This window comes from Gorilla gorilla, chromosome 3 (genome assembly GCF_029281585.2).
Source record: "Gorilla gorilla gorilla isolate KB3781 chromosome 3, NHGRI_mGorGor1-v2.1_pri, whole genome shotgun sequence".
NCBI lineage: Eukaryota > Metazoa > Chordata > Mammalia > Primates > Hominidae > Gorilla > Gorilla gorilla.
The window spans coordinates 154914569-154986657 of record NC_073227.2 but is presented as its reverse complement, the minus strand read 5'-3'; the positions used below and the strand labels follow the sequence as shown (position 1 = coordinate 154986657).

Here is a 72089-nt window from a genome sequence, read left to right as displayed (position 1 = left end):
TGTATGATTATAATTTCATAAATTAATCAGACATTGCTGAGGGTTGCAGAATATGTCACTTATATGGCATAAGGATTATACCGAGCTGAAAGTAACTGAGAAGAAGCAGATACGAGAAAAACTCCTTCTATTTGACTAAATGAACAACACAAATTTGTAAAGGTGTCCTTCATTCCTTCTCTACAAGAAAAAACAGCTTTAATCACAGAGAAAACCCTAGACTCTTAACAGCCCAAAGAGAGGACCAGAAGAATTTACATAGTAAACTTCACTAGCTAGCCTTATCTTCCATAAGTTTCTCCCATATATTCAACTTCCTGCAATTTGTAACCTTAGAAACTCCAAAGTCCTTTTCTCTAAGAATTTATTTTTCTTTCATTAAGATGCTGTATATGCCCAAGTTGTCATCAGCCCTTTGAGTTAGTCCTGAGTGCTTCCATATGAATGAGTAATGCAATGTTAATAAACTTGTTTGCTCCTCTCTTGTTACTCTGTCTTTCCGCACTGTAATTTGCATGGCCCCAGCAGAAGAACCCAGGAGGGATAGAGGAAAATAACTTTTTTCTCTCCTATATAGCGTAATAATTTTTTTATCTATATATACATTTTCTTGTTTAAAAATATTAATTAGTTCAATTTATCATTTTATTTATTATCTTTCCATTTACTTAATAAGTTAATTGAGTGTTTTTCAAAGTAAAAAATATCAACAGTAATTATTATAAAGTATTATATACGGCCATTTTCCAGTTTAGCAAATAAAGTTATAGGAGTCCTAAAAATTTGAATTTCAGGTAAAAAAAAGAACATTATTTTATTTAGTGTAAGTGTGCCTCATGCAATATTTGGGTATACTTAATACTAAAAAAAAATCTGAAACTCAGATTCAATTGGGCTTTTCTTGCTTATAAAACTTATATTTTCTATCTAGCCATTTTATTTTTGAGTGCATAGAAATATTCCTATACCTGAATAACGTGCTTTACAAATTCTCATATAAGACATTCTTACCTCATGACCTCCGTGTATTATACATAGGTTTAAAGTATTAATCAAGACAAAGCTTTTTTTTAAGTACTCAAAGTAAGCTAGTACTACTGACTGCAGTAATTATCCTATTCTTCAAATAGCCAAATTATTTCCTGACACAATCTTTTCACTCAGCTCTCTTTTTTGATATCCAGGGGCCTAAGAACATCTACAATAATTTAAACAGCATGTCTGTGAGGTGTGCATAACTTCAAGAGATTTAATTTATACTTCTTTTACTATTGAAGAAAGGGTTAACATTCCCTCGTTAAGCAAGCTGATGTTTTCAAACACTAAGTATCTAATCTAAGTCATAGAGCTATGCAGCTGATAGATTCTACAAGGATTGAGTGAAATACAAATAAATATATGAATAAACTATAAAAAGTAAATAGAAACATTATTTGATTATAAATAAACATAAATAAAATCTGTTTACTGATTATCTTTACATTGAAAATAGCATTTTATACCTTATAAATGTTATTTGACAATGATGAAACAAAGATATCATGCTACAAAGAAACATAGCCTTAATTTTCAGTATTGAAAATGAAGTTATCCAAAAATAGTTTGAATGTCTTAATTTCAGGTAACTATTTTCACATTTTAAGACGTTATGTTTAAAGTTAACATATATTTAACATGTAAATTATGTATTTTCCATTCAAACACATTTTTTATTATGTATAATATAAAAATAATCCTAGAATCTTCTGGAGCAAGTACCTTGTAATTTATTATTGATTAAGTATTTATTATAGATCTATGCTATTCTAAGTTAAGATACTATTGCTTCTGGGTTCTTGTATTAACATTGATTTCATAGGCATTCTTCTTTTGAACTTCAGACATTCAAATACAAATTCTCAGCACAAACAGAGTGATGTAACCATTAACAAATTTTAAACAAGATCGATTTTTTCAAATTTAGAAAACCCATAAACATACGGCTTGTTCTGTTGTTATCACAAAGCACAAATTTTAGAGACATTTCACATTCTTGGGACAACTGTACAAGAGCAACTGCAAAAGCTTTTATTTTTTATATAGCTAATGGAGAAAAATATGAAATATTCTTAAAAAGTTTACCTGTTCTAATACAAAATACATATATTTTATATTTTTGATAAGATCTTTACCTTAAGGAGTTAAAATTATAAAAGCTCCAGTCCGGGCGCAGTGGCTCACGCTTGTAATCCCAACACTTTGGGAGGCCGAGGCGGGCGGATCATGAGGTCAGGAGATGGAGAGCATCCTGGCTCACATGGTGAAACCCCGTCTCTACCAAAAATACAAAAAAATTAGCCGGGCGTGGCGTCACGAGCCCGTGGTCCCAGCAACTCGGGAGAATCGCTTGAACCCGGGAGGCAGAGGTTGCAGTGAGCCAAGATCACACCACTGCACTCCAGCCTGGGCGACAGAACAAGACTCCATCTCAAAAAAAAAAAAAAGAAATTATGCAATCTCCATAAAAATATCTTTAGGTTTTTTTTTCATGGATTGAAATTATACTATTTTAAAAATTATAATATAATATTAATTTAAGAAGAAATATAGCTACAGAACCAATTTCGTGCAAAAATTCTATGCAAGATGTCATTACTATATCACAATGTCTGCTCCACTATCTTAAAAATGTCAATAAATGAGCCACTTTTTGAAACTTATAACTCACTAGGAATACATCCATAATATATAAGAAGTGAATAATCTATTCTCCCACTAAGGTTCCATATAAACAAATTATGCCAGTCTAAACTGTGGAATATAGCGTAATAGATACTGAAATAGATTAAGCTAAACATCATTAAAAGAGACACACAACTTTCTTTTAAACTCACAGTAAATAAAAAACTAGAAAATGCCAGGAACACTTATATCAGGAAAATTGTCAACATTAAAATGGGCAATTAGGATATCAACATTCTATTGCATAAAATTACATGTATTTGAAACTATTTTTATAAATATCAAACAAGGTAGCATTTCTATTAAGAAATATGCTTTTATCTGCAGGCATATTTGAAACAGAAAATGTATGTTATCATCTGCTATATAAAGTGTTGATAACAGCCACAACTTATTACATGGTCACTTGATGCCAGGCAGTATGAAATGCTTACAAAATATGTAATTAGTCAGGGTATGCTAACTGCCATAACAACTATTTTAAAATATCGCTGGCTTAACATCACAAATTTTATGGTTCACTCATATTATAGTGTAATGGGGTTGACAGGGGAGACAGCAAGGACTAAGCTTCTACCTCATATATTCATTCAGAGACCCATTTGCCTTCCACCTTATGATATGTAACCATTTTTTAACATGTTACCTCTAAGGTTTACATTTGTGGGAAGAGAAGAAAATGGAGAAAGCCTATCCTCTCCTAAATACCTGAGCCCAAAACTGCTGTACCTCATTTTTGCATTTTCCATGACAAGAACTAACCACATGACTCTACCTACATGTAAAGAATCAAATAATCATATTGTAAAAGTTTGTCCAAGAAGAGACTGTGTGTTCCGTGAGGACCTAGACAATCTCTGCCACATGCCTATTATCTCAAGTAATACCTTATAATATTCTTACGAACAATATTATAAACAAGAAGTAGATATTTTCCCCAAAAGCTGAAAAACATAACCAAAGATTGCCATGTTTGTAGATCTATGACAGAATTACATTTTGCAAGAATAACTTGGCCATAGGAAAAAATACCTAATAACAGAATAGCTGACTAGTCAGTTCAAAATGATTGAAAACATGAATGTTAACAAATGTTTGACTTGGTCTGAGGGTTTGTTTTAAAGAAAAATGTTTATGAGGTTTCATAAGAAGTTATCACTTTGGGGTGCTTGACCTAGCAAATTGAAAAAGACTATCTGGATGAATATTAAAGTTTTTTCAGTCCATTATAACAATATCTCAATGGTTCCTCATTCTCACAGACTCAATCAATGCCCTTTTTGTATAATAGATATTTTGTACTGTGCCAACAGTTAATTAACAAATAATCTATACTATATATATACATGTATATGTATTTTTTTAAAAGCCAATACAGTAACATAGTGAAAAAGAAAAATTAATGTATAATAAAATAACATGTAATTCAGTGTGTAAAATCTTGAACACAACTATAATAAAACAGCAAGCTGCTTGCACACACATATGGGAAAATGTTTGTATTTTTAAAATACACAAATCAACCTGCCAATACTTTCCCTTTCTATTTGGCATTTTCTGATAAATAAGAACTTTTTATAGTAACAAGAGTAGTGCTGCCATTTGTGATGGCTAATTTTATGTGTCACATGAATTGGTCACAGAGTGTTCAGATATTTCATCAAATATTATCTCTGTGTTTCTGTGAGGATGTTTTTGGATGAGATTAATATCTAAATTGATAGACATTTTTTAGTAAAGCAAATTGCCCTCCTTAATGTGGGTGGGCCTCATCCAATCAGCTGAAGCTCTGAATAGAACAGAAAGCCAGCCACCTCTGAGCAGAAAGGAACTCTTCAGCAGATTGGCTTCCGGCTTCACGTGTAACATTGGTTCTTCCTGGGTCTACAGCAGACAACCTTCAGATTCAAACGTGAAAATTGGCTCTTCTGGATCTCCAGTCTGCTGGACTACTCTTGCCAGCTTCCATGGTCATTAGAGTCAATTCCATGTAATAGATCTCTCTCTCTCGCTCTCTCGCTCTCTATACACACACACAAACACACACACACACACACACACATAATTAGTCTGTTCTTTGGAGGACCCTAATAAACTATTGGAGATCTAATTTTTCATAATGGTGAACTATTCTTTATGACACCTAAATCAAAAAAATTCAATTATTTGCTCAATTTTTATAAGAGTATTTCTGGCAAATTTGGAGTACTTTGAAAGTATGAAACAATACTGTGTCTGTAAAATGGAAATATATGATTGTTTCAGATAATTATAACACATTTTTAACTATAGAAATTTTGGATGACATAGAAATTAGCATAGACCATGTGTTAATCATTTATTTTTGTTACACTGTCCTACACATTGAAATACCTCTAGCTTCCATGGCCCCATTCTTTTGAATGCCAGTGGTGCTAACCAATCAACCAAAACCAGCTCCCTAAATTTTAAAAATTCCTCTTACAAGACAGTAACTCATTGTTTGGGAATCACTGAAGAAGAAAAAAGGTGATCAACTTCTTTCAAGCAAATGAGAGGAGGCTATTTTCTGGTTGTTATGTTTAATAGATAAGAAAATATATGAGAAGTAACTGAATTAATGCTTTAAATTATAGCAAAACTGGTTTGTAAATGGAAAATTGAGAGACCTTCTCTATTCCCACTGTCTTCAGCCTGAATTTTTTCCTATTTTACTGAGCAGGGAGGCCTCTTATACCTGTAGGAATTCATGTAATTATTAGAACACTATCATTGCTTCCTTAGGTTTTGCCCATGTCATTCTAGGTGCCTAGCTTAGCCTCTTCACAGGTTAACATACATACACATAACACACACACACACACACATATCCTGCAATGGGAAGGTACCGTAAGATGGCTGAAATCTTTACACAACTGTCTTCAGCCTCCCCAAACTTTCCTTAATTCATGCCCTATTTTCCTACTGTCATCACTCTTTGATGAAACAGAACAATTCTTTTCTTATACAGACTATTATCCACATTCAGTCCCCCTCGCGAGATATACCTGCTTCTCAAATACTTTCCCTAACCAAATTTTGCTTTTGCAAGAGCTACTTTTAAAATCCTAGCTCTGTGACTCAAAAACAATAATAATATTCAAATGTTTATGCTACTAATAAAAACTGACCTTGCTACTGAGTTGATAACTGTAGGTAAGTAATCCAATCTCTCTGAACTTTAGATAAGAAACATCACCTCTGTGAATCTTTCTCTTACATTTCATATGGGAGTGTTATAATCAGTGAAAACTGGACCACAAAAGGGAATAGATAACCTGATGATAAAGTGAAATTTACAGTCAGATTTTTCTGTTTATATATCCTTTTCATAAACATTGTTACCCTTGTGAGGTTGTTTTGAGTAAAATCTCTATCTCAGCAGCTGAGAGGCTTAGACCTCGGGCAAAAGAGCACCAGCCAGGATGCCCTTGAATGAGTCTTCTCCGGGGTATCTCACTGCCAGGGGTGAGATTCCAGGAGGCCACACTGTGAGTGAGAGGTGGCCACTTTTAAGTTCATAGGCAAATGTCTGAATGGTCACTTTAAATACAGCTGCTGTGAGAAAGTGGGGAGTACAGCTTGCTAGGTGGGAGAGAAACCATTATGTTTTCTCTCTGGCCACAGTTAAAGCCATTCTGGCGGGTATAGCATTGGAAACTGTGCCAAGGGTGGCTGAGTCCTGAGTCTGGTATGAGGAAGTGAAACATATTTAAAAATGGATGCCGAGGCAACATAAAATTATAAGCATTCACTACAGGTTGATATAGTATTACATCTCATATTTGAATAAATCCTATACTAACCATTTTGGAAACTATGAATCTACCAATATATGATTTTCTATTGGGTACATCAGAAGCTCAGAAATGCCCTATATATAAAGCTACTGAGCTAATGGAGGTAATATCCTCTAACACCTTTTTGATTACAGTTTATTATAAAAGCTTGGAAATATTTATACTCCATATACAGAAAACACTACTGAAGAAATGTAAAAAAGAAAACATATTTATTAAAACTGTTGCCCAAAATCTGCGTGCAATTTTTAGTTAAATTTGACTTGTTACTTAAGAATATAATATTTATGGACTGTAATTTTCTAACCTCAATATTACACAATGACAGTTTTTAATGCATTTGGTTTTTGAAATTCTAACAGAATTTCTTAGTTATCACTTCAACTTTTGTTTTAGAAAGTATTAACAACTTTTGGAATGTTTAGGACAAGTAAAAATCAATTTTTTCATCATACCTAAGAGTAAAAGGTATTCACACTATGATATTCAGTACTTCCCATCATTCTTAAATGCGTACGGAAGAAAAGCACTTTCCAAAATTGATCAACTGATGAAAAGAGCTAAAAATGGGAGAAATGTTGCTGATTTCATATAAAATAAAACTCAAGAATAGGTTTTACTCCATTTTCCTTTCAGTTACATTTAACACATAGCAAAGTAATACATGTTTGTTAATATATATAGAAAACATTTTAAGGATATTTATAATACAATATTTTAGAGAGTGGTATGAATAAAGCAAATATTTCAAATGGCTTCAAATAATAAATATTAAATATTTTAAAGATAAACTCCGGATAAGAACCTGTTTCTCAGCAGCATGATGATTATACAAACTTTGTTTCTTGGCATCACTTTTTTTTTTACGATCCATACAGTAGAGTGGTCTAAGATGAAAATTTAAAAACGCAACACACATAATGGTGATTTTCTTTTGCAATCTTAAAATGCTACTTACCACTCTCATACAATAAAGTAATAGCAAAACTACTATTTGACATGGTCAAATAATTTTGTCAGACAACTTTATCAATTCATTGGTTGATATAAAGGCCAACACGTAATAATATACTTTGATTCCTGTTTTAAGCTAGTTAAGAAATGGTGATTTTGGTGTCAAAAAAAATCATCCTCTAGGATTTTCCATTATTCCAAACATAATGTTACTATTTGTAAAACATATGCTAGCTTCACAATGAAAATTTGTTATATGTTCTTGCTGATAGTTTGATCATAAAAGAGAGAAAGGAAGGAGAGGCCTTTTTTTCTGTATTTCCACATATCCATGTTGTTAATATTTATGGCAGTGGCAGCCCATTTGGAGCAGTCACTGCTATGATACCAGCTGCAGTTTGGGAGGCATGGCCAGGGCTGCATGCTCCAAGCAGCGTACAGGAGCCAGAAACAGTCACATTCACTTCCAAGTTGGAAAGATGGGAGCCCCGCCCTCTTGGGCGCAGCTGCGGCTGCCCAGTTGCAGTGGCAGATTGGGCATCTCTGCACTCTTGGGGCCCTGGAAAACCCCCTGTACCAGCAGGCTCAGAAGTGCCTGTTCCCACTGCCTGGCCTCTCCTGGCTCCCAGTGCCTGCTCCAATTTCAGAGCAAAGTTGTGGTAGAGCCCAGGCACTGTCACAACCTAGCTGGGTGTGCACATGTTCGGGGCAGCACTGACACACCAGCCCCCTGCTGCCTTGGCCCCCTGCAGACCTTGGGAGCCAATGAGCATGGGTTGGAGGCTGAAGGGGGGGCAAGTGCAGCTCGGTGCAGGGCTGCAGGCGCTCCTCAGCATGAACAGCCTGGGTGCCCAAGGCACCGTGAATGCAGGTGGATGGCAGGTTGTTTGTGGCAGAAGGCAGACAGGCTCCTGAGCAGAAAGGAGTGTGTCCCCCGTGAAGCTCCACCTTCAGGCCAGAGAGGGCCTGAGTTCTGAAGGCTGAGCTGCTATTTCTTCTGACTGGAGTGAGAACTTAATGATGCCTTTTTTTGGCACCCCCATGGCCACCCATGGACCAATCAGCACACGCTTCCTCCCCTCTGAAGCCCATAAAAATCCCACACTCAGATAGATGATGGGACAACCTGCCTGCAGAGAGGAGACACGTACTGTGGATCTCCTCTCAGCTGAGAGCTGAGCAGACAGTGGAATGATCTGCCTGCAGAGAGGAGCTACTCACTGTGGGTCTCCTCTCTGCTGAGAGCTGAACACTCATGGGGACAACCTGCCTTTGGAGAGGAGCTACACACTGTGGGTCTCCTCTGAGCTTTTCTGTCACTTAATAAAGCACCTCTTCACCGTGCTGACCCTCCACTTGTCTGCATACCTCATTCTTCCTGGATAGGGGACAAGAAATTGGAACCTACCGAATGGCAGGGCTGAAAGAACAATAACACAAACTAAGCTGAAACATACCCCTTGCTTGCCATGTTGCAGGCAACAAGGAGAAAGGAGAGAAGAAGAGAAAAGCTGTGGCTCTCCTAGCCAGACCTAGAAGCACCCCAAGCCAGGGCTGTTACATCCTTTTGGGGGCTCTGCAGTTCCTGGCATCTGAAAGCTTCTAGCTGCCACCATGTTCCCTGGTGCCTGCCATGGAAGCTGCTTGTGGTACACCTGGTCCAGCTACAGTCTCACAGGGAGCTGGCACCTGTGCTGGCACCTGGAGCTGCTCACCCTGCCATAATTGGCATGCCTGGCTGTGCACAGTGGCCAGATCCCACACTTGAGATCCAAGCCAGTAGTGTGAGCCAAGTGCAGCCTGCCAGGCTAAGTGGGTGAAACGAGCTTAGCAGACCCAAGCAAAATGCAGGCAAAGGTGCCACTGGCCACAGATGTTTCCATCTGGAATAGCAACACCCCAAGGATCTTGTGACAACATTATTTATGAAAATACACAATTTAATTACATTTTTAGATTTCATGTAATCTTGATGTCATGTAGAAACGTCAAATGAGTGGAAACCAGTGCCATTTATATAATAATATTGGATACAAAGTAATATTATGGTACCACCATTACCATAGTTCTGAGCTATTCTTTGAAAGGAAACTTATTCTTGTTAAATCATTAGATTGAAAAAAGATTAATAATGGTAAATCCATTTCTAGTTTGTATTTAAGGCAGAAAGTATCCTTTTTTTAACCAAACAGGCTTATAATATTACTAGTGAAGCCCATGAGAGTAAATATTCCAGAGAGTTTTTGAAATCAAGGCAAAATCAAATGTTAAGTCTACAATATCATGGAGAGGAAGATTGTAGCATGAACCAAAATTCGTGAAACTCAGCCATAATGTTATCAGCCAACATTGTGCAGACAGGAGGAAGAAAGTTAAATAGATACAAGTCCCTCAAGTAAAAAGGTAGCAATCTAATACAAGCAGTGCTGGACAAGATAGATTTGACATTTATAGAAGAGAATCTAGATCTGATTCAGTAAAGAGAAGCCCCTGAAGCATCTCCTAATAAAGTTTATCAACATTCCTTAATGCAGAGGTACTACTCACTCATGACAGAACAGTCTGAGCTTTCTTTTAATTTTAACATTTAACATTTTAATATTCACTTAGACATTTCAGTATTTATGTATGCTTTATGGCGTGAGGTACAGTAATTTCCAAACTTTTCTTAAAAAATCCATTCCAAGAAAATGGCTTTTCGACTTTTGTTAGATACAGATTGTTGAAGTCTAAGGACCATCCTGACAAGTATAATCAAGATGCCATACCCTTCTGGTGAAACTACAAATGCCTTGGAGAGTTTAATAACAGATTTATTTAAATATTTATCAAAGATGTAGAATTATTATATTACTCAATGTTTATTCCTTTCAGTCAAAAATCATGTAGACTAATCTGCATATACTCCAATACATCAATGACTTTTTTCAAAATGCAGGCAGTTGTGCACACTAAAATTTCTCTACATTATCTTTTAAAGGATTCAAGTACATTTTTAAAATAATCTTTGGAACAACAGTTTTCTTGAGGAAACTTGATAACTATGTCCTCCAAGAGACAAAAGGTAAAGTAATTTTCATTTTGCCATATATCTTAATTTTTGGTGGCATGAACCTGCAGTCTCAGTTACAGATGAGGCTGAGGTGGGAGGTTTGCTTGAGCCCAGACGATTGAGGCTGCTGTGAGCCATGGTCATGCCATCATGCCACTGCACTCTAACCTGGGTGACAAAGTGAGACCTTGACCCCAACAACAACAACAGCAACAATAACAAAAACAAAATCTTAATTTTTTCCAAAAATTGTTTTTCATTCTTCGTGATATTTCTTTTACTTACCAAAGTTAGTTAGCATCTGTTGTATGTTAAGCACTTTGTTAAATTCTAAAAAAAATAGTAAAGCCATCACTTTCTTTTTGTCACACAATATTAGACACCAAAAATATGCCATATTGTCAGGGAAAAGTAGCCTGGCAAGATGGTTGAAAGGAAGCACTCTGGTCTTTTTTGATAAAAAGCACACAGAAGTAGTGATTCCTAAATGAAATTCAACAGCTAGAGAACAAGTCTAAATGAGAACAAACTAACTTAATCCCATATCTAGTGTACGCAGAGGTTCCAGAGCTCCTCTTTGGTGCCATGTCCCAGGGATAGAAATACTATGAGCAAAAACTTAGGCAGAAGGTGGAATGGATATGTGATCTAGGTTTCTTATGAGGATATTCAAGGGGATTCCCCTAAGGATACCCCAGAAGTTTGTAAAGCTCTGTCTCAGCATTCTACTGCCTACAATAAAAAATATGTAATCTGTTCTTTCTGAAGAACTGCTCGGAATTCCATTCTCTATAAGAACTAGTTAATTAATTTTCTACCTCTACAATTATATAACACCTTCGCTTGAATACAGGATCAAGAATATTGGAATAAACGCATCTAGAGTATAAATTAACAGTGCATGCACATAAGGAAGATGATTACTCCCAAATCTGATCGCACTCCCTAACATCCAGACTCCTAGCCCAACCTTTCAATTTACAGTTTTTCTGAGATACAAAAAAAAAAAAAAAAAAAAAGGAAAAGGTAAGCAGATGGAAGAAACATAAAGTACTGAAAGAATATGGAGGTAAATAGTACAAGCTAAACCTCTTGCCTTATTGAAATTGAAGGGAAAAATTAGAGAAAAAAGTCGTAAAGCAATAAAAAATACTATTATGTCTAGCTACATATCTTAATATTTAAACCTTTGACACAAAGTACAATATTTACATTTAAAACATGTATATGAATAGTGTAAAAATGTAGTTTATAACTTGTAGCACTATGCAGCATCAGCAGCAGGGCAGTGGTTGAGATTAGGGTCTTTGAACAAGGCTGTTTGGAGTTAAATTCTGGTTCTGAAGCAAGGTTTTAAATCTCTCTCTCTGTTGGTTTTCTTAATTCTAACTTGAGAATAGTAAGAGAACCTACATCATACAGTGGTTATGAAAATTTATACATGCAGATTTGTATAAATTGGTGAGTGGAAAGCATGATAAATAATAAGCATTGGGCCGGGCGTGGTGAATCACTCCTATAGTCCCAGCACTTTGAGAGGCCAAGATAGGCAGATCACGAGGTCAAGGGGTCGAGACCAAGCCGGGCCCGGTGGCTCAAGCCTGTAATCCCAGCACTTTGGGAGGCCGACGCGAGTGGATCATGAGGTCAGGAGATCGAGACCATCCTGGCTAACACGGTGAAACCCCATCTCCACTAAAAATACAAAAAATCAGCCGGGCGTGGTGGCGGGTGCTTGTAGTCCCAGCTGCTCGGGAGGCTGAGGCAGGAGAATGGCGTGAACCCGGGAGGTGGAGCTTGCAGTGATCAGAGATTGCGCCACGGCACTCCAGCCTGGGTGAAGAGCGAGACTTCGTCTCAAAAAAAAAAAAAAAAAAAAAAAAGAGGTCGAGACCACCCTGGCCAACATGGTGAAGCCCAGTCTCTACTAAAAATACAAAAATTAGCTGGGCGTGGTGGTGCATGCCTGTAGTCCCAGCTACTCAGGAAGCTGAGTCAGGACAATCACTTGAACCTGGGAGGGGGATGTTGCAGTGAGCCGAGATCGCGTCAGTGCACTCCAGTCTGGCAATGGAGCGAGACTCTGTCTTAATAATAATAATAATAATAATAATAATAATAATAATAATAAGCATCGAAGAAACACTACGTGTATTATATAGAAAACCTCATTAGGCATTATACTAGATAATACCTTTAATAAGTGGTGCGAAAATCTTAAAGATCATTCATGACATACGTTGGCTTACCATAAGAATAAAAAAAGAAAATAATTCATTGGAAAGTGATAGAATACTTCTCATATTTTAAAGAGCAAAATTCTAATTTTATTTAAAATATTTTAAAATTGATATATGTAGTAGTTTAAAAATGGCAGTTGTTTATATGCAAATCTCTTACACAGAATTTATGATTAATGTTCATTAATTCACTTACTTCTGAAGAAATAAATAAAAAATAAGAGAGAAATTTTGAACCTCTTACTCTTGAGTAAGAAACTGTGCTCCTGAATGTTTCAATAAAATAGAAAAGTGAAAACAAAGTTTCAAGGAGAGATTTTTTAAAATTTCAACTTTGTAGCTAATGTAAGGTCAAAAAGTTTCCTATTATTGGGTTCTGAGAGTGCATATAAACAAGATTATTACTGAATTTTAAGAATCAAAAAAGGCATATGTATAAGAAGTCATTTGTTTTTTCCTTCTGAGTTTCCTTCTACCAGATTTTTTTTTTTAATCCATTTCCAAACATTCTCCCCAGCATTTCTAAAATTTCCCAGGGGAAATAATATGAACTTAAATTAAAGGCATACAACAGTTATCATATCTAGTAAGTTTTTGGAGATCTCAGCAGAGAGGGTGATATGATATCACTGTAAAACGCCTTGGGAAAAGAAAATAGAAAAAATAAACCCGGGTTTCCTTTTTAACCATTAACATTCTAAGTAAAATCACACAATCTGTTGAAAGTTGCAATTGCGCACCAAGAATTTATCTACATTTATCCTTTCTTAACACCATTACCCCTTAGGCCCCAACAAAACACATCAGCACGTTTGCTGTTGCTTTAGAAGAAAGAAATATGCCTTCACATATTTCCATTTGAACAGAGTCTATGCTCTGTTTCAATAAAGAATTGCCCACCCATGTTAACAAACATTTGGGACCTTATGCAATTACTTACGTTCTAAACAGTATTCTGGAAAGATAAAAGAAGCACCATTTTAAAGTATCAATATACCTGCCCATCTTGTGTTTCTTTAGGAGATAGAGCTGACATGCACAGGAATATCTGAGCTCTACATCTGCAGATTAAAATTCACTGGCTGAGAATCCAGAAGATGAAGAATCAATGTTATTATCTTTTTAATTCTCAAGTACATTCTAAACAATAATTCCCTGACCTTACAAATATTGTTGCAAACAAAGTTGTTCGATCAAGCTGCACAACGAAATTTATTTGCTCTCCCCTTCATTTATCAATGCCGGCATTAATTTATTCCCTTCATTTCTACTTCTTGGATCTCTAATTTGTCTAGACCTATTGCTACTCTTGTGCTGAAAAAATGAATAGAGAATTCTCTGTTAGTGCATATTTATGCAAGTTTTTTAAAAAGCATATTTTGGTTTGTAACTAAAGCCACAGAAAGCATCTTTTAAAATCAAAAGATAAAGCAGCCTTTTCAATACATAGTCTATTTGAACGAATGGCTATATTGAACTTGTGGCTAAAATTGTTTCTTATAATACCTGATAAAAATGGACCAGAAACTGCTGCTGTCCCTAATTCACAAGTTTGTGGTGAGGATCCAAAATTATAATATATATAAAAAGCACTTTAAAAATCATAAAACATTCTGCCTAGGGATGGCATAGCCATTACTATAAATAAACCTATGATCCACTTCTCTGACTATCCAGTGAAAACAGGAGAAAAGCAAGGCTAAAATTAAATACAGCAAATATACATCTACCCTCCAGAATGGGCAATAATGTACTCTGCAGCCGGGCTCTATAATAGGAAGAAAATTTTCCTTTCTCTGCTGATGGCACTTTCCTCTGCATGTCTTGCCATCAGTTCAGTTAGCATCATTTATGCATGCAATCATTTCCTCCCCATTTGGCTTATTCTACAAGACATTATTTTAGATAAATTAATGAATATAAAGACATCTGAGATACAGCTGAGGCTATCAAGGTGCTAAAATATATTAAGAGCCAATAAGCCATAAGCACAAATAACACATTATAGAAAATATTTTATGTTAGTTTGTTTAGTTCATTTTCTTAGAGAAGATGGAGCACGAGCTAATCCTGAAAAGAAGGGAAACATTTTTTAAGGAGGAGGTGAAAGTAAAGAGCACTTAGGTGAAAGAAATGGTATAAAGGTAGGAAGAAGCAGGACCTATTTAGGAAGCAGTGAAATCTGTTCTTCCTGGAGCAAAGGTGTTATAAAGGGAATAATACTGGAAAAGCTTGCATGCCCAGAGCAGTTTTAAGACATGAAGTTTGAAAATCAAGCTGTGGACTATGTCATATGTACATGGACAAATTCTAGGTAACATGACCAATGTTAGCAATGTCACATCTCTAAAAGCATTTAAAGGGTATAGTGGCATGCTTCTGTACTCTCAGTTGCTAGGGAGGCTGAGGTGGGAGCATCCCTTGAGCTTACGAGTTCAAGGCTGCAGTGAGTCATGATTGCGCTACTGCACTCCAGCCTGGGTGACAGAACTAAACCTGGTCTCAAAACAAAACGAAACAAAACAAAACAAAAAAACCCAAAAGAACGAACCTAACTGTGTTGGTGTACTCCTGAGGATGTTTCTCAGAGAATATTTATTTTTCCGTTACTAAAAGTAACAGCCTCATAAAATGAGTTAGGGAGAAGTACCTCCTCCTCAATTTTTTGGAATAGTTTTAGCAGGAATGGTACCAGTTCTTCTTGGTACATCTGGTAGAATTTAGCTGTGAATCATCTGGTCCTGGGCTTTTTTTTGTTTGTTTGGTAGGCTATTTATTACTAACTCAGGTTTAGAGTGTGTTATTGGTCTGTTCAGAGATTGAATTTCCTCCTGGTTCTGTCTTGGGAGGGTGCATTTATTGTATGTGTCCAGGAATTTAACTATTTCTTTTAGATTTTCTAGTTTATGTGCATAGGTGTTCATAATATTCTCTGATGGTTGTTTGTATTTCTGTGGTGTCAGTGGTAATATCCCCAATGTCGTTTTTGATTGTGTTTATTTGAATCTTCTCTCTTTTCTTCTTTATTATTCTAACTAGTGGTCTATATATTTTATTAATTTTTACAAAAATAAACAGTTCATGGATGTGTTGATCTTTTGAATGGCTTTTTGTGCCCAGTCTCATTCAGTTCAGCTGGGCTTTTGGTTATTTCCTGTCTCCTAACTAGCTCTGGGATTTGTTTGCTCTTGGTTCTCTTCTTTTTTCTGTGATGTTAGGTTGTTAACTATCATCCTGATACTAAAGCCTGGCAGAGACACAACAAAAAAAGAAAACTTCAGGCCAATATCCTTGATGAACATCAATGCAAAAAATCCTCAACAAAATACTGGCAAACTGAATCCAGCAGCACATCTAAAAGATTATCCACCATGATCAAGTAGGCTTTATCCTGGGATGCCATGTTCGTTCAACATACCAAAATCAATAAATATGATTCATCATGTAAACAAAACCAAAGCCCCAAACTATATGATCATCTCAATAGATGCAAAAAAGGCTTTTGATAAAATTCAGCACTCCTTCATGTTAGAAACATTCAATAAACTAGGTATTTAAGGAATATACATCAAAACAATACAAGCAAACTATGACAAACACCCAGCCAAAATTATACTGAATAGGCAAAAGCTGGAGGCATTCCCCTTGAAAATTAGGACAAGACAAGGATGCCCTCTCTCACTACTCCTATTCAACACAGTATTGGAAATTCTGGCCAGGGCAATTGGGCAAAATAAAGAAATAAAGGGCATCCAAATAGGATGAGAGAAAGTCAAACTATTCCTTTTTGCAGATGACAGAATTCTATATATAGAAAACCCCACAGTCTCAGCCCAAAAGCTCCTTTAGCAGATAAACAACTTGAGCAAAATTTCAGGATACAAAAGTCAATGTTCGAAAATCACTAACATTCCTATACACAAACAACAGTCAAGCCAAGAGCAATAACATGCTCTAAAACTGACTTAATAATAAATAGCCTACCAACAAAATCAGGAACGCTATCTCATTCACAATTGCCACAAGGACGAATGCAATAACTAGGAATATGGCTAACGACGGAGGTGAAGGATCTCTACAGGAGAATGATAAAACACTGCTCAAATAAGTCATAAATGTCACAAACAAATGGAAAAACATTCCATGCTCATGGATAGGAAGAATCAATATTGTTAAAATGGCCATACTGCCAAAAGCATTTTATAGATTTGATGCTATTCCTATTAAACTACCATTGACATTCTTCACAGAATGAGAAAAAAATTAAATTCATTTGTAACCAAAAAGAGCATGAATAGCCAGGGCAATCCTAAGCAAAAAGAATGAAGCTGGAGGCAGCATGCTACCTGACTTCAAACTATGCTACAGGGCTACAGTAACCAAAACAGCACAGTACTGGTACAAAAACAGACACGTAGACCAATGGAATAGAGTACAGAACCCAGAATAAGGTCACTAAACAAGCAATGGAAAAGAGATTTTCTACTCAATAAATGGTGCTGACATAACTAGCTCACCAAATGCAGAAGACTGAAGCTGGACCCCTTCCTTACACCACATACAAAAATCAACTCAAGATGGATTAAAGACTTCAATGTAAAATCCAAAACTATACACATCCTAGAAGAGAGCCTAGGCAATACCATTCTGGATATAGGAATGGGCAAAGATTTATGACAAACATGCCAAAAGCAATTGCAACAAAAGCAGAAACTGACAAATGGGATTTAATTAAGCTAAAGAGCTTCTACACTGCAAAGGAAGCTATCAGCAGAGTGAACAGACAACATACAATGGGAAAAAATTTTTCGAAACTATGCATTTGACAAAGGTCTAATATCCAGCATTTATAAGGAACTTAAACAAATTTATGAGAAAAAAAAACCCATATAAAAGCATTCAAAGGACATGAACAGACATTTCTCAAAAGAAGACATTCATGCAACCAAGAAACATATGAAAAAAAGCTCCACATCACTGATTATTAGAGAAATTCAAATAAAACCACAATGAGATATCATCTCATACCAGTCAGAATGGCGATTATTAAAAAGTCAAGAAACAACAGATGCTGGTGAGGTTGTGAAGAGAAAGGAACACTTATACACCATAGGTGAGAGTGCAAATTAGCTTCAACCATTGTGGAAGACAGTGTGGCAATTCCTCAAAGACCTTAAAAATCGAAATACCATTTGACCCAGCAATCCCATGATTTGGTATTTGTAGATACCCAAAGGAATATGAATAGTTCTGTTATAAAGACATGCACACACATATGTTCATTGCAGTACTATTCACAATAGCGAAGACATGGAATCAACCTAAGTGCCCATCAGTGGTAGACTGAACAAGGAAAATGTGGTACATACGCACCATGGAATACTATGCAGCCATAAAATTTAATGGAATCATGTCTTTTGCAGGGACATGGATGGAGCTGGAGGCCATTATCCTTAGCAAACTAACAGAACAGAAAATCACATCTTCTCACTTCTAAACTAAAGGAACAGGAAATCACATCTTCTCACTTCTAAGTGGGAGCTAAATGATGGGAACACATGGACACAGAGAAGAACAACACACACTGGGGCCTATTCGAGGGTGCAGGGTGGGAGGAAGAGAGGAGCAGTATAAATAACTAATAGGTACTAAGCTTAATACATGGGTGATGAAATAATATGTTCAACAAGCCTCCATGACACGAGTTTACCTATATAACAAACTTGCATATGTACCCCTGAACTTAGAATAAAAGTCAAATTTTAAAACTTGCTGCTAAATTTAATTTGTTGTAAATTTTCCTTTTAACACCATATTCTCTGTCTCTCTCTAGATAGACAGGTGATAGTTGGATGGCTAGATAGATATATAAATATTATATATATATATACTTACCTATATATATTATATCGTTAAAGTGATAAATCTTTTGAAAAGTAACTACCAACTTCCAAAAGCAGCTTACAAAATGTAACATAACTGGTAATGTGCTTACTTTTCTAAATGTGTTTTCCCCAAAAGGAGAGAGATTCATAATAATATATGACCTATCACTTGGAAGGTTTTAAGATAATGTGATTCTGTTTATAACTAGGGATCTCCACCATTTTCATCTTGATGAAGGCTTAACTTCTAGAAAAGCAAAACATCGTAATTAGAATTATATCAATTTTCATTAATAAATGAAAAAATTGACTGTAAAGAACACACTTATATTAATTCTAAGTAGAAGTTCCCAGATAATGTCTTTGTTTTTCACATTTTTCTATTTAATTTTGTGACTTATTGTTATGAGGATCAGTTGTTATCACCATAAATGTATCAACTACGGTACTCATCTCAATACAAGTTTTGTTAGTGATAAAAACTAGTATTATTAGTGATAAGTAAAAATGCCATTGAGGCTATTATTGATTCTTTTAAATTGATTCTATTACATATATGCTTTCCTTGGCTAATTTTTGCATCTACTATTTTTAGAGAAACACTTTAGCAATATTTTTGCCAGTAACTGTATATACTTATATGTTCCACTGGCTTCAGTTTTATTTTTACTACTTCAGTAAGTAATACTCACCATTCCTATAATACTTTAGAAATATAAAAAGAAGAGTCAAAATTTTAATGTTACAATGCTTTTGTTTGGGGAGCAGTAATCAGCTTTCTATTGTTAATGTTACATCACATTTTTGGTGGAAAAATAACAGTACATTTCTAGTATTATTTTACAAAGATTTCTGGAAATAACAAAATGAGGGAAAAGCAATAAAACTTCTATGAATATATAAAAATAACTTAACATCACAAATCTCCAAAGATTTAAAACAGTGACTTAACCAACCTATAGCATCACTTGTGGATCATCAAAATGGAAGGACATAAAGGCTATGATTATATGACAAATTCAATTTGTTTTTTTTGAAAAAAACAGTATTAATTTATATTTACGTTTTGTAAAGTGTAATGCTATTAATTCATGCTTTTAAAATCAGGAAAGAAAGCAGGGAAAGCCTCTGTCACTATTATCTTTCAATTTTTTAATAAGAAGACATGAATGTTCTTATAAACTTTGAAATAAAATAGCAAAACTTATTCATACTGTATACTATATGATCAAATACCTAGACAAGGCATGGTATTAGATGTATATATATTTGTATTTGAAATATTTATGTATTTATTTTTAAATATATGTTTATATTTATTTATATGTAACATATTTTACATAAACAATGCTATAATATACAATAGAATTTGGTACGACTACTTGAAACAAGAAAAAGTCCACAAAATCAGTAACTTATAGCTACCAAAATTATAAATGATATGGATAGCAGTGGAAATTAAAACATATATCTTGTACTTTAGCAATAGTCCTATATAGAGTAATTTGTAGAGTACTAGCACAGAAATACATACAAACATAAATACAGACATAATTTATGTAAGTCTATAAGGAGTTTGAAAAATTACATATATATCAAATATATACTGTAACTTAATCAAGGAAACATGGCATTTAAATTTATTGATAAAATAATAGCTGGTAAAAAAATCACAAGTGTAGAACAATAAAACTATAAAACACAATTTTTTTTAATATAGGATGAACATTCAAGGCAAAATCAGAAACAAAGAATCTATGCAATAAAACATAGTTATATTTCATAACGTCTTAATTGGATAAAAGATATACTGCATAATGTATGCTTTAATTTCTTTTTTAATTAAACATTAAGACAATAAATACCAGGGAAAATATTTGTAGCATATATGACAGACAATATGTCATATGTCTTATACCAGTAATTCTTACAAGTGTCCAATAAAATATTAAAGATTGGCAGAAAATTGAACCCAATTTATGAATGGTACACAGATAAACCAAGCAATAAATCATTACTGAAAGAAAATGCAAATTAATTGATAAGTGATATACTCTTTTCATATTAGACTAGGTAAAATTAAAAAGAATGAAAATACTTCATCAGGATTCCCATAGAAATGAAGGGGGAATGCACTCTATGTTACTGTAGGAATTATGAATTCCTACAGTCTTTTGAGAATGTAGTCTGTTAATACCTATATACACGTAAACAATTCCCGAATTGAACATTTCCTCTTTCAGGAATCAAGCCAATGAAATTCAAAGCACTGTTATCTAGGCTATATGCAAAACTATGTTTATTATCATAATTTTGTATTTGGGCAATATTGGAAACCACTTGAACATTTAAGACTACTAGAATATTTAAATAGGTTTTAGAAAGTTGTGCAAATATTGCATAAAATGGGTTACATTTGTAGTTACTATCTACTAAAACATTGGTATTCACAATGTAATGTTATTTGGAGATGTTGAAGCAAAATCCTGAACATACATATATATTTAAATAAATATATTATGATATTTTCTTTTCTTTTTGGTAATGCACAAAGAAATCTATATAATTGGATGTGTTGTTTAACTGCATAAACATGGAAAAAGTTGTGAAGAAATACACAGTAACTTATTAATATAACTGGGGAATTATAGCAAGAGGAAATAGGTAGTTGACTAACACAAAACAAATCTGAAGAAAAGGTATAAATTATTATTTTGATTAATTGAAAAAAGAGAACCTAAAATCCCTATACAAAAAGTACATAATATATATGAAATTTAAATATGAACGTATATAAGAATTAACATATAGTATGGCCAACTGAAAATACAGATTCAATTACATTCAATTACATGATGAGAAATTGAATATTAAGGATTTTAGATTTTTGTCATTACTAAAAATACACACATAGGCAACTACCAATTTATAGTGTTTTATGACTTTTATTTTAAAGTAACACTGGATATGACATTTCTACTCCCAATATCAATTTTCTTTTGTGATTGAAAGCATACAAATAACTATTTTTTACTCTATTTTATGTTTTGAAACACTTTTTTCTTTTTTTTTTTTTTTTTTGAGATAGAGTCTTTCTGTCACCCAGGCTAGAGTGCAGTGGTGTGATCTTGGCTCACTGCAACCTCCGCCTCCCAATGCAACCTCCGCCTCCCAAATTCAAGCAATTCTCCTGCTTCAGCCCCCCGAGTAGCCAGGATTACAGGCATCCACCACCGCGTCTGACTAATTTTTGTTCTTTTAGTAGAGACGGGGTTTCACCATCTTGGCCAGGCTGGTCTCGAACTCCCGAACTCGTGATCCACCTGCCTCGGCCTCCCAAAGTGCTGGGATTACAGGCATAAGCCACCATGCCCAGGTTTTAAAATCCTTTCTAAACCACGTATAGGAACTTGATATATTTTCCAAAAATAATTCTATATTCAAATATACAAAATACTTCAATAAGAAATATTTAAAACGCTGTTTAAATGACACAAATATTGACTAATACATATTTTTTCAGAATACTTCTTTGAAGATTGTTTTCTCAGCATAGCTAAAATTTACATGCAACGTTGGCATGCAGAAAGTTTAATGGCTAAAATAATTTAGTCATCACTTAGAATACATCTTAGCATGTATTTCTGGTAAGAATTACATATATTTTTGTGGATACTGTAGCTTTATGAGGGTATTCAAATTTATTGGGAAGTTCCCATTTTGAATTGGTGGAGGCTGAATTTATACAGAACAAAGCAAGTATAATATGTAACTATCTAGTTTATAGATGGAAACAAATTGATAATATACAAGTCAGAATACTCATTCACGTCTCTGATGACCAAACTGCCGATATCATCACTAATCATCACTAATTCTCCTTTTCATTTTGTGCTATTTATTTATTAATAGGAACACTTCCATTTTGAAACTTCCTTGAAGGAATTGATTCTCTTTAAAAGAAAAAAAAAAAGAAAGAAAAGAAAACCTTAGAACTAGTATTTCCCTGGAGTATCCCATATCACTTTTCCTCTCACAGAGGAAACTCAACTCACAGAGTTTCTGATTAGAAAAAATTCTGTGAGATTTCCCTGTAGAGAAAGACCCTGCCTTGGGGAAAAGTCCCAAGTCAATGTGAGAAGCCACAAGGAAGAGAGCGTTCTCTCTAGAAATTTAAATCAGTCTTCAGGGGGAAAAAATGGGAAGGCTTACTCTATTTGACACAGAAATTTATAACAAAAGGGAAAGCTAATTCTTAAGAGACTTTGCATTTATATGTTCATTTCTAGCATTATTAAGGACTTTTTTTAAAAGAAGAAAGAACAATTATGAAATTTTAATTGCTGTTTTAAGAGATTGTGGCTAGACATAAAGAAAATACGAGTTTATTCTTTCATTTTAAATAATTGAATTGAAAAACAATCAAATTATATAATAAAATCAGGGAATTCAGTTTTGTTAAATGAAAACATTATGGAATATATATTTTAAACAGAATATTCACTTTTATTTTAATATTTACTGCTATAATCCATGAACATAATTAACAATTTTGTTACTCTTAGGGTCTAGTGCCTTGATCTGGATAATGAACCATTTATAAAGAAGTAAATCCCAGGGAAGTATGTGTAAATCATTTCTCTACTCCATGCCTAAAGTGGTTTAGACATTTTACATTAGAATATATTCCTGGTGGGTTACATAAATTCCTGTGGGTATATTAGCTTCCAACTAGACTTGACTGACCCTATGCCCTTTTTAATTGGAATGAGAAAATAAATTACAATAATTTTTAAGTTCTAAAAATCAGGTCAGTTGCGGTGGCTCACGCCTGTAATCCCAGTGCTTCAGGAGGCCGAGGCAGGTGGATCATCTGAGGTCAGGAGTTCGAAACCAGCCTGACCCACATGGTAAAACACTGTCTTTACTAAAAATACAAAAGTTAGCTGAGCATGGTGGCGGGCGCCTGTAATCCCAGCTATAGGGAGGCCGAGGCAGGAGAATCACTTGAACCAGGGAGGCAGAGGTTGCAGTGAGCTGAGACCACACCACTGCACTCCAGCCTGGGCAACAAGAGCAAAACTCCATCTCAGAATAAATGAATGAATGAAATTTTTAAAATCAAAAGACTAATGGGTACTTCAAAAGCATCCAGGAATCACATAATACTTATTTGTATAACCTTGATTGTCTCTTAATTTGACAAGAAAATAGAAAAATTAATCAGACTTTCCTCCAGCTTTTTTTTTTTTTTTTTTTTTTTCCAGGAGGGTAAGAGGACAGTTCTATCATGGCTGGGATAGCCAAAATTTGCAAAGGCATTCTATGATTCTATTGTGCAAAGAGCCAAAGTGTGTGGGCAATGGAATGATACCGTAAGTGACCATGTGAACCATGTAAATATCTCCCAAGTGCTCTGTACCAGAAATTTATCAAACTTTGCTTAATTTATAGCTGAAAATGTTGGTAATCAATACAAGGCCATAAACACTAGGGAGTGCTGTTGGGATGGAAAGTTACAGTGGAAATAGAAGAAAATCTTATGCATTTGGTATTAAAATCATCTTACTTTTTGTAACTCTTACTGATAAAAAAAAGGTAGCCATATAAGCATATTGCAAGGAAAGAACATTGAACCTTAATTTTTGTTAGCTTCAAAGTAATCTAGCTTATTACTGTAGCTATATTGATTAGAACATTTTGGAAAAATTCCTAGACACAGGCTGTCCTATAAACTGAATGATAGTTACAGAAAACAACTATCCTGGAAAATCTGGGATTGCCTTGGTTGACAAATAATTCTCCATATATCTCTCTGTGTACCTATATATGCTTTACTATTTGTTATAACCTTAAATTTTTGTTTTGAAAAGTTTTGATTTGAAAATAAGTTCAGTATATGATAATTTCTATAATAAGCTATCAAATAAACAAAAAGAGTTGCTTTCAAATTTGGGTATCCTTTCAATTATTTGCCGTACATATACAAGCTTATATAAAGATTAATGCATTATCAATATCAATAAATGTAAAGATACAGGAATTATTATAGATCCAAACTAGATACAGCCATATTGGTAGCAATACAAATAGGGAATAAGTAAATTACAGTCATAATGTTTTAAAATCTTTCCTTTGTACTAAGTATCCTTATTTTAGACAGCAGTTTCTTTTCTGCCATTTTGGTTTTGTTGATGTAATCTTTCAGGTCATATTCTAAACATACCAAGAATACTGCCTGGTAATAATGGCAATTACAGTGCCTAGAAATTTTACCCTACCAGTACGTAGTGTTAAAAATCCTAATATATTTTTGAATAAGTGAATATATTTGATGTATTTTGTAGATTAAGATCATTTTTAAGAGTCATCAAATTGATTTTATTAAAACTTCAATTCTCAGCATGGCTGGAGGTAATGGATTACTCAGAAATTTATCCTGCAATTACCTCAAGTTCAGGATAATGATATCCTTGCCAGATGCAAGACTCTTCCAAATTTTTTATTTGATATGTTAACTTCTAATAATTTCCAATGATCTTTACCATATTATTTTAAAATTTAAGTATCAACAGTTTTCCCTAAATTGATTATACTACAAATATATCAAAACTATTTCAATAGTTCACAAATACAATAAACTATAAAATAAAAAATACCCTTGTCATGACCATTTTAACTATCTAGAAGTAAATATTGTTATTTGTGTCCTGTTTATTCTGCTAGTTGTATTTCTCACACTTTGAAATTTAAAATAAATGAAACTATGTAAACTTTTTGACACTTTGATTTGTTTCACTTATATTAGAGATATTTTTATCTCAGTAATTTTGGTGATTTTTATAAGAACATGTATCCTGGCCGGGCGTGATATCTCATGCCTGTAATCCCAGCACTTTGGGAGGCAGAGGCAGGCGGATCAACTGAGGTCAGGAGTTCGAGACCAGTCTGACCAATATGATGAAATCCCATCTCTACTAAAAATACAAAAATTAGGCAGGCATGGTGGCATGAGCCTGTAATCCCAGCTACTCAGGAGGCTGAACCAGAAGAATCGCTTGTACGGAAGAGGTGGAGGTTGCAGTGAGTTAAGATCGCACCATTGCACTCCAGCCTGGGCAACAAGAGCGAAAATTCGTCTCAAATAATTAAAAAAGAAAATGTATACCATTGTACAATGTAAAACAAGAAAAATGTATCCCATTGTACAATGTAAAACAAGAAAAATGTATCCCATTGTACAATGTAACATAGGAAAAAGTGTTTTCAATATTACACAGTATATTGCATCTTTCAAACCTACTCATTCATAAATAAGAATTTACTATGCTGATTGCTATTTCCCATATTTGAGTATAATATCTGAAAGCACATTTGCTCTCTGCTTTTTAGTTTTCCTTCACTTTCTGCCATAAAATTTCCCCAGTCCAGTAATCTAGTAGTCTTCGTAGAAAAACACAATAGCATTTCTTTATTTATAGATTTTCTTTAATTTATAAATGACCTTTTTAATTGAGGCACCTCTTTAGATCCCTTATATTTTGACATTGGAAGCTAGAGTCTCTCACGAAACTAGTAAATTGACAATTTATGTTGTACTATTTAAAGGAAATAATTCACCAGTTCAGAAAAGTCAATATAAAAAGTTATTTTACATGGTATAAAATATTGATACCCTTGATGTGGTGTTGCTGTGTGACCCCCAGCCAAATCTCATCTCAAACTGTAATCCCCATGTGTTGAGGGAGAGACTTGGTGGGAGGTGATTGGATAATGATGGCAGTTTTCTCCATACTGTTCTCATGATTGTGAGTTCATTCTCAAGAGATCTGATGGATTAAAAGTCTGTGGCAGTTTCCCCCTCATTCTCTCTCTCTCATCTCCATGTAAGAAGTTGCTTGCTTCTCCTTCACTTTGTGCCATAATTGTAAGTTTCCCGAGGCCTCCCCAGCCATACAGAACTGTAAGTCAATGAAACCTCTTTTGTTTATAAATTATCCAGTCTCAGATAGTTATTTATAGCAGTGTGAAATGAACTAATACAATCCCCATAATCAAAATGTGTCCAAGAATTTTCAGGTCGCACTTACACACATGAACATTCATTGAAAATTAAAAGTTTCATTACCTTTCTGAATATTTATCCCACATAAAACATGCAGTGATATGAGATTCAATTTCTCAAAGTCACAAATTTTGACTTAATTTGATCTAAGAATGAAGAAATAAATTTATAACTACTTCAAATTCCATTCTTAAACATAAATACTAATGTTTAAGTATTAGTACCAATATAGAATATATATAAAATATACCATACCAGACTTCATTATTATTTAGCTTCATGTTCTAGTTACATTTTCCATAAAGGAAGGAAACCTCCTATAGGATGGTATGATACAGTGGTTACCAATATGAATTTCATATCACACAAATTTATGTTTAAATTGCCAGTTCAATACTTAAGTGTTTGCATCTATAAATAATACAATAATTTCGACTTATTATGGCTGCTAAGATTAGAAGAGATAATATATTATATAAAAGAAAGCACTCAATCCATGACAAATATTTTTAAATGGCTCAGGTTTATCTATAGATTTATTAAAAACTTTGTCATATTGTATAATCATGTAAATATTTGCCAATACAAATATTTAATTCTATCCCATTTGTATTCTTGCCTTGTTCTATACAGGTGTTAAAGGGCTTAATATTCAGAACACATGTACAGATATATAAATTAATGATTTGCTATTCAGAGAAAATACCTCTAGAACATTACAGTTTTTTATTTATTTTAATGCATTACAAATGAAATAACATCTATTATTTGAGAATCAATTATATATCATAGTATACTCCTTGGCAGGCTACCATCAGATTATTATTTAGGCCATAGAAGGTTACCAATCAATTCAACTGGTCCTCCAAAACCAAAATGTCTTTCTGTAAATTTTATCTTTTTTTTTTTTTTGGAAAAACAAATTTCCGCCTGTGCATGACTCAGTGTCTCATTACACCTAACAGGATGATGACTCCAAACTTTTCACAAATGCAGGAGGACATGCTGTGTTTTAGAAGAAATCCTATATTCTTTGTAACAATCTTGTATTATATTTTAATTCTGTAAATTAAAAAAACTATGGTCTACAGTCAAAGCTCACTGTTAGGCATAAAACTCTAAATTGTAATCCTTGGTACAGTGTTGGTTTAGGATGTTTGATTCTTCAAGTCACAAAACTTCAGTTGTATACGCTCCAATGTGTAACTTATTAATATGTGCACACATAATATGCTATTATTCATTCATAAATATATTATTGGTTCACTTTTCTTAGAAAATCCACTTTGTTTTCCACTAGGAACAAGGCTGTCATACATTTTCCCCAAAACTATATCCAATAGCACATATCTGAAATATTACTTCAGATAAGCCATATGCTTAGGAGTTCATCATAAGCCCTTTTCATTTGCAAATTATTTTGACATATAAGGATATTACATGTTTAAATGTGGATTCCTACTGGCTATGTTCTAATAAACTTAAATTGTCATTTCAATTAGTTGAAATATTTCATTATAGCAGGCTCATTTTTCCCATGGTTGTATCATTGATATACTGTAGGGTCTCTTTCATTGAATATTCCTGGAAAAAAAATGGTTAGTCATGTTGAAATGACAGTTGGGATCATATAATAATAGAGTATTGTAGAAACATTCACATTTTGTGAAAGAAAAGCACTTAGCTTTTTAAGATTCAGCTATAGCTTGTAATGAAGATGCTGCAGTTGTAGTTGCATGTCCATTGCTCCTACTCGTCATGACTAGCTGGTGTCATCAATAGCACGGAGTACACCAGTAGCTTGAACAGAATAAGCACTAGAGTAAGGCACTAATTGTGGGCCCTTCAGAGGATAGGGACAGATACTGTCAATGGTCATAAGAATTATACATATCCTACAAATATTCAATGGTCTCTATACAGGACAAAAGATGGCACTTGTATATCAATGGCAGTAAAATGTTATAAATTTAGGTCTTTGACTTTGAATGCTTCCTAATCTATTGGAAAGACAAACAGTGCAGAGATCATGGACTATCTTTAGAAAATCTCATGCCAATGAAATTGTCCATTATTCATCAATGACATATGCCAGAATCTGATAACTTTCCTCAGGAGCATAGCTTGAATGCAAAAGGATTTTCACCTTTTCATCTTTCCATATCTACATTTATCTATCAATTTCCAAGAAAACAAAATTATATCCAGAAAAATGTGCTTAGTTCAATTAAAAAGCACCTATTTGATGCCTAAAACATGACTTAAAGTGTTATAAATTTAGGTCTTTGACTTTGAATGCTTCCTAATCTATTGAAGAGAGAAACAGTACAGTGATCATTTTACTGTATTGTTGTAAGAGCAGGAGAACAGGCCTGGAGAGTGCTTAGATCAGCTTACAGAATCATGGAAGAGATCCCAAAGGGGATCTGAGAGCTCCTTGAAGTGAGGCTTCAATGATGCGTGAGAGTTAATAAGGCAAAGATGGGAATATGTGGGGTTTCTGATTTGTTTTAGTACGAATTTTATGTTTGATATGAATTTGATTAGAACTCTTCTTATAAGTCCATCTACCAAGCAAAATCTATTGTGTTCATCATCTATATATTTATATATGTATATATACATACATATTTATGTATATATACACACACATATAAATACGTGTATATGTGCATATTTATATGTATATATATACATATATGTATATGTGTGTATATATACATATATGTATATATGTGTGTATATGCGTATATGCATACATGTATATATGTGTATATGCGTATATGCATGTATGTATGTGTGTATATGCGTATATGCATGTATGTATGTGCGTATATGCGTATATGCATGTGTGTATGTGCGTATATGCATGTATGTATATGTGTGTATATGCGTATATGCATGTATGTATATGTGTGTATATGCATATATGCATGTATGTATATGTGTGTATATGCGTATATGCATGTATGTATATGTGTGTATATGCGTATATGCATGTATGTATATGTGTGTATGTGCGTATATGCATGTATGTATATGTGTGTATGTGCGTATATGCATGTATGTATATGTGTGTATGTTTGTATATGCATGTATGTATATGTGTGTATATGTGTGTATATGCATGTATGTATATGTGTGTATATGTGTGTATATGCATGTATGTATATGTGTGTATATGTGTGTATATGCATGTATGTATATGTGTGTATATGTGTGTATATGCATGTATGTATATGTGTGTATATGTGTATATGCATGTATGTATATGTGTGTATATGTGTATATGCATGTATGTATATGTGTGTATATGTGTATATGCATGTATGTATATGTGTGTATATGTGTATATGCATGTATGTATATGTGTGTATATGTGTGCATATGCATGTATGTATATGTGTGTATATGTGTGCATATGCATGTATGTATATGTGTGTATATGTGTGTATATGCATGTATGTATATGTGTGTATATGTGTGTATATGCATGTATGTATATGTGTGTATGTGTGTATATGCATGTATGTATATGTGTGTATATGCATGTATGTATATGTGTGTATATGCATGTATGTATATGTGTGTATATGCATGTATGTATATGTGTGTATATGCATGTATGTATATATGTATATGTGTGTATATGCATGTATGTATATATGTATATGTGTGTATATGCATGTATGTATATATGTATATGTGTATATATGCATGTATGTATATATGTATAAGTGTATATATACATGTATGTATATATGTATATGTGTATATACATGTATGTATATATGTATATGTGTATATATACATGTGTGTATATATGTGTGTGTATATATACATGTGTGTATATATGTATGTGTGTATATATACATGTGTGTATATATGTGTATATATACATATATGTATATGTGTATATATACATATATGTATATGTGTATATATACATATATGTATATGTGTATATATGTGTATATATACATATATGTATATGTGTATATATGTGTATATATACATATATGTATATGTGTATATATGTGTATATATACATATATGTATATGTGTGTATATGTGTATATATACATATATGTATATGTGTGTATATGTGTATATATACATATATGTATATGTGTGTATATGTGTATATATACATATATGTATATGTGTGTATATGTGTATATATACATATATGTATATGTGTATATGTGTATATATACATATATTTCAAAATTACATAACTTTAAAATATATAACTAAATTATCTAGTATTTAGAAATTAAAGAGCCAGATAAGTATTATTTGCTGCATACTTAGATATTTTAATCAGATTTTTAGCTAATATTCATGGGTTGGTATTTCTCAGAAAAGAAACATATTTGATACTGTCTTATTCCTAATTTTTAATCTTCATCAATGTTGCTTTTTATAGTTAATTAGATTATTGATATACTTAAACTACTTACCTGTAAAATATTTTTACATATACTGGTTTAATGTTGTCATTGAGAATAATGAATTTCCAGAAATCTTTTGTAAGACAAAATGTGTAAATATTTGGCCAAGTTTTCATTGTGCTTAATTTTTTCCTTTGCAATTTCATGTTCCACTTCAATATAGAATATATGTATTTATGCAGTTAAAATAGAAATTCCATTTGATGATTCATCCCAACATTTGACATTTCAAATTATAATTACATAATTTAAAATTAAAACTTCTAACCATATTTCAGTAGTCATCATCTAATTTTTCAGTGCCTGTCATGTGGTATATAAACCAAGCATGGAGGATGTCATGGATCAAAATGATGATTGCTGAGTTTAGGTTGTGGGAAACATGGAAGAGGTCTTTCTTTGGAAAATTTTATGTTAAAAACTTGAAATTAACTGAAGTATTCAAAAGGCTAAGTTTTTAAAAACTTGGCCATTCTATTTATAAAATATTTTAAGGAAAGATTTCCATTATTTTCTGAAAAAATGCAAATACAATTTAATACATTCTTTATTTAAAATATGATGGGACACACCGAGTGATTTAAAAAGTTTTTCAAGGACTCAAATGGAAACACATGTCATGTTCATGGATGGGTAGAATCAATATTGTGAAAATGCCAAATTCAATGCAATTCCCATTAAAATACCACCATCATTTTTCACAGAACTAGAAAAAGCAATCCTAAAATTCATATGGAACCATAAAAAGAGTCCACATAGCTAAAGCAAGTCCAATCAAAAAGAACAAATCCGGATGTGTCACATTACCTGACTTCAAACTATGCTATAAGGAAATAGTCACCGAAACAGCATGGTACTGGTATAAAAACAGGCACACAGACGAATGAAACAGAATAGAGAACCCAGAAATAAACCCAATACTTACAGCCAACTGATGTTCAACAAAGCAAACAAAAACATAAAGTGGCGAAAGGACATCCTATTCAACAAATGGTGCTGGGATAATTGGAAAGCCACATGTAGAAGAATGAAACTGTATCCTCATCTCTCACCTTATACAAAAATCAATTGAAGATGAATCAAGGGCTTAAATCTAAGACCTGAAACTATAAAAATTCCAGAAGATAACATCAGAAAAACCTTACTAGACATTGGCATAGGCAAAGACATCATGACCAAGAACTCAAAAGCAAATGCAACAATAACAAAGATAAATGGGCGGGACTTAAATTAAAGAGCTTCTGCCCAGCAAGAGGAACAGTCAGCACAATAAACAGACAACCAACAGAGTGAGAGAAAATCTTTGCAATCTATACATCCAATAAAAGACTAATATCCAGAATCTACAAACAACTCAAACAAATTAAGAAGATAAAAACAAATATTCCTATCAAAAAGTGGGCTAATGACATGAATAGACAATTATGAAAAGAAGATATATAAATGGCCAACAAACATATTTAAAAAGGCTCAGCATCACTAATCATCAGGGAAATGAAAAGCAAAACCACAATGTGATACCAACCTACTCCTGCAACAATGGCCATAATCAAAAAATCCAAATAACGGATATTGGCATGGATGTGGTAAAAAGGGAACACTTCTACACTACTGATGGCAATTTAAACTAGTACAACCACTATGGAAAACAGTGTGGAGATTCCTTAAAGAACTAAAAGTAGAACTACCATTTGATCCAGCAATCTCACTACTAGGTATCTACCCGGAGGAAAAGAAGTCATTAAACAAAAAAAGATACTTGCACACTCACGTTAATAGCAGCACAGTTTGCAATTGCAAAATATGGAACCAACCCTAATGGCCATCAATCAGTGAGTGGATAAAGCATTTGTGAGATATATATATGTGTATATATGTATATGTATATATGTATATGTGTATATATATGTGTGTGTGTGTGTGTGTGTGTGTATATATACACACATATACACAATGGAACACTACTCAGCACTAAAAAGGAGCAAATTAATGGCATTCACAGCAACCTGGATGGAACCAGAGACTATTATTCTAAGTGAAGTAACTCAGGAATGGAAAACCAAACATCATATGTTATCACTCATGAGGGGGAGGTAAGCTATGAGGATACAAAGGCATAAGAATGATAGAACAGACTTTGGGGACTCAGGAAAAAGAGTGGGAGGGGGTGAGGAATAAAAAACTACAAATTGGGTTTGGGAGCTTGGGTGATGGGTGCACCAAAATCTCACATATCACCACTAAAAAACTTACTCATGTTACCAAATACTATTTGTTCCACAAAAACCTATGGAAATAATTTTTTTAAAGAAAAGTGGAAATTATGCAATCAACATTTTCAAATAAATAATTTTAAAAACTTAAAAAAAATTTATAATCATAAGCAAAGAGAAAAACCTTGTACTCCATAGTGAAGAATGAGTTTTTTTAACTGTTTCACAAATTTTATCATTCCTTTACTATAATTATAATATGTACACACATACAAACATATTTAGATATGTTTACACAATTTATATATATGCCAATTAGTAGCATAACACAGGCTTTGGGGAGAACAATTATAAGTTATGTATGCACTACAAACAATGCCAATTATATTTCCACTCTCTGATAACTAAATTTATGTGTGAAATAATTTGGAGGGTGTACCGGGATGATATTAATGTTTAAATAAGTGAACTCTGGGTAAAGCAGATTGACCTCTATAATGTGATTCAGCCTCATCCAATTAGATGAAGGCTTGAATAGAAAAAAAAAAAAAAAAAAAAGACTGGCCTCTCCCAACAAGAGGAAATTCTTCAGCAGATTGCCTTTAGATTTAATCTGTACCATTGACACTTTGTGAGCCTCAGCTTGCCAGTCTTCAGACTGTAACTGCACCATTGGCTTTCCTGGGTTTTGAGCCTGCTAGCCCACTGGATAGATTTGAACTTGCCAGCCTCCATAATCATATAAGCCAATTACTTGCAATAAATCTCTCTCTCTCTCTCTCTCTCTCTCTCTATATATATATATATATATATATACACACACACACACACACACACATATGTATATATATGCATATATACACATTACATATATATACATTTTATATATGTGTATATGAGATTCACTGTTTCTCTATAAAATCTGAAATCCTTAGCTTTCTAATTTAGTAGATCATTGTTTTATATCAAAAAAATTCTTCAGAATTTTTATTATCAATAATTTGTATTATTAATATAAATACATTTCTATCTCAATATTATTATTTTAATTTAATTTAAAATAGCATTCAAAATATTTCCTTTTGGCAGGCTGAACTCAAAATTTGGTTTGTGTGGTAAGGCAGATAACACACATGCCAAAAGGATATGAAAAGATTTATTGCACATATAAGACTTTCTGGAGAGAATAGGAAAGGCTCCAAGCAGGTGTAAAAATGGTCTCAGCAAAGAGAGGTGTAGAGTGGCTCTGATTTTTACTGTGGTCAGAAGGGGGAGCTGAGATGTGTGAGGGGCAGTGCACTGACAGAGATCTGCATGCTTTGAACTTCCTCCTACTGTCAAAGGATGGAGTGAATGGGCTTTTTATCCCTTTGCCTACATGTGGAGCAAGAGAGGAAATGGGAGGGCTGAAACTTAAAAGCCAGCAGTAATCAGACATCAAAAATGGAGACAGAGTCTTTATTACATAGGTTGAATGAAATAATATCAACTGATATTGAAATTAACTTATTTTTTGCTTGCAAGATCTGATGGCATCAACAGAAAGCTGGCATCACTTAACTGTTTATAAAAATGTTTCTTCTGTGAATGAAGCCAACACATTAGAGCTACCCCTTACCTCTTCTCCCCTGTACAAGAAAACTTGGAATTAAAACAGGAAAAATTAATTTTGAAGAACAGCATTTTAATTTAAATGTCGTTATACTTCATAGACTGATGTGAAAATGCACATCCTTCTTCTAAATGTGTTTTACCATAATTTTCAAGCACAGTCTTCTTAAAAATGTAACAACTAACTGTGAAGCATCTTTGGCAGATTTGTTCCTTCTCAGTATCACTGATGTGGTAGGTGATATCACGACTCTCACAATAGATGACAAATATCTGCAAACATGTTATGGAAATTATAAATTCACTATAAACTTCCTTAAGAGAGAAGTCCCATAATTTATGACGATCTTTCTTTTTTCTTTGTTTTTAGAGCTAATTCCTCTGAAATGATCTATTGAACAACAACCCCACTCCCCCACCCCCTGCCAAAAAAAGGTATCACTTATCAGGTAGTTAAAGGAAAAAAATATTATTAGATTTACACCATACAATGAATGACCAAATATTTGTGTTAAGAGTGTTCAAGCTATGCTTCCACTGATGGCAGACTGCTTAGCCTCTATATTCCACATATATTCTATGAATTTTCATCTTACAATGCCTCACATTTTCCTCTGACACCACAGTTTGGTGGTCTGGCACATGGCATATCACATACACTGAGAAAGGATACATAGTAACAACTGACTGGGACCCCAAGTGAATAGCAGGGGCAGCAGTATGGAATACTCAAGAAGAGATTCACTTCTAGTGGTTCCTGGATGTTGGTCAACACCCAGCAAACTGTTCTTGAAAGACATGTGTAAGTTGTCTGTATCTGGAAAGAGACGTAGTTTATCACCTCACATTCTTCAGATAAAAATACTAGTTAACACGGTTCTCATATCCTAATAGACAAGACTATATTGGAAACTGGAAGAAGTAAAGTTTGCCACATCCACCCTGGTTATTTTAATTCAACTATTAAGGTAAAAATTCATAAAAATTGTGAAGTGTCGTGTTCACACTAAGCTGAATGTCATGCTAAGACAACAGTGTAAAAAGGGACTGTACCAAGAAATCCAAATGAAGGTCACTGGACTTATGAACCAGTTGATATTAGGTTGGTGCAAAAGTAATTGTGCTTTTGCCATTACTTTTGCACCAAACTAATACTATTATCATAATATCCAGCAATGACTCTTTCATACGTAATTCAAACAGTAAATGCCAGAGCCTGTATTTTTACTCAGACATTTTGACATCAAAGCTTGAGCTCCTTGCCACTGCATTATGAGGCAGCTTGAAGACAGCTAGAGGAAAGCTAAGCAAATGCACTGAGGTGATTTAGAGAGAACTGAATAACAGATGGGACGAAGTACCAAAACAGGAGCCTGAAGATGTAGGTACCTAGTAATGGGTAACTTCTTTAAAGAAATGGAAAATACTGCAACATTTTTTGCCATTACTCATCAGATTTAGTGACCCAATATTAAGCAGTCTATGTCCAAGTTCATTTATTCAAACATTTAATTAAGTAAGTAATTTAAATGAATACTGGCCACTTGTCAAATTTTTCTAGCCTCTGTGGGTAAAGTTAATTAATGAAGCAGCCGTGGCCTCATGAAATGTATGATATAGTGAAGCAGACAAGTGTTCAGTAAACACTACCCTTGTCTCAAAAATTTTTGCATAAAATTTCCTTGTCAGTAAAAATGTTTAAGCATGCTTGAGAGAGGTTTTCACACATTTGGGGAAATGAAGGGAAATGAGAATCACCAGAGAGAATGAGGGCAACGTGCTAAGAGATGATGCTGGAGAGGTAGGTAACAGAGTTCATTTCAAAATTGTCTTCTGAAGCCAACATTTCTGGATTCTAACCTTGAGGTAGTGAGCATTTAGTGAAAGACTGTAATCAGGAACATGACTTAATAATGGCTGATTTTTAAAAGGTCAATTTGAATACCTTATTAATTTGTAAAAGTGCAAGACTAGATGTAAGAAACCAAATGGGAGGTCAAAGTATTAGTGAAAAATCTAAGAACTTGTTTTAGGGTAGTGGGAGAGCTAAGACAGAATAGTTTAAATGGCTAGACTGCCGAACAGTTCAAACTATTCAAAATTTATGTCAGAGCTACGATGGGCATTACATCTATACTAGTTTGCTAGAGCTGCAGTAACAAAGTCACAAACTGTATGGCATAAGCAAGATAAATTTATTGGCACACAGTTCTGGAGACTGTAATTTTAAAATTGAGGTGTCGGCAGGTTCAGTTCCTTTTTCTTCTTTTTTTTCTTAATTTTATATTAAAATATTCCTTAGAAAAAAATTGGTTCCTTCCAAGGGCTGAGAGGAAGGAACCTGTTCCAGGCCATTCTCCTTGGCTTGCAGAAGGCCATCTTCTTTCGGTGTTTGTGTCTCTTCATATTGTCACCTCTCTATGGCTGTCTCTTTATCTTTGTATTTCTTTTTATAAGGACACCAGTCATATTGGATTGGGGGCTCATCCTACTCCACTATAACCTCGTTCAAACTTAACTAATTATGTCTGCAATGACCTAATATTTTCAAGTAAGTTCAGATCCTAAAGTACTAGGGGTTAGGATTCCGACATAGGATTTTGGGGGAAAGCAATTCAATCCATAAGAATACCTATCCAGGGCCGGGCGCGGTGGCTCATGCCTGTAATCCCAGCACTTTGGGAGGCCGATGCAGGTAGATCACGAGGTCAGGAGTTCGAGGCCAACCTGGCCAAGATGGTGAAATCCCATCTCTACTAAAAATACAAAAATTAGCCGGGTGCAGCGGCAGGCACCTGTAATCCCAGCTACTCAGGAAGCTGAGGCAGGAGAATCGCTTGAACCCAGGAAGCGGAGGTTGCAGTGAGCCGAGATCGTGCTGCTGCACTCCAGCCTGGGTGACAGAGCAAGACTCCGTCTCAAAACACAAACAAAAACAAAAACCAAACAAAAACAAAAAAACAGAATACCTACCCAGAAAAATACGACTATTGTGTAATTAATTGCAGACATTGAGTATTCTGAGCCACAAGGTTATGAAAATCAGTTCAAAGGAAAGTGTGAGCTTGAAAATGGCCCAGGAGACTTTGCGTTTCTGTAATAAACAACAGTGGATGTGAGTGTGAATATGTGTGTAAGGACCAATATCATCACCATCAGTTAGTTTTCTAATTAAAAAAAGAAAAAATACTGAAACCCGTATTATTGGATTTCCTGATTTTTCAGAAATATAAACTTCACCACAGAAAGTGTGTCACTCAGTTTCTCCCAACCAAAGTGAGAAAAAAAGTAAAATAAATAAATAAATAATAAATAAAAATGCCTTTTGGTGGCATCTATTTTCTCTTTGTGGTAGAAAGCAAATCATGGGCAGTAGATAAATGAGAAGTTAGCAAAAAGGGAAGTTTGAAGAGAGCGGAGACAATTTTAAGTGGTTATTGGAAAGGGTGGTTGCTTCTATATGCTGCTGTAAGATTCCTTCACTATCAGCAGCTGCCTCCCCGACCCATGAAAAGATTTCTTTGTTCTTTCAGAACTTGATACTTGGCAGAAAAGAACTGCCCCTCCCTCTGCCCATAGAGTTTTGTCATTCAGAACAGTAGTTATAACAGCTATATTCTTGTCCACAAGGTTGCCCTGACTTGGACTTTTTTCAGAGTTCGTACAAAATACAATTTATCTAGTGACAAAGGAAGGAAGCTTTGACATACGTTTATCATCACAACTTCAATTAAACATGCTCTTATTTTTTTTTCTCTCCTGCACAAACAAAATTTGACATTTCTATGCGGAGAGAAAAAAATTCCAGCAGCAGTAGCTCCCACTGTAACCAAACTTCTTGTCCATAAAATATCAGCTGATAGGCTCAGTGCCTATTCAAGGGCTGCTGGTTAACCAGTAATTCATCGCAATTTGCTATTGCAAGGTAGTATCAATGAACGTTATCATTTAAATTTGTGGATCCATAAAGAGTAGAAAAGCAAGAGTTAAAATCAGCAGTAGAGAGTTATGTAATGAATCAATCATATTAGCATAAGCTTAAAATAACTACCTTTTATACGTTTTGTTCCATCAAACAAAAGCAGCTGTTTAGCTATCTAAAATGTGTTAGATCTATTTGCACTTATCTCCTTTATAATAAATTAAAATTTACTACGCTAAGAATAAGGCTTTTTAAAAATATGTAGATCACAGGTGTTCAAGATGTTGAGCTAGTTCCCTAAACTGCTTTGGTTCAAGTTTCTCTAGATTTAAAATACTGAAGATGATGCCAGCAGCTTTACCTAACTCTTAGACATAAACTAAATGCAACTACATAATCTCGGGAGGTAAGAAATCCTTATGATTTTAATATCTACCATTTTGTTTTTATATTTATTTCTTATCTAATAAAATGCCAATAATTAATGAAAAATCTCCAGCTGTTTAGGCAGTTTGGAAAACTGTATTTACTTCATTATTGCCTAAACAAATGAATTTGTGTGTATATTTGCTGGATGCTTCATTTTTTGAACCTAAATGCACTATATAGTTAACTGAGTACTTCCATGAATATAAAACTTGTTCCAAAGTTGATTGCAAATTCTTCTAGGACAAAGTAAAAGTACAAGTTTAGACATGTAGAAGATATGCAACAAACACTGCTTTTTCTAATGGTAGATATTTTAAAAATAATTTTTATAGTTAAGTCCCACAATTTAGTAAAGCAAGCAATGGAATGGGCAATACTATAATGTTTTCTACATAATACTTTCAACCAATTTAGATTGAAGGAATATATCTACAGTTATCTGATTAAATTCTTGTTAAAGTACCTGTGCATAAATATACAATCATTATTCATACATCCCATAAAAACAAAATGCATTCACTAGCTAGACACAAAATGAAGTTTATAGGTGTATACAAGTTGATTTCAGCATAGTAAATTTATTTTCTTTTTATCTTATGTCACCAATGAAATGATCAACATAATTGAATTAAATTTGTTACCTGGTAACAAACAGAAGATGCATCTGTTTTATAACCAAATACAATCTCTGAAACCTTATATTTCTCTGCTATATCACCCTGACAATTAACATGCTATAAAATAAGATCTATACCCTGAATACCATATGGTACACCTTTCTGTTAGACCACAGTGTTAATTTTTTGATAATAAAATACGGATTTTTTTGTAACAGAATTTTCCTGCTTTGAAAAGATACGAATGATACTAAATCAAAGAGGAAGTAAGTTGAAATACTCAGCTATATGCTTCCTGCTATGGATTGTTATTTCTAATATATGTGTATGCAATTATATATCACTAATAACAAATACATATTGAGTTGTTAGTACATGACAGACATTTTACAGAAAAAGTTTACATGTATAATCTCATTTATAATTACACTGACTCAGTGACATTAATGCAATCATTATTCCTATTTTGCAAGTGAGAGAAGTAAACCATAGAGAGATTAAGAAAGAAGAAAAATATTGGCAATCAGAAATGCAGAATTTGAGAGAAAGAGAGAATAATGACAAAACTTTTTCTCAAAGAAGATTCAGAAGTAAATATTTCTACCTCTTCTACTTTTAGGGGAGAAAAATAACAAAGCAATAGTGCAGCAGCATTTTCAAGAAGCTCAGGAAAGAATTCAGGAACCAAAAACATTATATCCAGCTAAGGTTTCTTTCAAGTCTCAAAGCCATAGATAAACAATGTTGAATGTTGAAGAATGTTGAGGCTGGGTACGGTGGCCAATGCCTGTAATCCCAGCACTTTGGGAGGCCTAGATGGGTGGATCAGTGGAGGTCAGGAGTTCAAGATCAGCCTGGCCAAAATGGTGAAACCCCTTCTCTACTAAAAAAACAAAACTAGCCGGGTGTGGTGGCACACACCTGTAATCCAATTACTCAGGAGGCTGAGGCAGGAAAATCGCTTGAACCGGGGAGGCAGAGGTGGCAGTGAGCCAAGATTCCCGTCTGGGTAATAGAGCAAGACTCTGTCTCCAAAAAGAAAAAAAAAGAAAAAAAACCAGAAAACTTTTTTTTTTTTTGTCTGAGAAATATATTAGAGGATGAATTTTATCCAACCAAAATATGACTAGGAAAATTTCAGCCAAAAATTGATATTGGCCATTTTATGTATTTAATTATTGAGCTAAGACTACCACAAGAGTGGGGTTTTGAGATTGAAGAATTATATGTAAACATATGCACTCTGACAAAATAGAAAGGATGCAACTAAAAACTGGGAGAGAAAGAGTAGAATGATTGTTGCCTGTTTGATACATAGTAGGTGCCAGACAAAAAATGCTGTATAAAATGAACACAAATGATAATAAAGTGCTAAATAAGAAAAATATTTTTAAAAATATTAAAACAAAGGTAATTACTAAAATGAAAATACAGACTTTCCTAAGTACTAAAATAACCTTTTAAAGTGGTGCAAAGACACAGAAAATGATTTTTTTAAAACATAGTAAATATAACACTCAAAATAATTACAAGATAATATGACAGATTTGAGACCAAACAAAACAGTTATGTCAATAAATGTGATTAGGGCTTAACTCAGCTACAAACAAACAACATAAAGCAAACTCAACTTTATGCTCTAATCAAGACAACAATTTAAAACAGTCATTAAAAAAGGCAAAAATAAAGGAATGGGCAAGTCCTCACAATCCAACAAGAAACAGTGAGACAATAAGGGGTTGCAATCTTGATTCCAAAGTAGAATTTGAGGCATAAACCTTTTAAATGAGATTTAAAAAAAAAAAGTGAATGATCAAAGCTATAAAAATGAAACTATCATTTAAATATATATGTACCAAATAACACAGAAACTACTATAAAAAGCAAAAAATACCGAGGATATCATAAGAAATTATAAAAACACAGTATTAATAAGAGATTTTAAGATATTCTCAGTTTGAAAGTAGTAAGGCAGACAAAATTTAAATTAAATTACATAAGTCTATAAAACATAAAATTGATAAGGTCAGTTTCTTAGATATCCATTCAACAATATACTCCAGTAATAGAACATAATTTATTTTCACTTGCATATGAAAAGACCAAAAATATTTACATTAAAACACAAAAAATCAGTAAATTTTATAATGTATAAATAAGACAAAACAATCTGAAAAATAATTAAACTTCTCTTGCACATGGATATTAAGACTTCTTACATAATTACCTTTGAGGAAAAAAGGAAAATACACAGAAATTTTAGGATTTCTGAAAAAATATGATAATGAAAAGCATCACCTATCAAAATCTATGGCATATATTTAAAGTCGTGATAAAAAGAAATTCTCCAGTCGAAGAGATGCTCATTAGTAAAAATGTGAGACTAACAATTTAAATGAATTTAATTCTCCCCTTCAAAATTTAAAGAAAAGTAACAACAAAATAATCCAAAGAAAATATAAAGAAAAAATAATAAATATAAAAGCAAATTCTGTTAGAGAGAAAACATAATAACAGATCAACTTAATAAATCAAATTCCTGTTATTTTGACAAAAATTTATAAAATAGGTTAAGCACTGGTTATGGGAATAGAAGAAGAAAAATGCTACAAAGGACATTGTTAAATTAACTGACAAAATTATAATATAAATGGTAGATTAGATATAAATATTGTATATATCCTAAATAGTAACTGATATACAGTTATAACTCAAAATGTCTATATTCTTAGAAAATATGCATTAAAGTTTTGGGGATAAAAGTTATGCTAGGTAAATGGCTCAAAATATTATTTTTCTCCCTCACCTTCTTCTCTCTCAAGAGAAAAAGACAGAAAGCAAATGAGAGAAAAGTTTAACTATTAGTGAATCTGGGAAAAGGGTATATAGATGCTCTGTACTTTTTATTTTTGGAATTTCCCTATTAGTTTTAATTTATTTCCAAGTGTAAAGTTAAACATTGTGAAAGCTTTCTATGCTCACGGTAATTTGTATTAGATAGTTTTTGAACCTGACATCCCTTCTGATTGCTCCCCCAGACTACATGCAGCCTAAAGTCTCTACTTCAAGAAGCATAGCTCTCGTATTTCTTCCTTGTGGCTTTTACAGAAGTCAGAAGTTAAGGAATTACACCTGGGCCTAGCAACGGGGAATGAGCCAATGGATAATTACCTCAGCCACATCTCTTTATATGGACAATTCTGGAAAATACTCCATGCTTCTCAGAAGGCCTGTAGGAGTCAAGTTTTGTGGTCAACAGAAAGGACCTTACTAATGCATGCTTTATTTTATTTTCTTGCCCCACCACCCCCCGTCTTACTTTCTTCACACATTTATTTGTGCTACTTGGAAACACTCCCAAATAAATTACCTCCATGCAAGTCCTTGTCACAGGCTTTGCTTTCAATGAAGTTCTTACTAAAATACATTGCATGAACCAGTCCAACAGTGTTTGGGCTGGTTAAAGAAGAGAGTTAATCTGCCCTCTTGCCTTTTAGGAAAGGCACTGATAATAGCCTGATTTTCTCTGTCCTCAGAGATTCCTATACTACATATATAAACATATATACCATTTCCTTGGCCAAGCACAGTGGCTCACACCTGTAATCCCAGCACTTTGGGAGGCCAAGGTGGGAGAATCCTGCCCCCTTTTGAATAACTGGATTGAATTAGAAACAATTAAAAGGGAAAAGAAAAGAGGAGGTAGAAGAGGGAAAAGTGAAGGAGGAGAAGAAAAAAGAAATAAAAAACTCCTCAATTACTCTTCAGTTCTTCATATTACATCCCTTAGGGCTTCTGCATTCACATATACCTGGAACTAAACTGGCATAAATACAACATCACCCATACCATCAGTACAACTGCCGAAAGTTTATTAAATAGCAGAGATCAGTTTTTCCAATTAAGTGACTGTGCACTACTCGTATTATCCAATATAGCTATTAAAAAACGAAAAAAGCATCTTGGACTTCACTGTAAAAGAGTTGGGATGCAATATAAACTTTTAAAACTAAAGTATGATCTATTCATTATTATTTTTAAAGTCTAGTATTTAAAAAGTAGACACAAATAAATATAGTAATATTTTAGATACGGGGGCAGTGAAATAAAGGATAAAACCCCACTCATATTTCTGGTTTGAATAACTGGATTGAGATTTGATTTACTGAGAAGGGAAAATAAAAGAGGCAGAGGAAGAAAAATAAAAGGAGGAGAAGGAAAAAAATTACAACAGTTAACATCGTCAGGCACCATGACACCTATATTGATTTTCATTTTGCCATCATAGCTCAAGAGGTAGGTATAATTATGACTTCCATTCTGGACATATAAAAACTGAATTCAAGCCAGGCACAGTGGTTCCCTGTAATCCCAGCACTTTCAGAGGCTGAGGCGGGAGGATCACTTGAGGGCAGGAATTTGAGACCAGCCTGGCCAACATGGTGAAACCCTATCTCTACTAAAAATACACACACAAAAAAAAAAAAAAAAAAAAAAAAAAAATTAGCCAGGCGTGGTGGTGCATGCCTATAATCTCAGCTACTCGGGAGGCTGAGGCACGAGAATAACTTGAAGCTGGGAGGCGGAGGTTGCAGTGAGCTGAGATCCCGCCACTGCACTCCAGCCTGGATGACGGATCAAGACTCCATCTCCAAAAAAAAAAAAAAAAGAACTTGTATAAAGGCACATAGTTAGTAGATGATTTGTCAGTACTTCGGACAAGCTAGTAGGTAGTCTAAAACTAGAACCCATAACCACAACAAAACAATTTATACAGGTGATGGTGCCACAGTCACCAACAAGTCAGATTTCCACTGGGTGATTAACACTGAGCTTTCCATTATCAATTTAAAACAAAATTTGTAAATAATGCAAAATTATTTCTCATTAAAAACATGAATGAATCTGTAATCCCAGCACTTCGGGAGGCTGAGGCGGGCGGATCACGAGGTCAGGAGATTGAGACCATCCTGGCCAACATGGTGAAACCCTGTCTCTACTAAAAATACGAAAATTAGCTGTGTGTAGTGGCGTGCGCCTGTAGTCCCAGCTACTCAGGAGGCTGAGGCAGGAGAATCCCTTGAACCCGGGAGGCGGAGGTTGCAGTGAGCTGAGATCGCACCACTGCACTCCATCCTGGCGACAGAGCAAGACTGTCTCCAAAAAATAAAATAAATAAAAATAAGGCAAAACATGAATGAAGAATACATGGTATATGTCAAAAACAGGAAATTCTGGATCTACTCATTATATCTGTTTTTCATATTATTTTTGAACTGTGAAGCATTATCCCACAAACTATATTTTAAAAATTAATTTAGCTGAAAAAATATATATATTTCTTGAGAGAATAAAATCTCTCACTATGTTTAGCAAAAAAGAAAAAAAAAAATTTTTCAGGCAGCACTGGGCTTGCATTCCCATCCAGCAAAAAGAGGAAGGAGCTGGGTACTCTCTGTCTCTCTAAAAGGAGCATGCACTCTGCTGTTTTTCCCTCTTCCCATTCCAGGTTTTTGTAATAGAACCAAGAAAAAAAAAGAAACCATAAAACTTGAAGAAATTAATTTAATCCAAGAAACAAAAGTGTTTCAGGAATAAGAGAGTAAGTAGTTAATTGTGTGCTAAATGATACTTTAAAGACAAGGTTAAATAAACCATGAACCAGATTTCTTGTAGAGACAATGGTCAAGTGAATAAGAGACACAGGAAAATAAACATTTATATAATTTGTGGCAAATAAAAAATAAAGTTTTATAACATGCAGTGGAAATAACCCACAGTAACATGTACAATGCTTACAGGAGCCACCGTTCTTAGAATAGTGGTGATTTTATTAATTTTTAAGATTTTTCTTTATTTTCTTAATTTCTATATTATATTCTTATTTCTATTATTGTATAATGATCAAATATGTTACTTCTAAAAAGTAATCTATTGAATTTAAAGTATCTCATAAATAGAATTTTCCAAGACTCTCAAATCTTTTGAAAAAAATTTTGTCCCTGGTATGCTGACTTTATCTGCAAAAAAAGAAAGCATCAAAGTCCCTAGACGTCCACCCAGCTGTTTCTAGCTTCTGTTATATTTACTCTGATTTATCTAGCATGGCATATAATTAGTTGTTTGGGTTATTGAATAAAGCCTGACTGTACTTGATTATGATTCACAACACATTATTTATATTGTCATTATAAAGGCAATTTTGGGCCAAGGTACATTTCAACTTCTTTTTATTGGGAAAAGCATGTCGAAAAGCTGGTACATAGCCTTCCTCCAAACACTATAAATTATTTTCTGTATGTGTTTAATGACAACATTATGTGTTTTTAATTAAAAATAAATGTGCCTAGAGAGTTCTCCAAAAATACCCATATCCTTGGCACAATATCTGTCTATAGAAATTTTTCACAGCAGTTGTCTAGCTCAAAGTCTATATTTATGAAAATTTTCCTCAGTTTAGTTAACAGAAATTAAATTAATTGATGTTTACACTCCCCATGGAACATTTTTCATGGTTACATCTCATGAAATAGTGGACACAACAAATATTTCCGTAAGGGCAAAAGAAAGAATAATTCAATTGAGAATTGTATTCCTCCATTGAATATAAGCTTCTGAAGGCATAAAGTATAGCTGACACGGATTCGCTCCCCTTCCGGACTGGTATTTTTACATATGCCATCCCTTAAGACAGTGAGTAGTGTCACAAGAAATCTGAGATGATAGCTTGTTGATTGTTCTCTGCCTGTTTTCTAGACTCTTGTTAGAGGTCTGAAATGGCTGCTCTTTTTTTGTTTCTTTGTATTAATCTCTATTAACCCCACTCCATTCCAACGTAAATAAAGTTAGTATTTTTTTTCTTTTTAAACTAGCAGTGGTACATACGAAAACCTACCTAGCACATAAATATATAAGAAATATTTTCATTTACAGTTACCACAAAAACCCAGGTTCAGTTTAATAATTTATGAAAGTTATAAACATGAGATCAAACTTTGCTTATACTTTTCCTTCCAGGGTTTCACTAAAAAGCCATAATATTGTTTAGGAGTCATAAAAGTCTTTAATTTATATATCACAGCCTGCTTTTATTTGGTCTAGGGATCTACATAACACACATGTTATGCATTCCCCAATTGCTGATGCCAACATGATGACAAGAATGCAGAGATTAATTACTTTAATGCTAGCCTAACTCAGCTATTCTAAAGGTCAGATGAAGGCTTGCTAAAAAGAAACCAAAACTCTATGGATTAGCTTAACTACTGCAAACTACTGTGATAAATTAGGATTTGTGCATAATTTATTCTTTTTTTAAAAAAAGTCTACACTGTTAAAGAGTTTCAATTTATTAGACTAATTTGTGTATTTTGGAAGGAGACCAGCTCCCATCATCCTATTGGACATTTGATTTAGGATTTTTACCATCAGCACTATTCCTGCTACATGAAGAGGGTGTTAGGGTAGGTAGCTAGTCAGGCATGAGCAGGGAAGGAGAGCACCTTGCCACCACACCGCCCACTGCTCTCCCACCAGGAATGTCAGGAAACCATCAGGTGATAGTTAGGCAGTTGTCACACTGCCTCTCTGAAATAATAATTGTGTTGCAGGACTTCTCCCTTAGTTGAGCTAAAGACAGGGTTCTTTGTCTCACGGCCACAAAAATTCAGGCAAGCAGACAATTTAAATGCTGAGTAAGATAGGTTTTTACTGGGTGAAAATGAAGAAAAGGGGAAAACAGGGACTCTCGCTAGGCCAGAGTGCCCTGCTAGAGTCCTTCCTACCTGCACTTCAAATTGCAGGTTCCAATTCTAGGTTCCACATAGAAAGAGGCCGGGCCAGGCTCCTCCCTGCTGCAAAGGGCAGGAACTTCCTGAGACTCCACCTCAGTGGGCAGGCTGGTTGAAGTTTCTCCAGGGTCTCCCCTCCCACCTGGCTGTCTCAACTGGTTACAGCTGGTGTCAGGGAAAGGCAGTTTCCCAATAGATAGAAACACCTGAAACTGGTGTAGCTTCCCAGTAAGTAGCTTCCCAATAAGATCTCAGGAGTTGGGTAAGTAAGCTCAAGCATGTGCATTAAGAGGAAAAATGGTGGAATTTAACTGGTATGTGACCTTCCAGGGACATTCCACCGCTAAGGGAAGAATGCCTCAAGTGAGCATGCATACAACATATAAAACCCCAAGTCGGCTGGGCGCGGTGGCTCATGCCTGTGATCCCAGAACTTTGGGAGGCCGAGGCGGGCGGATCACGAGGTCAGAAGATCGAGACCACCCTGGCTAACACAGTGAAACCCCGTCTCAACTAAAAATACAAAAAAATTAGCTGGGCATGGTGGCGCACGCCTGTAGTCCCAGCTACTCGGGAGGCTGAGGCAGGAGAGTGGCGCGACCCCAGGAGGCAGAGCTTGCAGTGAACCGAGATCACGCCACTGCACTCCAGACTGGGCAACAGAGCAAGACTCCATCTCAAAAAAGAAACAAAAAACAAACAAAAAAACTAGTCAGAAGGTCAAACCAGGCACTTGACTCTCTAAAGTTGCCTGCTTTGCCCTCTTCCAAGTGTACTTTCCTTCCTTTTATTCCTGCTGTAATGGTTTTTAATAAACTTTCACTCCAACTCTAAAACCTGCCTCAGTCTCTTCTTCTGCTTTATGCCCTTCAGTGGAATTCTTTCTTCTGAGGAGGCAAGAAGTGACGTTGCTGCAGACCGATACGGATTCACCATTGTAAACAAGGGCAGATATGGGTTTTCACTTATAAGAGTCTGATGCTGAAATCTCTAATATAATACTCTTGAGAGATTTAGCTGAAATCATTTTGGTATGACAAAAAGGTTGGTCTATAAAGAAGGGCATTTTCTAAGTCCAAGATTAGCTATAAACTATTAACTATAAACTGAAGTTTATAGGTAAAAAAATAAGTTTATAGCTTAAGAACACAAAAATCACGAGTGACTAATTCTCCTACTCATAGAATGGGGTCATCAGCCATGTGTTACCTTTCTCTACCGAAATAACATGAGGGTCCTCTCCTCTCTTAGGATTTCTAAATTTACTGTAACAATACTAGCATTTTTGTTGAAAGCAAATGAATTCATAACTTAACGTATAGTATAAGATAAACTTAATAGCTTGGGCATGATGCATATTAAGTTGGTATATGCTTCACTTCTATATTCCTACATTTCTGCCTAGTATTCCTAGCTAATATCTATTTTCTCAAAAAGTATCCCTGTAGTGAACAACCTAAGAGGTAAGCTCTGCGTTGGATTTTGCTTTTCCACATACCTGAATCTGTTCCTAAATTGAGTGTTTTCTGTAAGAGATGTGTCAAGGTTTTAGTCTGTAAACTGATACCTAAGGCAATTACTTCCATCAATTAGGATGCATCCAAAATTAATTATTATGTTAAACTCTCATGTGATACAAAATATCTGCTGCCACAGATGCAGCGTCCCTTTGCCAGTCTGGGATTAGGCAAAGATAAAAAAAAAAAAAATCTGAAAATGGTGTTCAGACTCAGGAATACTGTTATGAATAGATTTCACCTCCATGATTAATTATTTAAAAATAAAACGACTGGAGATGGTAGAGCTGGATAAGAAAGCAAGGAAAAAATGAGTGCATCTTTTATTCAGTAAGAATTATTAACAAACATCCAGAAAAGCTGAGATTCCAAGAAAAGTAAAATTATGCTCAGGAGAGTTCCTCAGATTCATTATTCTATACTCAAAAAACAGACTCCTCTGATTTAACTTTATGCTACTTTCATACAAATTGATTTCTTTGGTAAACCAAAAATAAAATTCTCAGCCCTTCAGCCAACTGAATGGATCCCTCCTCTTCACCAATGGCATTCTAAGTAAACCTGAAACACTAGTTCAGGCCATGATGGAAATGGGTGGTCAGACACGTCTCATCATATCTTCCTTCTTTTGGAATTCAGGCATGGCTGGCCTGCATTAACATTAAAACAGAGACGTTAAATCTTTAAGTCTGATTTATTTATTTTCTCTGAAGCCTGCTACCTGGAGGCTTCATCTGCATAATAAGAGCCTTGGTCTCCACAATCCCTTATTTATTTATTTATTTATTTATTTATTTATTTATTTATTTATTTTTATTTTTATTTTTTTGAGACGGAGTCTTGCTCTGTCGCCCAGGCTGGAGTGCAGTGGTGCGATCTCAGCTCACTGCAACCTCTGCCTCCCGCACAACCCCTTATTTTAACCCAGAGACTTCTTTCTATTGATTACAGTTTGTTAGATAAACATTTTCAACCAATTGCCAATCAGAAAATTTTTGAATCCACCTATGCCCTGAAATCCATCCTGAACATTCCCCCACTTTTAGTCGACCTTCCTTTCCAGACTGAACCAATATACATCTTACATGTGTTAATTCATGTCTTATGCCTCCCAAAAATGTAAGAAATCAGGCCGTAGCCTGACCACCTTAGGCACATATCAGGACCTCCTGAGGCTATGTCACAGGCATGTCCTTAACTTTTAGTCAAAATAAGCTTCCAACTTGATTGAGACTTAGATACTTTTTGGTTTACACTTTGAGCACACACACACAAACACACACAAATTATATTTGTAGTGCAAATAAAGAAGTGATCCTCAAGACCTAAAGTTTCTTTTTCATTTTGCTTTTCTTCCCCCCAAAGCAAAGTTTCTATAGCCTCTTGCCCATGGAAAACAGCAAGACAAAGCATCTGCTGTCAAGACTGAGTGACAATTTGTAATAATTAGCATCAGGAACAATAGACCACTTTTTAAACTCCTACTCAGAGTGCTTAGCAAAGTATTCAAAGTTATTTAAATTGTTTGAGAGATAATAAGGACTAAAGAACTTGCAGGTGTTATGCACAGAGGCAATGAGCACTGCAGTCATTATACCACTGTAATTCCAACCAAAACAATCTCCCAAACAGTTGCACAGGAATTTAATGGTAACTCACTTTGAGGAGGAAGGTTCTTAAGTGTAGCCTTGAGCAGTAAACCTTTGGAAGGAAGATTAGTAGACAATTTTTGGCCTCATAGTCATAACCTTTATGGGTGATTCTACCTGAAATTTGGCTTCTGCCTAGCTGTATCTCAGATCCCTTGAAACACCTGTGTGCCTGAGATTTGCTGCAAGGGTGCTATTGCCATTTTCAGGAGAAGACTTATGCCAGCTGCTTTGGAATTGGTAAGGGATCTATTTGAGACAGAAAGAAGTCTAGGAAATAACTGAGAAGGAGAAAGCCTATAAAGTAACTTAGGAGTCATGTTTTTCATGTCACATAGATGGGATTTTCTTTCCCTGGGTTGTCTTTTTGAATTCCTCCTTGAAATAGCAGCAATGCAGAATTCTGATGAAACAACACCTGTTCCGACCCCAGGGCAGGCTTTTGGGCAGTAATCCTTTTGGATACCAATTTATTCAAGTCTGCTAAATAATTAGTGAGTCAACTTTCCTAGTTGATTTCCATTCCTATGGGCAATACTGACTCTTTTCTAATTTGAATCATTTTATAAGATAATTCTAGAATATAGTTTCCAACAAATGAGATTCCACTTTACCTTAACTGAAAAGTGAAATTCTCTGTGTTAAAGTTTTAATAAATATTTTTAAAATTATTCTTTAGAGAAAAATCCCCAAAATGTATGTATTTGCATTATGTGATGCAAATTATTATTTTAAACATGGAAAACAAAAAAATATAATTTAAGTCCCTTCTGAAATCTAGCAGCATATTCTTTTTAGGACAATACTTACAATATTATTATTTATTTCACACGTTTTATTATTTTAATGTAAACATCTAGAAAGTAAAAATGACTCATAAATGACACGTATTTGTAGATTTCCTGTGCATTAGTTCATCTAAAACAACCTTGGCACAAATGGTACAGCTAATAAACATGTTTCAGAGCTGTGTATAATTTAATTTTAGAATTAAGCAATTAGGTAACTTGCATGTATGAATATATAAAGATTAATATATACATATGTTATTTACAACTATGTGTGACTATTAAGTGTCATGTAAACTGAGTCCTTTTGAGGGGAGGTGCCAGCTGGGCTTCCTGGGTGGAGTAGGGGCTCAGAAACTCAGTCATTTCCTGCATCAGGACTTCCTTCTGTCCTGGATGAATAATACTGAAGATATATGCTTAAAATATTCCTAACACCAGGATTTGTGCATGTGTTTTCTTCCCCAAGAAAGCTATAAACAGCAAAAATTTTGCTGTAAATGTCCCTGTTTCCTGTCTCCCTCTCTTCCCCCTCCCTGAAACTAAAGTAAAAGGAATGTTAACTGCCGGTTTTCTGTGACCGGCAGACCTTATCTATACCCCCAATTCCAATTCCTTGTAAACATACTTTGTAAAGTCCTGTAAGATCCTGTCTCCTTTGCCATGCCACTGCAAGGTCATAAAGTAGATAAAACCTAAGTTGCAATTCCGGTTTTCCTCAAGATCTAAGACATGTCACAAAATAATTTACCGCCTTCGTTTCTTGCTCTGGTAACTTCTTCCCGCCGCACGTATTTCCCGCCTTAAAGAGTTTAAAAGGCGATCACCCAAGTACAGCAGTGGCTACCCCGTTCAGGACCCCTTTCACGCTGTGGAAGCTTTGTACTTTCACTCTGCTCAATAAAGCCTACAGCTTTTTCTCGCTCTTTGTTCGTGTCTCTATCACAGCCACCACACCAATTCTTTGGCGTGGCTAGGCAAGAACCTTAGGCGTTACACTTTGGAAGTATCTGACATATAAACATTACATTGTTCCATATATTAGACACAAACAAATAATTTAAAACTTTATTTCTTCTGTATTATATCTAAAAAAATAATTATTAAATAAATCAGATCCCACAAAATAGGGCCTTGAGACAGGGCCTTGCTCTGTCACCCAAACTGGATGGCAGTAGTGCAATCACAGCTTATTGCAGCCTTGACTTCCCATGCCCAAGAGATCCTCCCACCTGAGCCCCACAAGTAGCTGGGACCACATGCACATATGACCATGCCTGGTTAATTTTTAGAAAAAAATTTTTGTAGAGATACTGTCTCCCTATGTTGCTCAGGCTGGTCTCAAATGCTTGAGCTGAAGTGATCCTTCCATCTCAGCCTCCCAAAATGCTGGGATTACAAATGTGGGCCATATCGCCCTGTAGCAGTACGAGCCGCAGACAAAACCTCTCAGATACACAGTTGTAGAAGGAAGGGCTTTATTCAGCTGGGAGCATCGGCAAGCTACTGCCTTAAAATCCGAGCTCCCCGAGTGCACAATTTCTGTCCCTTTTAAGAGCTCGCAACACTAAAGATTTCACATGAAAGGGTCGTCATTGATTTGAGCAAGCAGGGGGTATGTGACAGGGGCTGCATGCACTGGTGGTCAGACAGAAACAGAACAGGGCGGGGAGTTTCACAATGTTCTTCTATACAATGTCTGGCGTCTATGAATAACATTGGTTTCTAAGTTATGAGTTGATTTTTAACTACTGGGTTTAGTCCAGGCAGGCCCAGGCCTGGTTTCGGGCCTGGCGCCAGGCTGCCTGTCTTTGGTTTTACTTCCTTGTTGTTTTTTCTTAAAACAGGTACTGAGTATAAAACAATACAAAATAATATGACAGGGCCTTTCTCTTCCTTCAGCCCAGCCTATATTTTATATTTTTATAGTGCTAAAATGCTGATATTTAATAATAATAATAAATGGCATTGCTATGTAGAAAGAAAATTAGATTTGGATGAGAATTAAACATTTTAAACATTTCACCTGAAATTATAATCTATTATTGGATGCCTTTTTTAACATACATAGTCTCAAATGTACCTAATACTATTACATTGCAAAAATTAAAGTTCATGGAAATTGTTTTAATGTACGTTTTAGTATAACCCTCATTGTATTATTATTATTATTATTTTTAAAGTGAGCATTCCTTTTAAAATAAAAAATATACATATACAAAATTAGCAATTAAACTATTCTGACTGTTCAGGTCATAACCAGTGAGTTTTCTCAGTCATGATCATATGTGAAAACAGCATTAACATAATAAACCAAAATACTATTCTGAAATGTACTTGCAAAAAACCATAATATTTTTTACTATAGTTAATGTTGAAGCTAGTCTGCTGTTTAATTTATTTTTAAACTAAGTTGTTTTGAGAATGACCTGGAGAGATATCTGGATAATTTAGTAATTTCTTGTATTATACAAAATAGTCATATTATGTATAAGTTAACAATATGTCATCTAGTTGTAGAGATGATATTTCTGGAGTTCACACCTTGTATATTTTGTCTGACAATATACAGTAACTTGGCATTTGTTACAGTTTGAGTATGTCCCCTAAAAATTATGTGTTGAAAACACAATCACAATGCAAGAGGGATGGGAGATAAGCCTAATGAGAGGCATTTAGGTCATGAGAAATCCACCCTCATGAATGGATTACTGCTGATTATAAAAGGGCTTGAGGTTGCAATTTCAATCTCTTGTTCACTCTCTTCCTCTCTTGCCCTTTTGTCTTATGACACGGGATGACACACCACAAAGGCCTTCCCTGGTAGTACTTCATGAAGATGTGGACACCATGCTTTTGGACATCCCAGCCTCCAGAACAATGAGCCAAATAAATTTCTCTTCATTATAAATTACCCAGTCTGTAGCGTTCTGTTACAGCCTCACAAAACAAAGTAAAACAGCATTGTTTTTTTTTTGAGTACTCTTAGCTAATTCTTACTAGGATAAAAGAAACAATGTTGTCCTAATTTCAAACATGGATATCATTGTTTGAGATAAAAAGCTTTTTTTATGAATTTAATTCCATCATAATCTTAGTAGTAGCTAAAAATTAGTAAAGTATGTGTATTTTGTCTGCATAATGCAACCTAAATATATATTTAATATAACGTAAATGTTTAATATAATGTAATGTAAAATAATATATTTTCTTCTGATTCACCACATAATGAAAAAATGGATAAATTTACAAACTATAATTGTCATACAATTTGATTTACAAGAATTTCTTTTATATCAAGACCTTATAATGGTAATGCCACTTACCTTTGGATCAACTCTCCATCATTATTTTTCATTCACTTAAGTGACTACATCCTTCAGTGATTTGGAGGCCTGCAGCCACTTGAAGTGTATTCTCAGAGGGTTCAAAATATAACATTAGATTTCTGTTTCACTTTGATATTTTATTTCATGGCAGCTATAACAAATAACCTAAGATGTTTCTTCTGTGATAAGGTAATATTAATTCCCAGCAACAGATGTGGATTTCTCAGTTTTTCTGCCAGGTACAATTTGGAAAATACAGTTGCTATATTTTTTCACAATTTTACTTTTGCTCTTTTGACTCAACCTGGCTATATAACTAGAGATAGTATACACCGTTGACTAAAATTATTTTTGAATAAGACTGTTTAGAAGGCACTTTTAAATATTTGTTTTGTTTGTTTATTTGCTATTGTGTTTCACTTCCTAACATTCCTTTCATCAACAATATGATACGTTAGAAATATTTACATAAACACCTTTGAGAGTTGTGGTCAATTACAAAGTTTAGAATAAACAGTCAACAAAAGACTGCCATTATGTCAGGTATCAATTGAAAATTCACGGGACAAGGTACACAACACTACCCCTGTATTTGATTTCACTGGAAAGACTCACGGAACTCATTTAAAGCTGTTATACTTTTACTTGTGGTTACAGCTCATTACAGAAAAAGAATACGGATTAAAATCTGCCAGGAGATGAAGTATTATACCTAGGTCAGAATCCAGGAAAGGTACCAAACGTGAAGCTCCTATTGCCCTCAACCTGGGGGAGTGGCAAATTTATTAGCTTCTGGGCATTAATATGTAACCATATGCATGAAGTATTCTTAACTAGAAAAGCTTTCAAGTCTTTGATGTCCAGAATTTTCAATAGGGTTCAATCACTTACCACTGCTGTGGCTCACATTTAGTCTTCAGCCCTTTCTGGAGGTTGGACTGACATTTTTATTCCCCAGGCACTTTTGGAGGCAGAACTGAAAACTTGTGGCCCAAAGATTCCATCATAGAACACTTTTAGACTTGACAGTGGCCAAAGCTCCCAAGCAAAGACATTCCCATCAGGAAGGATATTCCAGTGGCCTAGAGATCACTAACCAAGAAACCAAAGATGAAGGCCAGACCTATCATTTGGTAAAGTTAATTCTTCACTGTGCAAAAGTTAAAATTACTAAACCTGAAACAGGCACATTGAATTCAGCAAATGTATGAAGCATTGAGTTTTTTTCATCTGTTTTTGAGACGGAATTTCGTTCTTGTTGGCCATGGTGGAGTGCAATGGCAAGATCTTGGCTCACTGCAACCTCTGCCTCCCAGGTTCAAGCAATTCTCCTGCCTCAGCCTCCCAAGTAGCTGGGATTACTGGCATGCACCACCACTCCCGGCTAATTTTTTGTATTTTTAGTAGAGATGGGTTTTCTCCATGTTGGTCAGGCTGGTCTCGAACTCCCAAACTCATGTGATCCACCCACCTTGGCCTCACAAAGTGCTGGGATTACAGGTGTGAGCCACTGCCCCCAGCCACCATTTTTTTTTTTATTTGGCATTTCTAAAAATTTCTGTGGCTTAACACAGAACTGTAGTAAAATCATGATATAATTCAGGGATGCTACCTTGCATATTATTCAAAACTTTCAGTATGAATTTAGAACGTCCTGGTTTTGCATTTCAATTCAGTTATTAAGCATGAAACACAAGAAAATACAGAACAGAAAGTGTTTTCCATCCCTGTTTCCAAATCAGCCCCTTATATTAAAGTGAAATTCTCTGCATCGCTTCAGTATCACTTCATGAGGATACCTATCTATGTATGTTAGACATAGGTAAGTGGTGTGTGTGTGTGTGTGTGTGTGTGTGTATTTCGCCCTCAACCAGATGCACAAGGAAGAGTAAAGCAAAAGCAGACTTTCTTCTCCAACTCTCTTCTCTCTATTTTCCCATTTGCCCTTTCTCTAAACAGAACCTCCTTCTTTTATATTTACTAGAGTAAATTGACTGGCAAATGAGAGCCTTATTCCCATTATCCACACAAAACTCATAATCAATAAATGAATAGCAAACAAATTTGAGTACATGATGATAAAAGTATATCATCTCAAACAAAAAGAACTCCTAAAATGTAAGAAAGACAGAAATATTCTATAAAAATTTGGTAGACCATTAATATAAAATTTACAAAAGAAGAAATATAAAAATGATAAAACAACATTTTCAGCTGCACTAATAGGTAGAGAAATACAAATTGCAGTGACAAAAATTTTATATTTTTGCAAAATAGATTTCCAGGAACATTCTTTTTTCTTTTTTTCTTTTTTTTTTTTTTGAGACGGAGTCTCGCTCTGTCGCTGCAGTGGCACAATTGCTGCCACTGCAACCCCCGCCTCCTGGGTTCAAGAGATTCTCCGTCACAGCCTCCCGGGTGGCTAGGACTACAGATGCCCGCCACCATGAGCAGCTAATTTTTTTTGTATTTTACTAGAGATGGGGTTTCACCATGTTGGCCAGGCTGGTGTCGAACTCCTGACCTCAGGTGATCCACCTGCCTCTGCCTTCCAAAGTGCTGGGATTACAGGCATGAGCCACCACTCACTGCCTCCAGGAACATTCTTAAACACATTTATTGGGATGAGATAAGGGACCATATTTAAATTCCTTTTTGGTATATGCTCAAGGGCTACTATGTTAGCTTGCAGGTAATAGACACTCAATGCATATTTATTCAATAGATTTTAGAGTATAATTCTAGATTGAATGTGTTTTGCTTATAATTAAAACAAGTTCATAAGCTTTGATCATTGACTGAATGGAATGTAGTCTTGACAGTTTTTATTAAATTTGGAAAGCTCACTCTGGACGTATTTCTGAAAGTAAGTCCAGCATATTTCTATGTTGTAGATTGTACTAAATTATCAAATAGGAGGAATGTAATTTGGACACCACAGCAGTAAAGCTGCTTTCAAAATCTTTCTATAGTAACTAATTCCTGACATATATAAAATCATGTATGCACATGTGTGTATATAAGTATGTGTGTATGTATTTACTACCTATTTGTGATTCTCATAAATACATGGCAAAATTCTTAGAGTTGATTATGAATATATTATGAAAAAATTAAGACAGCCTACTCTAAAACATTGAGTAATATAGTCAAGACTAGAAACATTTATTAAATATGGAGATGAAAATAAAATTCAGTCTTCTGACTCTCAGCCCATTACTCTCCTTCTACAGTACTAGACATCTTCTCTTTCTAATTGGACTCTTGGAAACCCTAAATTTATCTTCCTATGTACAAAGTAACATGGAGAAATATTATAATACTGCAAACAATTAAAGCAGAAAAAAACTATTTTTGCATATATAAATTCCTAACTCTTTTAAATCTAGTACTTGTAAACACTAATTTCATACCTAATGTAGAAGATGAAAAAGGGAAAAGCAACTCTTAAAAATGGTTTTCCTCTTTTTCTGGCTAGGTTGTTGCTTCTGTAGTTTAGTTCCCTTTCAGCACTATTGGTCTCTTTTAAAGTAGCAGCACATCTGTGTCTAATACATCCCTTTCAAGGACTGTTATTCTCTTTTGGATAATTGTTTTTCTAACATTATTAGGGCTTTCTAGGCTTTAAGTTTTCACAATATATACCATAAGATAATTTGAACTAAAAAGAGAATAGCGCGTAGAAAATTGTTGTCTTCCCTCAGTTTTAAAACAGAATTAACCTTAAAACTGAAAGTTATTTATTTAAGCGTTAATTAAATAGCTAAATCAACTTAGCTTATACAAGGCTCAAAAATTTCTGTTGTCTGGAGAATGTTCATCTTTTCCAAAGTTCCACTCACTGTTCCACTAATGATTTAAATTTTAGATTCAAACGTATTAGAAACTATAGTTCTAATAAGTATGAAGATCATCTCTGTTTCTCTTAAAAATAAAGGCTTACTAAGATCAAATAGCCTAGATTTATAAGTAGGCAAATGTGGGTACTTTTGTCTCTGTTTGTTACTTATCTATTAATAAGTTACCAAATAATTTATCATTATAAATATTACAATCTTATAATTATCATAATCATCACCATTATTCTATTACTTTCCCCAGTTTATTACATATATTAGATAGCGTATATGGTTTTATACTTTTAAAATTAGAATAATAAAATTCAATCTCCCCAAATCATATTTTAGAAGAATAAAAGTTTTGTATATTTTTTATTAATAACAGGTACACCTTTTCAAATTTTTGACACAGAATGACACATTTTGGCAAATACGTTCTGCTGCTTATTCCTAAGAAAAAATAATATTTTTCTTGGTAAAATTTCACTGAGAATGCATGATCTCATAATATTCATTATTAAAAAGAACTATGAAGAATATTAAAAACTGAGACTATTTTTCTGACCTATATGTTTAATTTCATTTGCAGGTATTATGAAATAAAATATATTAATTCAATATTTGAGTTGCATTGTTTGATAACTTTAAGTCAACAAAATATTTTATAGTGAAATATTTTATAATTATACAATCACCAAAGTAAAATAATTATTTAAAAAATGTTAAGAAATTATCAAACCACCTTGTAAAACATGTATTCTAATTTCAATTCACTTGAATTTATGTCCTACTATCTAAATTCCTTGTTGAACTCAGTCAATAGGGCTAGCAAAATGCAAAATTTTTACATCTTCATGCAAAATATGCACTGATTCTCAGCTTTTTCCTCAAGGCTAAGCATTCACAGACAGTCATTGACTACATTTCTCTCTACAGTGTAGTTATGTTGACAGTGATATAGATCAACAAATTATTTTTTATAATTCAAGATGTTCAGGGTAAATTCAATCTCTGTTGATTTCATAGAACTTGAACAACTTCCTCTCTCTCTCTCTCTCTCTCTCAACTCTCCCTAAGACTGCATCTGTGTACGCAGATATATGTGTGTTATCAACCCATGCTATTGATTTTCTCTTCTCTTCTTGATGTAGTTACTGTATCCTGATGACCTAATAAAAATTTGTTTAAGAAAACTATGTAAAATTAGTTCATTAAGACATTATATGAGGTCATAACATACATTATCCAAAATAAAAAGAGAGAGGAAGTCTACGCTGTAATCAGCTAGAGAGGGTGTGCACAGACACACAAACACACACACATGCATGTGCGCGAGCCTAACAAGAATCTAAAATGCTATTGAAATAATCTATAATGACATTTAAATTTGAAGTAGGATACCAAATGATTTTTGTATTAAAGTAAAATATTGTTGTATCTCCCAATTTGACATTTATGTCTAAGCTATATCCCCTTAGACAAGTAGAAAAGATCTAATAAATAAAGTAATAAAGAAAATAGGAAAAGTAGTCTATATTCCTAACATCTTAAAGAGACATCACTCATTTTTTAAATTAATGGTAGCTAAAAAATGAAGTGATTATAAATCTCTTTCAAGACTTGTTACAAGAATAGCAGTAAATATACTGTTAAAATCTACATTATTCTCTTTTTAAAAATAATCTGTTTCGAGATTACGTCATAATTTTTTTAATATCATAAACATTGTGTTATGAAAGTAATGAAACAATGTAATAATGGTTTTGTTTGATAGTGCACTTGAGGAAAGAGGCAGTTATCTATTGGAAACGAAATTAGTTTGTAAATTCATTCTGAGAATGAATTTGTGTTAACAGTTTATTGGTGACAATTATTTGAAAGTAATGATTCAAAAACAATGCAGATAATTTTTTATCTTATAAAATTTTAATAAGCAATACTTTTGTTGGAAGTTTAATAAAACTTTCATCAAAGATAAAAATATTCCCCTGAAAGCATTTCAGTCATTTTATACAAATTACAATTTGGTTAATCAAAATGAACAGCGAAAGAAATACTGTGTGTTATAATTTTTAGTATATAATGACTTTATTAGTATAAGCATGCCAAGTAATTCTATGAGTATATTAAAACTTTGTTAAATTTCCTAAATGATCTTAATTAGGTTTATTATCATTCTAAAACATAAAAAAGATATAGTGGTAACTAAAAGTGTCAATAAATAAAGAAAAAGTTTGGAACGGTTACTGATTAATATTATGTTTGTGTTTTATTTTACAAAATTATAATTAGTGTGTAAACTAGATTTACGGATGTTTTGAAATAGATCAAAATGAGATGAGCAAAATTCTAAAAGAATTTAAAAACATTAAGGCAGTGTTTACATGTGTGATATTATTTGATGATTATGAGTAGAGAATTCAGTTAAGTTAAAAAAATAGAAGTTTCATTTAGATATTCAACCTTTGAGATAATAACCATAAGTAGTATATTAATAAATGTATTAAAATACTCAAACTTATTGTCATTTAATAATTAGTCAAATGTAAGGTAACTTTTAGTAGTTATAAAAATATACATTTTTCTTTTATTTATTTGTACTGTAGGATATTTTAAAATATTCATTTAAAAATGCTTACTCTTTAAAATAAAAATAGAAATTTAGCCATTCTGAATTTAAATGTTTAAGAAATAAAATGTTATAAACATATCAAATGATTTAAGGATTAGAAATAAGCAAATATTATCTATACAAAAAAGGAAACTTTAAAGAGTTTATAATTTACTAGATCTATATTCAATAGATTATAAGATTCCAGTGTATGCAGTTACTTACACAATTACAGACATAAAATAAAGCATTGAAATATTTTCCTTAAAAAAGTAATAAATTATGCTGGTTTTAGTCTGTATAATTTATAAAACAACCTTTGCTAACCAGTGGTCAAGTATGTTCCAAATATTATAGCTATTGACATTATTATCTATTGTTATCACCATTGTTAATTAGAAAACAGCAATCAATGTCTATTATACTAGAAAGTAGTTATTCTATTTACTTGATAAATAAGAATGTTAATATAGTTCATCAAATGAGTGCTTTTTCTTTAATTATCTTTATATATAATTTTTAACTTATGTAAATCTCATTTGAAGCCATGATATAATATGTTGAAACATTCTAAAATGAAGAGTAACACGATTTCAAAATATAAGTAAAAAGATAGTTTACAGTTACATAAAATTTCTAAGAATTACATTATATGTTTATTAATAAATGTATATATAAATAAGATTGCAAATAATCCATCTAAATGTGAATAAGAATTTCTCTACTGTAGAAATATAATTTTAAAAATCATACATATATCTATTTTCAACAACTAACAGAGTAAGTTACTTACTAACCTCTTCTAGATTTTTTTTTGTAAAAATAGAGAATAGGTAGAATCAGGCATTCTGTGATTTTTTTCATCTCGTGTGGCTCATCAATGTATAACCGCAATGGTCTTGTTTTGTTTGGTGCTTTATAAGCATCTGGATGGATCTGAGGAAAATACTACAACTTTCACAGGCACATAGTTAAGTTGAGCCAATAGTGCTACTGACCTTTTAAAGCTGTGAGTAACTTCACAGCCAAAATAATAATCATAAAAGTATTAGATGCTTTCCATTAAGCATGGTCCTAATGAAGAATTGTGCTTTCAAAAATTAGTTTATAAATAATCTAACATAGTACTTAGTTCCCAAAAGCAAACATAAGAGCTAAAACATAAAATGTAAGCCTTTTTATCAATGTGAGGCTAATGCTAAGTAACCTCCTATTCATTCTTCTGATGGGATGTAGTGTACTCGAAGAAAAAACTGGTTTTTTATAAACTTATATTCTTTCAGTAGTACACCTTGGATAATACATCAACAACTTTACTCTGCAAATAAAGTTCAGTGCATAATTGTTTTAATTTATGTATATTTCGTATTTTAAAAATTAATTTAGTTAATTCCTATGGGCTTTTTTTAAAAGAGTAAGAACATACAATATCTCTCTCTTTTTTTTTTTCCTCTATCAACAGTTTGTCTCTATAGCTAGGACACAAAATATAAAAACTTTCATTATTGCTGGTTGAAATGTCAAACAGATCCATTTTTAAATCATATGTGATATATGCTTCTAAGGCTTTCTTAAGCAAGATAATGGTTCATCCACACATCAAAAGGAAAAAATTCACTAATTAGAAGAGTATCTGTTTGGCTTTTGCTTTTTTAAATATAACTTTTAACCATTTTAACAACTGTCTGTTTTTAGACAGAGATTCTTATACTGGCATGCACTTAGAATGATTAAGTACATGAATCCAGGTAGAGTAAGATAGCTTTATTTCTTCTATCTTCTCTTATTATGTTAGAATGAATAGTTTATATCCAAGTGAATTACCCTTGGTATTCATCTCTGTCACTTGCCCCTTTTCTTTGTGTCAGTCTTTATCTATTTCTACCACTCACTATGCAGTGTGAGTCTTAGATTGGGTATTCACTACAACTGTTGATTACCAGTGCCTGATCTGAAAATCAAATATGAGAGACAATTCAAGAGGAGAGAAATTCTAAATATCCATTCAGAGAATCTCTTCTATGCTTAAGACTTTATTCTAACTGTATTGAACATTTAAATATTAAATCGGTCTGCAGGATTATAAATTTATTATGACCCGTAACTGGCAGCCTGTGTAAACCTTTCTTATATTCCAATAAAAGAAATATAATTCAAATAAAAATATGAAATTTTCATATGATGTCTTTGAAAAGAACTAGTAAACAATTAATTTCCAGTATCTGGAAAAGATTTTCCATAATTGGACTGAAAAATAAACAACTAAAATCCTGTATTCTATGCCAATGAAAAGTAAGAAGAGCAGCCTGTTTTAGTCTGTTTGGACTACTAAAAACAACGATACCATTAACAGTGGGTTAAACTGCAAACAGTTATTTCTTACAGTTCTGGATGCAAGGAAGTTCACGATGAGGGCTACAGAAGATTCAGTGTCTGGGGAGGGACTGCTTCTCTGTCTTTAGATGATCATCTTCTTTCTCTGTCCTCACTTGGCAGAAAGAGAGTAAGGAGCTCTCTGGGGTCCCCTGAGTAAGAGCACTAGTCTTATTTATGAAGGCTCTGTCCTTATCACTTAGTCACCTCTCAAAGGCTCCAACTTCTAATGCCATCACATTGGGGAATACAACTTCAACATGTATATTTTTTCTTTTCTTTTGAGACAGGGTCTTGCTCTGTCACCCAGGATAGAGTGCAGTGGCACCATCCCAGCTCACTGAAGCCTCACACACTTCTGGGCTCAAGCCATCCTTCCACTCAGCCTCCAGAGTAGATGTGACCCCAGGCATAAGCCACCACACCCAGCTACATTTTTAACTTTTTGTGGATACGAGGTCTCACTATGGTAACCAGACAGGTCTGTAACCCCTGAGCTCAAGCTATCCTCCCACCTGGGCCTCCCAAAGTGCAAGGATCACAGGTATGAGTCATTGCATCTGGCCACATCTAAATCTTGTAGGGACACAAACATTCATTTCTTCACACTGTGCCATAGAGATTAGGTAAAATGATCCTCTCTTCTTTTTTATTACCTCAAATGCCATACCTTTATTCTATCTGTCATCTGAGTAGAGGACTGTGAACTCTTAACTTTAAACTCTAAAAAAGAAATTGTCCCCAAAGCTTCCAAGATGTAATAACTAAATTCCTACGGTACAACAAGTCAAATGAGGACACAGGAAAGGCTACATTACAAATTGGATTTATTGTGATTTTCAAAAATTTAAAGTAATTCAAGAAAACCAAAATGATTTATATATACTTTTTATGTATATGATGTGTTTTTCATTGAGACAGAGAGAGCAGCTAGGATTAAACTTTGTCTCACAATGAAGAAGCTACATAAACGAGATGTTTGCTAGATGTTAAGAAAGAAAAGTTATACACATCGGCCTGCTTTTGTGTGAGCATCTCGAATGATTATTAATCTAGCACAAATGTGGATAAGAGATAAGACCTTGGCAACACAGACATCCTATATGATGATAAGCAATTTCTCAAGGTTGAAATGTCCTTGTTTTATGATGACTAAGGGTGAAAATAAACCACTCACAAATAATATTGAGAAAGTAAAACAACAAGCAAATGAAAAGATTTCCTTGAAGGGTCAGAGTAAAAAAATAGGTCTATGCACTACAGTAAATTCAATATGTTTTATAATAGTATGACATGCTTCTATACAAAAGTCAAAAAGTTATAAATAGAAAAATTGAGATCAAAAGCACAAATATAAACCAACAAGAGAATGACATTTAACAGAAATAGATCTACTATGTTACCTGACACATTCGAGCTGACCAAATAGTATTTATGTAATGGAGCAAAGATTGCATTAAAAGTGATTGTAAACACCTTCCAGCCCCCCAAAAAGTAATACCAAAATTAAAAAGCACATTGGAGGTAATTGGTTGTCATTGCTATAATGGCACATTATTAATTGTTACTATACATCAGTATTCAGCAATTTTGTTAAAGTGATTTACAAATTATGTTGAAGTTTCTATATATTTGCATTACCTAGAAACAACCACAATTTTGAATCTCCTTTCAAATCTATACGACACTTAAGTCTGTCTGTTGCCTAACTTCAGTGACTAAGACATTCAATATAATATTGAATAGCATAAATAGCAATGTACATACTCATATTGTTTCTGATGTTAGTTGAGAGGCTTGTGAATTTTAGTATAAAGTATAATGTCTAGTAAAAGACATTTTGTAGGTTCCTAAGAATAAATATAACCCAATTTGTGCAAGACCATTATATAAAACTTAACAAAGTATTATTAAAAACAGAAGAACATCTATCATTAGGGGAAATAAAAAATGTAAAGATGGCCATATTCTTATAGTTAATATATGACTCCAGTGCCAATCTCATTAACAAATGAACAATAGCTTTTTTAGAAATTGAAAAAGGATTCAATTTTTTAATTTCTAAAAAGAGTTAGGCAATTTTAAAAAAAGCAAAAATAGAACATATCTAACCAGGGAGAGAAACTTATTATAGAACTGAGAATATATTTTTGACAAAGGGATACTCTATAAATCAGTGAGAGAAAGAAGAGGCCAGATATAGATACATAAATACATACAGTAATTTGCCATATGTCACATATTATATACATATATATGATAGAAAATGAATTACAAATCAGTAAATTGTGATGTATGGTGAATATCTATTCATCTATCACATATAAATACATATGTATACACACCCATAGATAGCATATATAAACACATATATACACAATTAGATTACTACACCATATCATATCATAAAAAATTTCAGATGTATTTACACATAAATAAGAAAAATTTTAAATTTTTGTATGAAAATACAGGAAAAATATCTCAGTGATTCATCATGGGGAAAAATCAGAAAATAACACATCAACAACAGAAAGTCTAAAGAAAACTATTCATTTATGAATTTATTCAACAATTATTGATGCAAGTTTCATATGCCAGGAATTTTTCCAGATTCTAAGACTATAACAGTTAATAATACAAAGTTCCCTGCATACATGAAATTTAAAACGTAGTTAATAATAATTTGGCTCCATTCAAAATGAGATAACAATGCAGAATGAGAGGAGACATTTGAAATATATCACACAAGATGTTTCTATGCTTTTTTTTTTTTTTTTTGAGACAAGATATTACTCTGTCACCCACGCTGAATGGCAGTGGCATGATCTTGACTCACTGCAACCTCTGCCTACTGGGCTCAAGTGATCCTGTCACTTCAGCCCCTGGAGTAGCTGGGACTACAGGTACGTGCCACCAGGCCACGCTATTTTTGTATTTTTTGTAGAGATGGGGTTTCTTCATGTGTCCCGGGCTGGTCTTGAGCTCCTGGGCTCAAGCAATCTGCCCACCTCAGCCACCTAAAATGTTGGGATTACAGACATGAGCCACCCATGCCTGGCCAATTATTTTTTAATTAAGAAAAAGAAAGACCAAACAAAAAAAAGATAAAAAACAAGAGATGACAGAATATTTTTCATTTGCTTTTTTCTGTCCATTTTCCGTACTTTTCTAGCATTCTCCATAACCTGGAAAACTGTACTTTGTAGACTGCATCAAGGTACCCCCTTGCCTTCTACATTCATGTTTGGGCTTGGGCATTGAGAGCAAATCAGTAGGTGATCAGAAGATGTGAAAAGAGGAAGGCAAGGCATTTATTTTCCTGGCTACCTACCTCTTTCCACACCCTGTATTAACTGCATTCCTATACAAAAGTTACAGTTTCTGTAAGGTAGGTATCTACGATGGCTCTGTATTTCATGTCCTAGGCATTACTTTCTTCTTCAGGTCTGCTGGTATTAATAGCTCCTTGAGGATTTTAGTCCCAGGGTGCTTCAGCACTTGGTTTGCCTTAACATGGTCCATATCTGTATAAAGTGTCCCTTTTGTAAGTTCTTCTTAGTTACCTCATTTAAGTTTACTGTCTGTTTCCTGTTGGAGCCATAAGTAATATAATAGCCAATAAAAATAAAAAGGAAATTACAGAAAAGTAAACCTGAATTGTCAATATACTTCTACAATATCAAATTAAGATAGATAGGAATTAGAAATACAGCACAAAACCATCAAGATTTGACATTTTCAACCCACTGAAAGAGGGAACAATTTGAAACGTCTAACAATATCAAGTGCTGGCAAAGATATGGGGATGCTTACTGATAAAAGTGTAAGTTATTTAATTGCTTTTAGAAGGCAATTTGGGCATATAAAACAAAGTGATGCATATATGTAAATATTTATATATGAGAAAAGAAGCAATTTTATATATGTATGTGTGTATACACACACAAGTATATGGCAAGAGTGAGAGAGGAGATATATATATATATATCTAGAACTAGAAAAATGTTGCTTATATATAGAACATTTATCTCAACTTCATTTTTTACAGGAAACTTTGCTTAAAAAAATAATTGCTCAGGCTGGGCACAGTAGCTCATGCCTGTAATCCTAGCAATTTGGGAGGCTGAGGTGGGCAAATTGCTTGAGCCCAGGAGTTTGAGACCAAACTGGGCAACATAGTGAACCCCCACTCTACAAGAAATATAAAAATTAGCCTGGCATGGTGGCACATCCCTGTGGTCCTAGCTACTTGGGAGGCTGAGGTGAGAAGATCACCTGAGCCTGGGGAGGTCAAGGCTGCAGTGAGCCGATATCACGCCACTGTGCTGCAGCCTGGGCAAGAGAGTGAGACCTTGCCTCAAAAAAAAAAAAAATTGTTCATCAGATGGGAAATGAAAATATAAATTTTATAATGCTTATGAAATAGAATACGCAGTTCAAGGATTTCAGATTTCTAAGAAAAAATTAACACCCCATTAAAAAGGGACAAATAATAAAATTAGGATGATTAAAAATGTCATAAGTGATCTGTATTTTAAAATATTCTATATACATAACCAAGGATTTTGTAAACAATGAGTTTTTCATCTACTTCATGTGTACATACATATTTTTCTTGCTGTACTTGTCTAAGATATTTAGAATCATGTTATAAATACAATAGCATGCATTCATTCAAAATCACACATTAAGTGTGATGATGGCTGAGCTGATTTAATGAAGCTGGCTTCTATTCTTGGACTGTCTTTTTCTTATTCTTTGTTTTTCTTTTTTTTTTAGTCTTTGAATTTTATTACTTTTTTTACATTAGTTGACATAATCATATTATTGTTCTCATTATTCTGTTGGTCTCATTGGTATTTAATATTGCTTGCTAATTCTTCATTTTGAATTATTTGAATCTATGTTTAAAAAATGAGGTTGGGGCCAGGTGCAGTGGCTCACGCCTGTAATCCCAGCACTTTGAGAGGCCAAGGCGGGCGAATCAGGTGTGATCGGTAGTTTGAGACCAGCATGGCCAACATAGTGAAACCCCATCTCTACTAAAAATACAAAAATTAGCTGGTTATGGTGGCACTATTTGTAATCCCAGCTACTCGGGAGGCTGAGGCAGGAGAATTGCTTGAACTCAGGAGGCAGAGGTTGCAGTGAGCCAAGATTGTGCCACTGCACTCCAGCCTGGGTGACAGAGTGAGACTCTATCTAAAAAAAAAAAAAGAGATTGGGTAAGTTTAAAATTTCCCAGTGTTCTCAATAGATTTTGTTTTCAAGGTAGCGCAGGTCTTAAACATAAAGCTGAAAAGTGTTCAATATTTTTCTGTTATTTGGAAACATTTTGTAGAATATTGCTGTTGTTTTTTCCTTAAGTATTGATGAAATTCATAAATGGGCCTTCTAGGTTTCTATGAGTTTTTCCTGGCAAAGTCTATTAATATGAAAGTCAATTTATTTACTGTGACAAAAATTATTCAGCTTATAGTTTTTGTGCTAATGTTAAACGTTTAGCTATTTTTGGAATAGGTCTATTTTATTTACATTTTCGTACTTGCTAGGAAAAACATGCAAAATATATTTAGTAGCTTTTAATAATATTTGGATTGTTTTAATATCATTTTGTATTTCTATTAAATCTCATAAGGGATTTAATTAATAGTTTTAGTCTTTTCAAATAATCATTGCTATGCTTTATTGAATATGTTTACTGTCTTTTTTACTTCTGTATTATTATTTTTTTTCTGCCCAGTTACTCTTTCCTTTACTTTATTGGAGTGGTTTGTGTTTTTTTCATAACTTTTTGGAACAGATGCTTAAATGATGGAATTTCTACTATTCTCTAATACATGTAATTAATGTTATAAATACTTTCTAAGTACAGTGTTGTCATCATTTAAAATGTTTACTTTGTACTATTTTTATTAAATTCAAATATTTTCTCATTTGCTTTATTTCTCTTTTGACTCAAAGGTTATTGAGAAATGCATTATGTCATTTCAAAGTATAGAGGAATATTTTTAGCTTTCTTGTTTTTAAATATTAGCCCATAAAATATGCAATAAATGATTTAAATTAATTTTAATGTTTAATACTTCCTTTGGGTCCCAGAAATTGATTATTATAGAAAATACTCAGTGTGCCCTTGAAAATAAACATACAAGAATTTATTTTTTCCTAATGTTTGTCATATAATTACTAAACTTTATTGTATGCTTTTTATATTATTTACTGAAAGAGGTGATCATTTCTGGCAAATTTCTGGATTTTTCTATTTCTCCTTTAAGTTCATTAAATTTTGCTTTTTATAGTTAGAAGCTATGTTATTAGTTGCATGCAGATTTCAAATTATTTTCTCTCCTATTTAACTCACATTTTTATCAGACCATAACCCTATTAATCCAAAATAATTTGTGTGGCTTCAACAGTATATTAACAATATAAAATGCAAGTTTTGTTTTTATTAGTGTTTCTAATCCAATCTCTTCATTTTAAATTCTGCGTCTCCACCTATTTAATTTGTTCATTGAAATATATAGTTATTTTAAATTAATCCTTGATTTTTATATTTCTATTACACTATTTAGTCTATATAAATATAGCTCTATATACCCCTGTACCTATGCATATATAATGTATTTTGTGCACATGCACACATCACATATTTAATATATACAAATATATTCTCTATTTTTTCTTTTCTCTAGCTTTCTTGTATTATTTTTAAATGTTATTTTATATTCCTCACCATTCACTTGTTAATTAAATATTATTTTACTCTTATATGTGTTTACCTGAGAGATTTCAATAGGCTTTGCTGATTTATTAAAATATTATATAAAATGGCACTTCACTTTATGAACAATGCATAGATTAATTAACATATTGCCAATATATGTTGCTATTTTATGTATTAATTTCATATATAATTTGGCCTCTCAATATGGCATCTTTGTATACAGTCAGTTATCAGTAAGATATTCTACCATGTTTACCACTCTCCTCATTTTACCTTTTCTTATAATTTCTTCTCAGATCATAAGCCTTCTAAATGGAATCATTTCTTTAGTTTGAAGAATTGCTTATAACTACTGTTGAATACATTCTCACTGTTTAATTTTTTTCTAGAAAGGTCTCCTTTTTTGAAATACATTGTATCTGGATATTGATTCTATATTTGCAGTTACTTCCTTAGAAGATTTTCATATGATATGGCATTTTTTGTTGGCTTCCATTTCTCCCATTGACAAGTTAGCTGCTATTTTAATTTTTATTTCTTTGCACATAATGACTCCTTTTTGCTGTGGCTGCTTTAAAAATTCCTATCTTTATTTGAGTTTAAAAATATGATATAACTTTGTGTGTATGTGTGTGTTTTAATGCTCCTAAATTTTATAGTGGTTCTTTAAATACTTGTCTAATATATTTTATTCATTTTAAAATGTTCTTATTTGTTATCTTTTCAAATTTACTCCTGCCTACATTCCGTCTTCTCCTTTGGGAACTCTAATTGCATTAATATTAGACATTTTAAACATTTTATATTTCTTAGTTCTTTATCCAAATATTTCATCATTTCTTCTATCCAAACTTCAGTGGAGATATTTTCCTTTGACTTCTCATACAGTTTACTAACTTTCTCCCTAGTTGGGTTTAATCTACTCTTAAAACCACTCATAAAGCTCTTAATTTTAGATTTTTCAGTTTTGTAATTTATATTGGAATTAGTTTAAGTGGACATTTATTTACCCCAATTTTCTTTAAGAGAAATATAATTTCTGAAATATTTAAATTGTATTGAAATTAGATTTTTTTTACAATTAAAGTTATATTTATTTCCTGTGAGTATCTTTCTTTGCATTGTCTATTTTGGTTATTGCTTTTTGGAAACATTGTTTTTCCTTGTGCCTTGTTATTTTTATTATGTTCAAGATATTGTGTTCTCTTTGTGAATGTAGTTTTCTGAAGAATTTACATGTATTATTTTTTACATATTTGTTATTGTTTTCTGGCTGTTCTTAACAGGATGTTTAAATATATAAAGCAGGATATCTCTCAGATATATAGGTTTTTAAATATTTAAATAAATATGTAATTATCATTGCTTTGAGATACTTTAGCTTTCTTAGCATTTGTAGCAGTATAATATAAAATTCAGAATGTCATTATGCAAATAATATTCTGTATTAGTAAGTATTAATTAGTGAGTTGCAGTGAAAGA

General features: G+C 33.6%; 1 long non-coding RNA gene across 2 annotated transcripts; it reads right to left on the bottom strand.

Moving 5' to 3' along the window:
• Positions 1–34855: 34855 nt before the first annotated feature.
• On the bottom strand, positions 34856–47834 carry LOC129533056 (uncharacterized). Of its 2 annotated transcripts, none has more exons than XR_008679077.2 (3): positions 47766–47834; positions 35687–35830; positions 34856–35286 (listed from the first exon to the last, which is right to left on the bottom strand). It is a non-coding gene; the product is annotated as an uncharacterized lncRNA (long non-coding RNA). The 2 variants fall into 2 exon arrangements; XR_010133263.1 differs by lacking the exon at positions 47766–47834 and adding an exon at positions 43153–43247.
• Between the last annotated feature and the right edge of the window lie 24255 nt (positions 47835–72089).